Genomic DNA, 72,089 nt, shown 5'->3' with positions numbered 1-72,089 from the left:
ACCTAAAGAGTCAGGAACGATTGGAAGCGTAGAAGGAACAACTGGAGTTGGCAGCACTTGTAAGTATGGAGATGGATCGCTAGAGTTCTTCTCATCACTGTCCACACAACAACAGCCACGTTTGCCAGATTCAATTGCCATTTGATGATTTCGTTTTTTTTTATTACAGATTTTACAGATTCTATGCAGACGTGTCCGTTTTCTTTTATTTACATTGGATGCTGAACAATCAGTATCTATACTACAGGCAGTATCTACAGTTATGAATTGTGAAGTGCCCCCAGGATCTGGGGGCTCCTTCATCCTGCTCGTAATATATTAAATCTTATTAAAAAAAACTTACCAATAGTTGTGTTTCTATATATACACAATAAAAATGAAAAGAAATAAGTTAATATATATATACAATATTCAACTTAAGGCGATACCTCAAAGTCCAAAAATTTAATATGACGAAATTTTAAAGGCAAAAATATCCATGATTGTTAATTATTTTTACGTTTTTCTTTCAACTGCGAGAACTAATCACTAACTAGACGTGAATTTAAATTCTTTACTTGCCAATACTTGTTTAGTTACCCAGATTAAAGGTGAAACAAAATGTATGAAAATGGACCTTGAGGTATCGCCTTAACTGACTATTTTTATATACAATTTTTTTTCTTTAAGCCAAAATAAAACACCCGCCAAGTTCGAACGTTTCCTTCGCTTTCCGTGTGGGTACGTCGAAAGGGCATTCTATATTTTAAAAAAATATATATACCACTATGGCTCTAAGGTTTTGTCCACGGCTGATTAGATGTAATTGTAAAAGTGTTCATAATATTTTTATAAAAAAAGAGCATTTTATATCTTTTTTTTTCAAACCTGTCAATAGGTATCAAGACATCAGTCTTTGTCTCATAAGTCGAAAGATTACAATAAAGTGCCCAAGAGTGTTTAAAGGGAATATAAAATACTTAGTTTTAAAAGTATCTCAGTGTAAGAATATATTTTATTATTATAATTGAATGACGAGACGAGAATGCAATTCTCCGAATCGTAAGCGATACGATCGCCCATAAACAGTAGTAATAGTACACAGAACTTTCAAGTATAAAGTCTCCTCATTCCACTGCGCTCATCACTCAAAACTTAATATGATGTTAAGTTTCATAATACCCAGTACCACAATGTTCCAAAAAGGAAACAACAGAGGATGCACATTGTTTGGCAGAAATTACTTTCTTTAATTATTTCTTTATATAAAGACCACTTCAATATACATTTTATAATCTATACTATTATATAAAGCTGAAGAGTTTGTTTGTTTGTTTGTTTGTTTGAACGCGCTAATCTCAGGAACTACCGGTCCAAACTGAAAAATTCTTTTTGCGTTGGATAGCCCTTTGTTCGTGGAGTGCTATAGGCTATATATCATCACGCTATACCCAATAGGAGCGGAGCAGTAATGTCTTATCTCAGGAACTACCGGTTCGAACTGAAAAATTCTTTTTGTGTTGGATAGCCCTTTGTTCGTGGAGTGCCATAGGCTATATATCATCACGCTATACCCAATAGGAGCGGAGCAGTATTGTCTCATCTCAGGAACTACCGGTTCGAACTGAAAAATTTTTTTTGGGTTGGATAGCCCTTTGTTTGTGGAGTGTGCTATAGGCTATATATCATCACGCTATACCCAATAGGAGCGGAGCAGTAATGGCTAAACTCAGGAACTACCGGTCCCAACAGAAAAAATATTTTTGCGTTGGATAGCCTTTTGTTCGTGGAGTGCTATAGGCTATATGTCATCACGCTATACCCAATAGGAGCGGAGCAGTAATGGCTAATCTCAGAAACTACCGATTCAAACTGAAAAATTCTTTTTGTGTTGGATAGCCCTTTGTTCCTGGAGTGCTATAGGCTATATATCATCACGCTATGACCAATAGGAGCGGAACAGTAATGAAACATGTTGCAAATCGAGGAAAAATTATTAGTTTTGAGAGCTCCCGTTGCGTGCGCTGCGTAAACGGTTAAAGTTATGCAACAATGATGTATGACGGGATTGTTCCTCTTAAAAGTTCTAAAAATATATTATAAAACAAAAGTCCCCCGCTGCATCTGTCTGCCTGAACGTGTTAAACTCAAAAACTCCCCAACGTATTAAGATGAAATTTGGTATGGAGACAGTTTGAGACCCTGGGAAGAACATAGGCTCCCGGGAAACTACTACTTTTATAAGGGAAAACTTTAGCCTGAAAAACTTTATAACGCGGGCGGAGCCGCGGGCAAAAGCTAGTATGTAATATGTCCCTACTTTGTATATCAAGTATTGCATAACGTGTGATGTTATCCATGTCTTGTAATCTTATTTGTGATTGAAAATATTATTAAAGGAGAATGGGCAAGTTCATCCATACATTTTACTCATAACTAATACGCGAATCAAACTATATTGTTTTTTGCAGAATAAAGTAGAGTTGTAACACATATTCCGCTAACATTCGGAAATCTGCCTATTCGGGTAAATCCCTAATATTTAGGTACTATACCGAATTTCACATACCTAAGTTGTTGTGTTGTAGACGCGTAATCTTTTTTCGTGATGGAGAAGTCCCCTTTTCTCTCTGTCTGTATGTGATCGATTTTCTCAAAATCTAATGAATGGATTTTTATGAAATTTGGTATGGACATAATTTACCAACCTAGGAAGGTTATATGCTACTTTTATACCGGGAAAATATATAGCGGGACTTTTATCCCGGAAAACTGCTTCACGCGTGCGAAACCGCTAGCAAAAGCTGATATACATATTATATGTATTAATCAATCCATACTCAGATATTTAATTATTGCAAACCGTAACTTCTTCGATGATAACAAGAATAATTTAAAAAAGACGTGGCAGCGGAAGCAACACTGTGAAGGCAGAAATCTATATTCCTCAAACACGCACATGTAACACCATAAACAGAACAAGGCAGCATGTAGATAGATGATCTCAATATCCTTCATTTAACCAATAAATTCTCCATTAAACTTACTATCTAACAAAATACTGTCATATTTTAATGAATATTTACACAAAAACTAAATACAGACATAAAAATTACCATAGTCTACACTCTGCAGTAAAATAGCCTTTTAAATGAAACTATACTAATAGAAGTTTACTTTCTAAATCTAAGCATTAGAACCAAAACTATGTTGATAGCCCTAGTTTCTATATATTTTCTTAGAATAGGAAGTACCCTATGTCAATCCCAGGGTCTCAAACTATCTCGATACAAAAATTGCATCAAAATCAGGTGGGTAGTTTTTGAGTTTATCCCATTCAGATAGGCAGACAAATGCGGTGAGGACTTTGTTTTATAATATAGAGCACACAAAGGAACCTCTCAAAAATAATAAATTTTCCCTATTTAGGCAACATTTGTAATTGATGCTCCACTTCAATTAGTCATAGTGTGATGTTAAATAGCCTGTAGCCTTCCTCGATAAATAGGCTATCCAACATTGAAAGAATCTTTCAATTCAAACTAGTCGTTTCTGAGATTATCATGTTCAAACAAACAACCTCTTCTGTTTTACATAATAGTGTGATTTTTTAAAAATATCTAGTAATAACTGATGTAGATATTATTTATACTTATTAAATTGGTATGCCACTTGCTGCTGGAATTACAGGTACCAGTTGCAATGTAAGCGAAAAGACCGAAATGTTATGAATATACCAAAATAAACCAAACCCCAGACTAGGGGTATGTAAATACTTCTTTAGCTGTCCGCTAAAGTGCCAACGTTTAGGTGGAAATATGTGCTTGTAATATACTTAAAGGACAAACACACTTTATTTTCATTGTTTTTTATGCATGTGGAGCCATGGGCAATAACAAGTTTGAAATAATTATGCAATTAAATTAAAATTTCATTCCAACCAGTTCCATCATATTTTTAGACACTTATATTAATTTAATATATTAACGTCATTTAAATCCTTAGACACAATTATAATAAGCCTGATCAATAAATTTACATAAAGGTATTGTATGGGTAAAACATTATGACCGGCACTTATGTGCTGTGTGTCATTCACTTACTTCTATTAAAGACATAGCTCTTTTTTCAAAAATTTAAATCAATATTTAACTTAAAAAAATGCATATATTAAGTTGTGATAATTTTAAGAATATGAATTTTATATAATGGTAATAAGATTGAACTATATGCAAATAATTTTGTGTTATATGTTTTAGTGATTTCTGATTTTAGCCAATCATAATGAATGTATGTGAATGTGTGAGTTTAGTGGCACTGGTTTTCTGTGTAAATGGGTGACATGCTACCTCCACTGTTTTTCTTTTGTACAATATTTAAATCTAACGCTCATTTTTATGTGACAAGACAATGAACTATGCGGTATGTCAATTCAATTATTACCTTTCGCCTGTTTAGACATACACAAGCATACTTCATGATACTATGTAAAAAAACATATTTGAATTACGTAAATGATTACTTTAACTGTTTATACTGCCATGTATACTGTAGTTTTATTACTGTCCATCTTTTTATTAGTTTACACTATTGTAATTATAATAATCCATAAACCTTCTTTTGAATAAGTAGGTACATTATTACCTAATAGTATGAGAAATATACAATATCCATTTTATGTTTGGTAATGAAACTAATAACTACACAGTGCCTACTTACGTTATTAATGTATATCCTAAAATGAATTCTAACAGGTAGATACAAACAGTCTTACTTACCTCAAATAATTCACGTTCCAAGACTTCTTGATAAATACTTTAAATTATACTTTCAGTATGTTCACCGGTGCACTAAAACTGTAAACAAATATTATTTAATTCTCGACGAAATTAGTGAACACACGTCTTTTAAAAAAATACTTGTTGCACGTTTCTTTATCACAATAAAAATAACTAAATGCAGACATGTATATTTATAAACTGTCCTGCTATTTCACACTTGATTATAATAATAAAATTAGCACCTTCTAGAACATATTACGTCGCAAAAGTAAAGAAACAGAACGGGCAATCTCGCGAATGCAGTACATAACCACATACAAAACTATTGAGCCGAGAGAATGAAAGAACTGTCAGAATAGTACACGCCGCTTGCAACGTGACCGAAACGTGACCTAATTGTTTATATGTGTGTGTATATGTTGATTTAGTAGCCTGCATAACATAATGGATTACGTCCACTAGGCGCCGTAGGAGACGTAGTAGTCTGAGCGTAAGAGTGAGGCGTTTATGTCGTAGCAGAGTTAAACCATCTTGGAAAAAAAAATATTTACAAAAAGAGCAAAATTATGAATTGTAACTATCAAAAATCAATATAAAGAACCGTTTCCAAATTTAAAAATACGGAAGTAAAATAAGATCTTATCAAATAAATAAATATTCGTTCACATTTATTCAAATTTCACTATTTTAGAGCTATTACAGAGGTTATATCATTATTTCAGATCAAGCTGCAAAATTCTGAATCATTCACCTGCAGAAAAACTTTACATGCTGTGAGGTGACGATAAGTTTTATGTTCAACTAAAACATTTAAAGTTACCGAGCGACATTATCGTTGAATAAATTTTATGATTGCTATAGCAAGTGGCAACTTACATTAGCAATATTTAGTAATTTGACATTACATTATATGTTGGCAACACTGGGTGTGTTCTTTCAAAATTGACCGTCTAGATAGTGTACGTAAATTTTTCATCCTTTATAAAAATCGTGGTTTATCCAAATAATTTAGCCATATTTATTTATGGGCAATGTAAAATAATGTTTGTAATATACATTTAATTCAGAATATGCTTAGATTTTCTTCTTGAACGTGTTTCAGTGACGGCTTGTAATCATGGGTCGTGTGATACGTGCTCAGCGTAAAGGTGCCGGTTCGGTATTCGTTTCTCACACCAAAAAAAAGGAAAGGAGCACCCAAGCTACGCTCTTTGGATTATGCCGAACGCCACGGTTATATCAAGGGAGTTGTAAAGGTATTTGGAATGTTTTTATATTTGAGTTGTGCAATGTGACTACGTTTCTATCAGATTTTGTATTCTAAAAGGACTAAATATAGTTATAATCTACGACTCCGATCACAAGGAAAGCATTCTTGATAGCACCGATACAAAGATATATAAATTTTGTAGGTCGAAACTTCAAATGTGTACAAACAAATTAAACTCACTTTTGTTAGATACCATGTGGAATGTTTATTATGCAAGAGAATCCTAGGTTTGATACGATGATATGGTTGAAGGTTACATAAATATTTATTAAGGTTTGAAAATAAATTGAAAAAGGATTCCCAGTAATTAAAGTATATAAGCTTCATTTACTATGGTGCATGACAGTTGAATTAGGTTATTATAATAGTTATTCATTGGTATCAGGAGTATCTCGCCTTTCTAACACTTGATTATGCTATAAAATCTTCAAAACCCATGGAAACATTTTGAACTCCAAATTAATTAAAAACAAAATAAAAGTGTTGGTTCTAGTTGTATACAACAGTTATCTAAAAATGGACATGCTTTCTAAATTCAATATAAACTCACTTATTTCAACTTGAAGCAATATAAAACATCATTAAATCAAAATAGTAAAATGTTCCTTTATTGAATACTGTTTAATAACATGTATAAATTTTAATTGGGTATGTATAACAATGTGAGACCATTTATAATAATGCAGGACATCATCCATGACCCGGGCAGAGGTGCACCCCTAGCTGTTGTTCATTTCCGTGACCCGCAAGTTTAAGACCCGTAAGGAATTGTTCATTGCTCCTGAAGGTCTCTACACTGGACAGTTTGTGTACTGTGGAAAGAAAGCCACTCTTGAAGTTGGTAAGTTATTAATATTTATTATGAGCTAAAAGAATAATGTTATATATTCCCTGGGAAAAAAGTAGCAATAAATTGAGAGCTATTTTAGTATTTTATTGTAAAAAGCTTAATTGATAATATGCTAACGTATTTGTCAGAGGTTTCTTATTACTCTACCACACTTTTTTTTTTATATTTTAGCCCTTTAATAGTATTGTGATAATTTTTTCATTCATTACTTTGTTTGTCAAATATAATATATCTTGGGCATAATTAATGTTTTCCACAGGCAATGTCATGCCTGTTGGTGCAATGCCTGAGGGTACCATTGTATGTAACTTGGAGGAGAAGATGGGTGACCGAGGTCGGCTGGCCCGTGCTTCTGGCAACTTTGCTACTGTTATCGGACACAATCCCGATGCCAAGCTGCACTAGGGGTGAAGCTTCCATCTGGTGCTAAGAAAGTGCTTCCATCAAGCAACAGAGGAATGGTTGGTGAGTAATTATTTTGATAAGATCTAATTTAATGTAATGGTAATTTTTAAATTAAAAATAATATGGATTCTGTCAAATCGGAAAAGCAGGCTTTAAAATTACTTATCTATACTATTATATAAATACAATATATTTTAATGTTATTGTACATGATGACCTTGAACTTACCTACTCTGAATGTCTATGATTACACAGAGGCTCTTTCTGAGGATTAATATTGCATGCTTATTTTAATGGTCCCATATGGCAGGTATGAATAAAACATTTACAATTTCAGGCATTGTTGCTGGTGGTGGACGTATTGACAAACCCATCTTGAAGGCCGGACGTGCTTACCACAAGTACAAGGTGAAGCGTAACTGCTGGCCATATGTGCGAGGTGTTGCCATGAACCCCGTTGAGCATCCTCATGGTGGTGGTAACCATCAACACATAGGTAAGCTATTTCCCTACTATATGAGATGTAATTGATATAAAGTAAGATAAACATAAAGTCCTTTATATGGGTACTAGAGATTTTAAACTGATTTCACAAAGTATTATAAATTTAAATTTTACTGCATTTCTTTTCTTGGCATAAATATTTTGTTCTGTGAATTAACCCAAGTTATAGCTCGTATTTTAAGTATAGCCTGGAAGGTGAGAGGTTAATATCCCTTAGGAAAAAGCTTTACTGATTTTTATATACTTTTTTTTTATAATGTAAAATTTTTGTAACAGTTTTGCTAATTGATATGTTAAAATTACAGGTAAAGCATCGACTGTCAAGAGAGGTACCTCTGCTGGTCGCAAGGTCGGTCTTATTGCTGCGCGCAGAACCGGTAGGATTCGTGGTGGCAAGACTGACACTAAGAAGGAGGCGTAAATTTATAATCCAAAATAAAAAAATATCACTCACAATGTTGTATTTAGTTTATTGAAACCCACAGAAATGTATATTTATTCTATTATATAAAGCTAAAGAGTTCGTTTGTTTGAACGCACTAGTCTCTGGAATTACTGGTTCGAATGGAAAAATATCTTTACGTGTTGGATAGGAGCATAATTATACCAGCAGCAATGAAAAATTATTGCAAAAACGGATAATTTTTCTTTTGCGAACTTCCGTTGCGTGCATTGCGTTAACGGTTAAAGTGAAGCCACAAATATAAAATTAAGTGTTTACGCATCCGCGCGCCGTATGTCTCAAAAACAGCACTTTTCGAAGGAGATAATATCCATCGAAACATTATTTTAAAAATATATGAATTAGTAATTATTATAGAAAATTTTGCTGTCTAAATAGTTAGTAGAGAAAAATTTTAGATTTATTGAGTATTTGTAAATTCTTTAATGATTACTAAACAGAGGTTTTCAAATTTGCGCTTCGAACGTCTATTTCGAAGCTCAAAATATCTTAAACCACTAAGGAACATAACAATATGTAATTTTTATCTAACTAAAATGATCCTGAAGAAAAAAGTTAGTAGAGAAAACATATCTTTTTATGTTTAATCCATGAGAAATAAAAATTCAAAGAATTCGAAAATTTCAGAAATGTTGGTCATTTAAACGATTTTTTTTATCACTATATCTTACTTAATTGAAGATAATATTGGATTACTATAATAGAAGAACATCTCCTTAAAAACATACAATTTAAAAATTCAACAAAATTAGTTCTGTTATTTTTCTATAAATATTTTAAATACCACTATAAAACGCAACGCGCAAATTGTTTCAAATTAGTCCGCCTTGAGGCTTTCTAGAGAGTTCCAGTTGGCCTTTGCTGTGCGTAGAAAAAATAGTCACGTGTATACAGTGATTGCCACATCTTAGTACTTTAGTAAGTAAAATATTTTTTTCTTTAATGAGTGACAATAGTTTTAGTAGTTACTATAAATTATGATTATATTATTATGTTTCAGACACAATGGGAAGTAAAGCTATATCTAGGCAAGAAAAGGAAACGCAACAACGCTGAAACTTTGGCTAAAGCAAGAACTAAAAGATTGGTGTACTAATGTTATAACATGCGTCTGTAGTTATGGTTGTTGCTTTTTTTACTCATTAAACACTTGAGCAACAGTTACTCAAAGGAAAAAATGGAACCTTGCTAAAAACTCACAAAGCGGTATTTACCCGCGCCCGCCGTGATTGCGGGCCCGAAATTCCAAAAGCATGCAAATATATGTCAAAAATCAATTAGCCCATTGAAATGTTACATGAGCTTTGTATTTTTTAGAGGACCCAATTTTATTTTTAGAACATGTGTGGGGGTCAATAGAAGCTTAACCTCAAGTTTGTGGGGTCGCCACCCTTGTCCCCTGGCCACCATCATGGAAAAAGGGGTGAAAACACTTTTCTCACGATATCTCGGAAACTATGCGTCTTACATAAATTTTGTAAAGTCATAATTTGTGGCAAATTGTTTTGCCTACAAATATGTTTATATAACTTTTTGCCCTAAATTAAAAATTAAAGAAGTTATAAGCAAAAATGTGAGACAATGTTTATAAAAGTTTTCTTTTTTGCTCTTTAATTGTTTTTTATACATTTTACAAAAAAAAATTACCTCAAACTAACTTGTAAATGATTTTTTGAGGAAAATTTTTCCCTTTAATTTTTTTTCTCAACCACGGCGGGCGCGAGTAAAAACCGCTTCGTGAGTTCTTAGCCTTATAGGATCACTTTGCTGTCCCGGTGTCAAAACGTTTACAACTCGCCAAATTACTCAGTGCGAGAGTCCCACTCGCACTTGGCTGATTTTTTGCATAATGCATATGTACGCTTACTTTCAAATAACAAGGATTTTGTGTTCACTGGTGCGCACTGTTAAGAAAATTCAAGTGACGAGAGACGAAATCCTATATCTTTCTCCTCTTTGAAGCTTAGAAATAAGGGATTTGGTAATTTATGTAGCTAGTGAATAAAACTACTAGTAGTAGTTAGTATACCTATCTTCTTCACAATTTGGGACCCTGTGCAGGTTTCGGCGTCATTATACTTGTATAAATTAAACGCGTCTAGATCCATATGCAGTTTTACTTAAGTAGTGTTTGCGTATAAACTTCGATAACAATAATAGTATGTTCTATTTTTTTTTTATTTTCAGGTAATCGAGCCTAAAACTACATTCAAAATAAATGAGGTTATTAAAAGCCGCAAAATTCTGATTTTCAATATTTTTTGGATCAAATTAAAAGACTCAATAACCACAACAGAGCAACAGGTTGTAGTACCGAACATTTACAACTATTGAAAGAGAATAAAGTTTGCTTGCAGTCAACATTTTTAATGAAGTGTAATATGTGCACTATGGAATTTAAGCTATTTACCTCTAAGAGATATACTGATAGTATGGACGTATATTGTGGAGCTATGAATGGAGCTTTGATGACTGGATTTGGTAGATCAAATTTAAACGAACAGTTAGCTTCCATAGATTTACCAATATTAACGGAAAATGTTTACATGAAATGTTACAACGAGTTAGATAAATGATTGAAATCAACTGCAGAGGACAGGATGCAAGAGCCCGCTAGGGAAGAAACTGATAAAGCTGTTGCCTGTGGCGATGTAAAAGACGGGATTCCCAAACTTACAGTCATAACTGACTGCTGTCGGTCGAAAAAAAAGTACAGAACCAACTATTTTGCTTCGTCGAGTGTCGCAAATATTATGCAAAACTATGGATACAAAACTGGTAAATTGTTATACATGGATGTACAATCGATCGATTGATGATCGATGTCACCGAGAAGCACTACCTATTAAAAAAAAAACTATCCAAAAAAATATAACCAACTTCCGAAAAAAGAAGTCTTTGAAAAAAAAGCGCGGGAAACTTGGAAATAGGCGGACGTGTTTTTTTTAATCTTGATAAAAAATAATTAATTTTGTAAATATAAGTTATCAGTAGGGTTAAATTTTCTGTATATTTTGTAGATTAGTGTTTTTAGTTTAGTTCATCATTTTTGGTAAGTTTTTGCATATATTTAAACTGTAGAATAGTAAGGTCTTATGAATTTGCCGCCTGATCCGGGGGGCTTAGTCCCTCCGGCGGGCAACTTTGTCACAATTGAGACTGAAAAGTCACATAATTATGCCTCCGAGTCGGGTATGGAGACAGATGCATCTGCATCAGCCCGGCCTCTGAAAAGAAGTCGCCGACATGTATGCAAGCGTTGCAATAAAAGACGTAAAAAACACGGCTCTTCTGATGATAACCTACATGGCTGTGATTGCGAAGATCTTTCTCAGACTAGTCAACCCCAACCGATTAACAAACTTATTACCTCAGAAACCCCGATTCCCGCGCAAACTGTAGGCAGAAAAGTATATGATGGTTCGGATAGTGCGCCTTTTGTTATTCACGTACAAAAACATATTATTCAGGACAATGACTCTACCACTTTCGTTTGGGAGATTCCTACAACGTAACAATTGTAAAAATATTATTAATGGTAGTGTTAAGAGGATAGGCAGAAATAAAATTTCTTTGGCTTTTTCTACATTTATTGACGCAAACTCTTTTATTACTCATGAAAATCTTTCTAAATTTAATTATAAGGCATTCATTCCGTCTTTTAACGTAACTAGAATGGGTTTAGTGCGTGGTGTGCCAGTAGAGTGGTCTCCGGAAGAGATAATAGAAAATTCATCAGTACCAATTGGTTGTGGACCTATTTTAAAAGTCCGCAGATTAAACTTTAAAACTTTAGTAGACGGCTCTATGGTGTGGAAGCCCTCTCAAACCATTGTCTGCACATTTGATGGCCAAGTTCTTCCAAAACGAATTTTTATGTCCTACAATTCAATGCCTGTGGACCTTTATATTTACCCTACTATACAGTGCTTTTATTGCTGTCGGTTTGGGCACACTAAAATACAATGTAGGAGCAAACCAAGGTGTTACAAATGCGGCGATAGCCATACTGGGGACTCTTGTGACAGGGATGAACGTAATGCCAATTGCTGCTTATGCTCAGGTTTTCACTTTGCTACTAGTAAAGTATGTCCTGAGCTCTCAAGGCAGATACAAATAAAACCTATATGGCCCAGAACTCTGTATCTTATGCAGAAGCCAGTAAATTGCTCCCACCAGTGACTAAATCTTTTGCCGACACCCTTATATCTCAAACTCCCAGAGAAATTGAAACTTCTTCACCTATTACGTTCAATCAACATTCTTCAAGTTATAAAATAACTGTTTTTTGCAAACCTCAGCCCCCCAAGAGCCCTTCTAAAGGGTATAATAAGGAAGCCCACAACAATATTTTAAAAGAATTTAGAATTCCTGAGCCCACTAACGGCTGTGCCATCAATGAAGTACTTAAAGACAATACTGTAAAACAATTCAATATCATGGCATTTATTACGGCATTAATTAATCTTTTATCCTCATTTAACATATCACCGTCCAACGCTGCTTCACTTCATAGTCTCATTTCTTCTATATCACCCCAAAATGGAGAATCAAGTTCATTTAATCCAATGGAATTGCCGCAGCGCAATAAATAAAAAAAGTGATATTATTTATTTAATAAATAAATACGAACCTTTAGTTTTTGCCTTGTGTGAAACATGGTTCAAATCAAATAATATATTTAAAATTAATGGTTATACAACAGTAAGAGAGGATAGACCAGATGGATATGGTGGAGTAGCTATACTTGTGAAGGATTCAATTCCTTTCACTGTGGTTTCTCTACCATCACACAGTGAAGAAATCTCAATCATAGCTATAATTATAAATAAAACATGTATTATATCTGTATATATATCTCACCCTTCTCATTCTTCACGTAATGAAATTAACAGTATTCTTTCCACACTTACTAATCCTTATATACTGTTAGGTGATTTTAACTGCCATCACCAGTCATGGGGTAGTTCAACTTCTAACTCCTATGGGGAAGAACTACTCAATATATTTGATACACATAATTTATGTATATTAAATACTGGTTCCCCTACACGTCGCAGTGATCCAAGTCATAACAATAGCGCAATAGATTTATCTGTCTGCACTCCTAACTTTGCTTCTAGTCTCACTTGGTGCACCCTTCCCTCAACATTTGGTAGTGATCATTTCCCTATAAAAATATCTTTTCCATTCCCAATCCCACATTCACAACCTAGAATATCTTACTTAAAACACAAACTTCCACATAGTAAGAGCAGCACTTGGCTAAATTATAAAAATTATGTTGACAATCAGCTATCTTCTCTTCCAATTGTCAATAATGGAAATGAGCAGGATTGTGCAGAAGTATTAGCTAAAATTCTTGTTTCCGCTGCAGATGATGCTTTCCCAGTAAAAATAATCATTCATTTAGGAAGATCCCAATGCCTCCGTGGTGGGACTCGGAATGCACAGCTGCAGCTAAAAAACGTAAAGAAGCTGAAATAGAATATAGTTTAAATATGACCCAAGAAAACTTCATATACCTCTCCAGTATCATTACACAGACTCGAAAACTTTATAAACTGAAGAAAAGAGAGAGTTGGCATAATTTTTGCTCTGTCATTTCACCGAATACACCCCCTTCAGCTGTTTGGCGTAATATTAGGAGATTCCGGTCTGCATTTTCCGACCACAATACTTCCCGTATCCCGGATAATTTAGCAGGTGAATTTATAGATACATTAGCTCCTCCCTGGGTACCTCAAGAAGTTACTTTACAACCGGTAATTCGTGTGGAATCCAATATAACCTCTGATGACACGTCATTAAAAATCCCTTTCAATATTGAAGAATTGAAAGGTATCCTTTCTAATACTGTAGACTCATTTCCAGGTATCGATGGCATCCCATACTCATTTTTATCTAATGTTAGTCCCACTGTTCATTCTTATTATTTATCTCTTATCAATTCCGTAATGACAACAGGAAACATTCCTCAGATGTGGAAACGTCATGTGGTGTTGCCAATTCTCAAACCTAGTAAAATTCCGTCTGATATTTCATCATATCGTCCTATCGTTCTCAGTCCGGTTCTAATGAAAATAGCAGAGCATCTTATTAAAAATCGGCTAGAATGGTACATAGAAAATAAAGACTTACTGCCAAAAACTCAATACGGTTTTCGAAAAGGAAAAAGTACATTCGACTGTTTAAGTATTTTTACTACAGATGTTCGTTTATCCTTCTCAAAAATTGCTCGACAGTTGCTGTATTTCTAGATATAAATGGGGCTTATGATAACGTCATGTTATCTATCCTGCATAAGAAATTACAATCACTCAGCGTTCCAATAAATCTCTCAAATTTCATAATAAACATTTTACATGATCGTACGGTTAGCATTTCAACTACTCAGCAACAGTTAATTCGACATGTATGGAAAGGGCTTCCGCAAGGCTCGGTACTTAGTCCTTTGTTATACAATATATACACGTACGACTTGGACCGCTCTTTTAATAATGATGTTCAAGTTTTACAATATGCGGACGACTTACTACTATATTATAGTTCCCATTCAGTAGAACATGCTTGTTTATTTTTAAACTCTGCTCTTCAATCTCTATCGTTATGGCTTTTCCAAAACGGCTTAGATATTTCCACTTCTAAGAGTGCAGCAGTTTTATTTACCAAAAAAAGGAGTCCCCAAACAATAAACGTTATTTACCGTGATACTCCAATCCCAATCAACAATAATTTTAAATATTTAGGCGTAGTCTTGGACTCTAAACTTTCTGGTACTTCACATTGCGACTACGTTGTTAATAAGGTTGAGCGCCACATTAACATGCTAAGATGTTTATCTGGTGTGTGGTGGGGCGCCCACCCCCATTCATTAAAACTTGTTTATAATGCTATAATTAGAAGCATTTTTGATTATGGTTCATTCTTGCTGGAACCAGGCGTAGCTTATTCTTTTAAAAAATTAGATAACCTTCAATCAAAATCACTACGCATAATTACAGGGGCAATGAAATCTAGTCCTATTAATGCATTGCAAGTGGAGTGTTGTGAACCTCCACTATGTCACAGGAGGCAATACCTTGCTGATAAATACTTATTTAAAATTATTCAATTTTCCTCCCATCCCCTTTTTCCATTACTGGAAGCTCTGTCTAAATACTATTCCACTATACCTAGTCATCGTTCCCGTAATCCTCCATGCCTAAATATAAGTTATAAAAAAATCTTTTCCATCCCGGCCCCCACTCATCGTTTTAATAAATTCCCGCTCTTCAACAACTGCTACAACTCGTTAATTTTCTCTCCTAGTATAATTTATGACTGTGTTAATAAAACTGCGCCCAACATAAAAATCGCATTCAACGCATTTCTTGAAGAACGTTTTGAGGGCTTCCATTACCTGTACACAGATGCTTCTAAGTTTTCATTTGCGGAATGTGTTGGCATTGGTGTTTTTCACTCTCAATACAAGAGCGTTCAAAAAATTAAACTTCCTCCGGAATCATCTGTTTTTACTGGCGAATGTTTTGGAATACTGAAGGCTATAGAATATGTTCTTTTACTTAAATTAAATAAAGCTGTTATCTTTTCCGATTCGCTAAGTGCTCTACAAGCCATCTTTAAATTTCCTTTTAAATATAACGGTATTTTGCCAGTTATTCTCCAAATAAGAGAGTTGGCGCACAAATGTATTTTGAGGGGATACTTATTATATTTTGTATGGATTCCTAGTCATTCTGGAATCCACGGCAACGAAACCGTCGACAAACTAGCTAAGGATGCGGTGCAAAGTGGTGACTTATTTCCATTTAAAAACTATAGTCAAGACTTACAATCATTGCCGAAATTTTTTCTACGAGACTCTTGGAAAGAAACATGGTCATCTAGTTGCATAATGAAGGGCCGCTACTACTCCGTCATCCAGCCTCAGATCCCAACGAAACCGTGGTTTTTCAGAGTTAAGTTTGACAAGGTCGAGACTTCTATTCTTATTCGTATTAGGCTTGGTCACACTTGTGTCCCTGCTCACCTCGCCAGATTCAATATAGTAAACAGCCCTATGTGCGTTTGTGGATCAGATGTCGGCGACTTAAATCATATTCTGTTTTCTTGCTCTCAATTTGACCGTACATCTATGATTTGCTCCCTTCTAGACCTTTGTATTCCTTTTCCATCTTCTATCCTCTCTTTACTTAGTACAAATAATTTTTCTGTGTATAAATGTATTGCATCATTTTTCATTAAGAACGATATAAAATTGTAATTATTTCATCCTCATCCATCATTAGTGTTATGTTTTTGTAAATTGTATTTTTTATTTAATTTTTATTTTATGTAAGGCATAGTTTTTCCTTTTTCCTTTCAAACCCTCCTGATATCCCCTTTTCTAAATTTCTTTACCAGTCTTAATTTTATATCTCAAACTGTTTCCCTACCTTTGTCCTATGCAAAAACCGTCAGCAAAGAAACCAAACATTGCAATCTCAAGCTGCGCAAGCCAATATTATGAATATTTGCATCAACTTGTCTTTGGCTAAATGCACTAGACGTGCGAAGCCATGAAGAAAAAAAAAAAAAAAAAAAGAAGTCTTATTTCTCACTTTTAGTTATACACCTAAAAATGACATCTCATTACATACCCCTTCTGACTCAAAATATAAATTCCAATATGTAATTTCTAATGACTTAATTAAAACTTTCAACACGCTAAATATTAAAAACTGCAGATCTATGGAGTAATTATGTGGTCCATTATAAACATCGTAGCACAGTAATTTTCCTCTTCCTTTCCTAAGCACATGGTAATTTTCCTGATTTATTATCTGATTACGGAATTCTGGTGCCTATCTTTCGGCTTCATGATGAGCTCCACTTTACTAAAGGGTACTTTCTAAATGCAAATGCTTAAATTTTTTAAGCAATTGCATTTAGAAAGTGAAAATAACAATTTGTAAAATTGCCGTTAAAATTTGTTATAAATGTTTATTTTTTTTTATAATTATAATTTTTCATTTATCATAAATTCATAAATCACTTAAAGCGAAAAGATCAAAATTGGTTGGTCTGACTATAAAGATACCCGACGCGCTAACTCTACGCACACTGCTACACACGGTTCTGTGTGAGTAAATTTTGCGAAGAATTACCTATAGTTGACTTCACGCGCTGCACGTAAACGCTCTTAAGTACCCAGCCACATCTGTATGCCTGTGATAAAATCAAAAACTGGGTACCGAACGGATTTGGATGAAATTTGGTTTGGAGATAGTTTCAGATCTAATATGATAAATGTGAAAGTTTGAGAATGTTTGCTATACCAGAAGTGAACTTGAGAACAGCGGAACGGATTTGGATGGAATTTAGCATAAATTAGATCATGTCTTGTATTAACCGGCTACTTTTTATCCCGGGAAATTGCTTCCATGGGAAATAATGGGAATTTTTCAAATAGATGACGTTGGCGTCTATTTTCGTTCGTCATCCTATAGATGGCACTATAAATCGCTATAGTGTTTTAAGAGGTAAACGCTACGGATGTCGAAATGAGACCTATAAATGGAACTATAGCAATACAATAAATAGACGAAACGCTACCATCACATCCATAGCACAAATGTACCAATCAAATTAGATTGACATGGGTACAGATAATCGGTTTATTGTCAGCGGTATGTGTTTGTGTTTATTATAAGGCAATATAATATACAGATTTAAAGGAGACGGGCGAAATTGGGCTTGACCGTACACTTATGAAACATATATCAATATTCTTCTTCTATTTTTATATCTGCCATTAAAAAATATTAGATTGTATTACAATGGGAAAATAAAATATTTTTTTATGAATAAGTAACTGACTTCCTGTATCGGGAATATCTATTATTAATGTACATGTGTCGTCTTATTAATATATATTATTGTTATTCGCTGTCTGTACTTCTGCGCAAGTGAATGTTTTTGGTTTGATATTTTTATTTTAACGACTACGGCTTTTCGAGAATATTTAAACGATTGTTGTTTTAATGAACTACCCACGCTTATTCAACAACGGACTTTAATTTCTTGCTTGCTCGACTGATTTTGCTTGTTCTACCGGATTTCGAAAAGTAACGATGAACCATCAACACCATTGTGTTAATTGTAGCATAGCTACATGGCGTTGTAACACTAAAGGAATTCGTCCAATTGAAAACGAAATGGTTCTTTCAATAATATAAAAACAGTATAAACTCATGTCTGATTCCATGAAGGAGTAGATAAAAGAAGATATGCAACCTACACACTACAACTACGCTTAGTTTCATCTTGCGATAAGTACCTTTATATCGGTCCTCGTCCATCCCATGCGATAATTTCAATTCTAGTTATTATCTGAGCCAGCTGCTCATTAGTCAACACGGCAATCCAATGGACAATGATTAGGTGCTGTGAACATCTTGTGCTATCGGGTAAATACGAAGTTACTCACAGAAAAGTGTTTTTTTTTACGCTATATTCTACAGCGATTATTTCTTTACTCCCATTGTAGACAGAATTTTTTTTCTAATATAGAAATGGTTCTATTATTCCTACAAAATAATGCATAAATCATCTCTGTAACACCAAGCCCAAGGTTCTATGAAGTTTCGCCCGTCTCCTTTGCAACATATTGCAGTTTTTGCCAAGAATGGATTATGCAGAATGTTTTTTTTTTGTGTATCGGACCCGCAGTCGGCACCGGGGGAAACCTGCAAATGGGATACTGTAATCTCCCGACTTAGCAACTGCAGGGGTCTGGAGGAAACTTGGGACGGAATAGCTGGGGGAAGAAAAGGAACCCTCTTAGGATGGGTGGAGGGGAGAAGGTAAGGAAATGTTTACGAGCCCTCATACGCATGTACTTACAACATGGGGTATACCCCCGTGCATGGGTGTACTACATTCGGTTTGAAGACCTAGCGTACAAAAACACAGAATGGGTGGACGTTCGGCACTCAGACGGCCGTAGAAATTAAACTAAATCGTTTCAAAGAAAGTTTATACGTGAACACGTGTGAGTGAGTGGGATAAAAACAGCTAGACATAATATTATGATTGTTATATTATGCACGTAATTAATTAATACAGGTTTTTGGAATAACACGTTTTATTAGGTATTATAAACAAAACAGTGCTTCTGCCTTATACCCATCGAGTAGACAATAATGAAATTACCACAGAAAATGCGTACAATGTGTAGTCTTAAGTATATACAAACGCATTTTTGACATGGGGCAGCAAGGACACTTATCTACATTACGCTGTAGCTACAAGAAAGCTTTCTTAGGGGACTGTTCATCATTTTTGAAGACATTAAGGTCTACATTGACAGACTTCGAAAATTATATACCGACGGATTTTTGCGACACTAAGTTTCATACATATTTATAATCAGCCCTTTTTCTACCTGTTGCTTATAGTTATAAGGATCAAAAGACTGGGACCATTAGAGGTTTGAATACTTTTAAGGTCAAAAAGTGCCAAAAATCTGCCTATATAGATATTGTTGGAAATATGACTCCAATTCGTTTTTAAACATAAATAAACAGTATTCAGAAAATATTGATCCATTTTGGAACAAATAATGTAATATACGTTTTTTGTTAAAAAGATTCGTTTTTATTGATATGAATACCATCAATACTGAATTCTGAAATGTCTAATTCGCTATTTTCTTTTTCAGATGCTTTCTTTGGTACGGCGAAAGATTTTTTATTTACTGCTGGTATACTGTCTGACTCATCTAATATGGAACTACCCAAACTTGTATTACTACCGCCTATATTATAATCATTAGTAATTAATTTATTTAAGCCTAGCACGTCTACTCTGCCAACAAGTCCTGCAGATGTCTCAGTTCGGCGAACCAATTGAGATTCTATAGTTTGTTTCAATTCAGCAATCTTCGGACTCGTGCGTTTCAGTTTCGTGTCATTTTTCAATGGTTCATTTTCAATGCTGTAAATTTGTAAGAAATTATTCTTCCACGAATAAATTGATATTAATGTAGAACTCAAAAAAACATACCTTGATAAGTCCCATTCCTCGGTATCTAAATTTGTCAGACCTAGTTCAAAATTTTCGTTCTGACTTTTTTCAGTAATACTCTGCGAAGGTGTAGCGCTCAATGACTTCATTTGAATTGCATCCATATCGAATATAACTTTTTTCTTATTTAAAGATGATGTTGAGGACGCATTTTTTAATACACCTTTAGTCCTTTTCGTGAAAGCATCTTCATTAGACTTCGGATTTGGTTGTATATCTGATGGCGATTTTACCTCATCACTACTTTCGCAGTTATCTGTCTCTGACCCTTTAGTTCTAAGCATTGTATCAACCTTGGTGCTACACAGATCCAATGCAGACTGTGTCCGTGTCAAGACATCATTATTCGGTTTTGTATGATTAATAGAAATCCGATCGTAGTCTGAATTCGTTGAAGATGGTCGACGAGCTGGAGACTTTATTAAGTTGTCTATACCTCTTATTGATTTCTGAGATTTAGTGGTGTTAAAATATTTTTGTTCACTTTCAAGCGATTCACTAGAATTGGATTTACTTATTGTGGCACTTTTCGTAATTCGCTTTGCAGTTTTTATGTTCTTAACAGTTATTAAATCAGTATTAACTTCGTTACTGAAATTTTGTGGCAAGTCGTCGATGGGATTTTTATCGCCTTTTGATGAAGGATTTTCTTTTCTGGGACTGTTAGGTGCAGATCCCGGGGGCGTTTTTAATAATGATATTGCGCGTTTTGCTACTTCCGCGCCGAATGTCTTACGTTTATTTTTTACATTTAAATCATTCACTTTCATCAAAGAAATTGCTTTCGTTTTGACACCAGATATCATGGACCTTAAATTTTGAAATCGTTTCGGCATATTCTCTTGGGTATTATATTTATTAGTAGACAAGATATTGTCTTGTCCATTCATTGTTTTAGAATCCAAATATGCTATAATAGAATGTCTAATTTTTTCATGTGATGGATTTAACTGAAAAAGAAATATGTTTATTAAAAATATTAATAATAATGAAAATAAGTTTGAGAAACTAATCTATAATTTTATATTCAATAAAAACCATGTACCTAAATTGACTTACAATGTACGGCTCCTTTTTAAAGTTCATACAACAGCTTTAAGGAAGAGCAGACTAAGAATAATATGATGTCTAATGATATATATCTATTTATACATATTATAAAAAAAGTCCCCAAAAGCTGTCTATCCGTATGTGATCGATTTTCTCAAAATGTACTGAACAGATTTTTGTACGGTTTTTACTAAAAGATATTTAGTGCAATTCTTGAGAAAAGTTTAAGTTAATAGTTCAATATGGTTTTATGTAAATTGACTGAAATATGACAATTACTATAAGTCCCCCTCCGCATTTGTCTTCCTATCTGAACACGATAAACTTAAAATCTACTCAACGGATTTCGATGAAATATGCTATGGTGATTGAGACCCTGGTAAGCATATAAGGCTTCTTATTCCTGGACCAGTGGCGGCCTTAAACGACGCGAGGCCCCAGGCGAAAGCAAAAAGAACCAGACGCGAGGCCCCGGGCAGAATAAAGAAAACGTTTCCCTGCTGTAACAGTTTCGTCGGTAAGATCATAAAAAAAAGGTCCTGCGAGGCACCGCACGAGGCCTCTGTAAGCGCGAGGCCCCAGGCGGTTGCCCGGTTCGCCTCTTCCAAAGGCCGCCTCTGCCCTGGACAATATATATCTGGATTTTATTACGGAAAATTCTTGCACGCGGGAGAAGCTACGAGCTAAAGTTAGTAGCTTATATATTCAAAACTAAGATTACCTTTGCTTTATGTTCCTGTCGCTTTTGCAGATATACACGTTGGCTTTGATATACAGTTTGTGGCAGCCTACTTTTAAGAGGGTCAACACCGAGTGACACCATACGGCTATGAACGTCTTCTGCTATTTTGGCTCTTATTATCTTCACAGGGCTTTAACCAAACAAAAAATATTAATAGTACATAAATTAATCCTTTTCCTTACATTGAAGCCTTCAAATACAATATCATGATGTCTTTAAAGTGCTTAATTACAACCTACCTGCCAATGGCAAGTGAACTTTCCTTTAAGGCTCCATTCATGTAGGTTTTTGATTTCTTCTTATTTATTTTTCTGTCTTTAGGTTTAGGAATTTCAAAATTTTTGGTTTTTGTAGGATTTTGTAAATTGTTATGATTCTCTTCTTTATTTGAATTACTTCTTACGTAGTTTACCATCTTGGGCTTTTTCTTACTCATCTCTGTTACTTCATTACTTTCCTTAGATATAACTTTGGCTTTCTCAATACTCGATGAATCGGATAAGCTAGAACTTAAAGAACTCATACGAAGGAGCTCTTGTGCTTTACGATGCAAATTTTCTAATGTTTCACGATCTGTTAATTTATTGGATTTAGAGGGCGATTGTTTATTTAAGAATTGGTTTGGAGTATTTTTCTCCACAGAGTCATTCTTCGGTGGTTGACTTGGGCTCTGAAATATCAAACATTTTCCTTTTTTACACATGTCACAAAATGTGCTGACTATTCCGTAAGTTTTAGATTGCGTCTAATATATTCTAAGAGCCCCCACAGATTACAGATTTTATGAGCAGAAACTTCAGTATTCGGATATGTCGAATTATTATAATCTACACTTTTTGTACATTATTCTATACTAGCTTTTGCTCGTGGCTTCATCCGCGCGAAACAGTTTTTCCGTGATAAATCCCGCTATATATATTGCCGGGGTGAAAATGAGCCTATGTGCTATTTCAATATAAAATCTAACTCCGTGTCAAATTCTATCCCTATCCATTGAGCCGTACTGGCGTGATTGGGTAACAAATATGCATCCAAACATTCGCGTTTATACTTGTATAGAATTCAAGATTTTCATGCTAAATAAAAACCTTATGGGTGGACAGAAACTGTATTCTGGGAAGGATCTTATTTATGTTATTTACACTTGGAGAAGCGGTCCTTTCTGAACTTTTGTTGTTGCGATTATTTTCTAACAATAGTGTCTCTAACTGCTCAGCTCGTTTCCTTTCTTTCTCTGCTAATTCACGCAACTCTTTTGCATCTTTTGTAACATCGTTCAATTTCTGGAGTAGCGAATCGTATTGCTTAGATTGGGCTTCGGTACGTTTTGTCCAGAAGGATATTTGATCTTCTGCCTCCTTTATTCTTTCAGAATACTTAATCTCTGTTTCGTTTTCCTAAAAAAAGATATAGAACTGAAATTGTTTGTAAGTAAAATATTATTTATAACTTGACTGCCTCGGTAGCGTAGTTATAATTGTACACGGTTTGAGTAAGGCTACCGTGTTGAGGTCCTGTGTTCAAATCACGGATAGGGCCAAAAAAATATTGTGACTGGGTTTTTCCACCTTAATAATTACTCAGTCGCAGATCGAAGTCAAGAAGTTGGAGGTATGATATATACACATATATATATGTATGATATCCCCGTGCCTCAGAAAGCACGTAAAGCCGTTGGTCCTGCGCCTGCCGGTCATGTCGGATTGCCGTCACACCGGACTATGAGAGTGAAGGAACAGAGAGTGCACCTGTGTATTGCGCACACACTTGTTCACTATAATATCTCTTGCGTACCTGTTTGATCTCTCTTGAGATTGGCCGCGGTGGTTAAAATTGTGTTAGGAAGGAATCATTTATAACACTAAATTTAGCCAGTATTTTGCTAATTACTTACCTTATGTTTTATTAATATGAAGCATAACTTATCGAAATTTATAATTTTAATACTAACCGATTTTTTCAATTCTTGTTTCAAAGCAAGTATTTCTGCGCCTTGTTCGAGGATCGTGGTTCGAAGTTGATTTAGCGTGCTGAGGTCTTTTTCCTCTGGATGTGCTTCTTTTTGTCTGAACGAATTTATTGTATCCATGATCTGGTTTCTTAAAGTATTAATCTCCTTGTAGCATTTTTCATGTTCTTCTTTTTTCCACTCTTCAATTTTGTTAAGTAGATAATCTTCATTATTTGTAGAGACTTCAGCGTCTTTCATGTGTTTGAATCCAACTTTATTGGGGTTGCTGTTATTATCTATATTGTTTTTGTGAACTGGAGATTTGTCTTGCTTATTAGTATTAGCTATTAATACTTGCATTTCTTCTAATTTATGTTTTAATTCAATTATTTCTGTGTTTAATTTATTATTCTCATTGTTGTTTTCATTAACACGAGTTTTATTGTTCGTTTCTTTGTCTGGCAAATAATTTTGATCTGGATGACGACGAACAATATGACTTTGTAAATACAATTGATTCAGAAAGACTTTGTCGCAGAACGCGCATTTATTATATTGATCTAAATCGCCTCTAGAACTAGTGGCAAATAAATCTCCTCTGTTATTAAGAGTTTTTAAAATCACAGCAGCTATGTTATCATTGCCGTAGGGTAATGGCGTTTTATAAGTATGACGTGTCCTTTTTCTAAGCTTTCTAAGTTCTTCCTCCTTGTCACGTAGGTTTTTTTTCGTTACATCCAGTTCCTGAAGTAAATACTAGGATTAAAATTATAACAATCGTATTTTCGTGTCTAGATAAATTAGTAATTACCGATATACTAAATAAACTTTAAAAACAAACTAACACAGAATTTCAAAATAGTTCATTTAAAGTTAAGATCATAACGAAGTATTCATATAATAATAAGTGATAATTTCAGAATATAATAAAGATTATCACTTGAGAAAATTATCTGGAAATAGTTTTATCTGCTGTATTATTAATAATATTAATTGCGGCTTTTAGCGTTTTTATCAACTTAAGTAATTAAAAATATAATCAAAGTAACAACCTGAGCAACATTACTTATTTCCTGTCGTAATACATAGACACTTCGATCGAGGTAATGTCGGCAAAACTGTTGATATTCAACGGCGAGTTGCGCTAAGCGAAACATTTTTATCACTCCATCATCCAAAATGCGGACATCAAATTCGGATTCCAAAACGCAGTCCAAAATCTATATGAAATAAATAATGGGTCTGTACTTTTGTGATGATAAAATTGTACTCAATCTTGACCAATGTAAAGAATTCAGGTTCTAATAGGAAACTTACATCGTTAATGTGTTGTTCAATAACAGAAAACGTTCTCTCCCGTATCAGACGTTCTATATCAATGAGTTCTGAAACAAGGGTCCACATATAAACTAGTCAAATTAGAATTTATATAGAAACTACTTTTATTAAAAGAATATGTCGTACAAAAAAGCGACAGTATTTATTATCAACAAGACTTTTTAATCAATGAATTTTGTGGCATTATCTGTATACTTACTTATTTTTTTCCAATCTATGTGTACTCGTGGACGGTGACTGCTAAATGTAAACCCTGATTCATCGGCTAACTTAGGAAAATTATGATGAAGCTCATAAGACGTTTTGCAAGCCATTTCACTAATACCTCCTGCACAATAATAATTAATATGGTATACGAATGTATTCAATATTAAAAAACCTTTAGGATCAGTTTTCTGACCAAACGTTAAATTATTTTAGTCACCAATATAACTTTTTGTATGTATATTTTAAACACTATTGATACTATTAGTCTAATCAATGCTTCCAAAAAACTATATATAACTGTTGCAAACGCTTGCTTGTACTTGACATAGATAATACCTCTTGGATAATACCAAAGAGAATTATAATATATATGGAAAAATAATACACTACAAAGATAAATATACCAAGATACTTGACGTGATTGTGTTTCGATCGGTTGCTTAGCAACGTTTTTGTTCCGTTTCGCTCAGTTTTTTCCCATTCGAATAGATTGAGGCGATATTTTTATCATAAAAGTGGCCACTCTGTAGAAAGAGGCAAAACGAATGAATGTACCTATATAATTTATTATTTTCTGTAGATACGTTTGTATGTAGATGCCTACTCTGTTGTGACAGAGGTACATATCGTGAAGCTTGTAGTACCTAGTGACAGGGTAGGTAGTGAAATATGTATATCGTGCCATTAATTAAAATAAAATAGATAATATCTTAGGGTTCAGATAATGAATGTTGGTTCTATTTACTTAATACCGTTTATTCTGAGGTAGGTATATTCACTGTTACTATTGTCGGCTTTCTGTGGGGGGTAGTGGCGCGGTCATCCACAGCCTCAGGTGCTAGTGCGCAAAGATCTTAGAGGAGTATCTATGGGCACCCTGAAGTAGTTAATGCGACTTGGAAGACAAAGCTACTATACTGGTTCAAGTGTGAGTTTATTGAATATGCGTGTAGATATATAGAGATGCATGAACGAAATGTATCTAAGTCGAAATCGTGATAATATGGCAGAAAGAATTCTGTCATTTTAGCTGATTTCAAATAGGTAAGTGCTTTAATTGAGATTTATTATTTCATGTGTATTGGTTACAGTAGGGAAAAAATGAGTTAAATAGATTAGGTTAAGTAACTATCAATAAAAACATAATTTATGGCCATCAGCCAGCTTGCTTAATAATATGCTTTATTTGTCCAAGATACAGAGCTTATTTCGTCGTTAAGAAATCTATCGTTATCTATATCTAAGGGAGCAGTCTCATAGGTAAAGGAACGGTCTAACGACATTATATATTCACTGTATTTTTTTTTTATTTTTTCATGTCGCTAACCGTAATTTCAAGCATATGTAAGGCATAAGAAAAGTGTGCAACGTTCAACTCGAGACACAAAACGTGAACTCAAAATACGCAGGAGTCATATACTAAATGTTACATGTAATGACCTAACCTGAATATTTTGCAACCAGCACACGCTCTGTGTTCGAGTTTACAGCTTTGTACAAATGTAAAATGTTTGCATATAAAAAATAATAAAGAACATCGCTTCGGCAGAATCGTATTTCCAGTTGGCTGCAGTGTCGTTCGTTGTTTGTAAAGTCCATTCACGCTGCAGGTTTCTCCTCGGAGACCGCGGTGGTGCCAGAAGCAACCGAGCCGGCGTCCTCTGGAGCCGACTGGCACTGTAGCGATGGAAACTTGGCGTACAGGGCGGCTTGGTATTTAGGATGGCTGAAATTAATTTATGAATCATGGTAAAGTACGAAGACATATGACTGTTTCAACACCTTATTAACGGCCGTAACTTATCAACAGTCGATCCAGAGATAGTGGTTGTAATCAACATCGATATGTAATGCAATTCCTATCTATACTTATAATAAATTTGTAGAGTGGTCAATTCTGTACATGAAATATATTTCCAAAATAACTATCAGAGGGTGATTAGGGATCGATACTGATGCCAAAAATGCAATTAGTAAAATTTTTGTCTGTCTGTCTGTCTGTATAATCGTTATAGAAACAAAAACTACTCAACGGATTTTAACGAAACTTGGTACAATTATTTTTCATACTCCTGAGCTGGTTATAGTATACTTTTCATCACGCTACAATTAATAGGAGCAGAGCAGTGAAGGGAAATGTTGGGAAAACGGGAAATGTTACTCAATTTTTTAAGCTTCCGTCGCGTGTGCAACCTTAATGGTTAAAAGTTCCTTCGATTTCACCAGGATCCCACCATCAGACCCTGACCGGACAATCGGACCACCTGCACCATACATTAAAAAAACATCCCGACAAATTGAGCACCTCCTCCATTTTTGAAGTCCGAAATCCACGCGGGCGAAGCTGCGGGCTGAAGCTAGTGTGTAATATGTTAAACTCACCTGATGCCATATACAATAGGATTGTAGACGGCGTTAGCCTTGGCGAAGAGGGAGCCCCAAATAGTGGCCAGAGGGCTAATGGGTGCGCTTTCAAACACTCCGGTATAGTTGATGACAAGGTATGGTGTCCACGCCATGAACCATAAGGAAATGGTCATTAATGCAACCTGGGACATATGGTTTCAATTATTGATAAAGTAAAAATATATAATTAACGGAAAGTTTAATAGATATGGTATCAATTTCTAGAGTCGTATCATTTTATATTAAGTATTATAAGAACCAACCTTGGCTAGTTTGCATTCAGCGCTGGTGTTTGCCGCTTCTGAAGATCTGAGGGAGGCCACATTCATTTTCTTAGCCTGTTCCCTCATTGCCTTTTCATGAGCAGCTACGGCCTAAAATATATCAAGTTATAAAGTTTGTGAATACTACATGTGGGTAATTATGTACATTCCCCCGAGGCAATTTTTGTGAGCTTGGTCTCCACATCAAATGCACGCCCATGCACGAGGGCACATTTTCCGCGACCCTAGGCGCACAGCTCGTGCGTATGCCTCTTGGTTGCTAAGTTGACATTGAGGTCTGTCAAAGGGTTCGTGAACATTTCCCTTCCCTTCCTTCCAACCATCCTACAAACTCCTTTTCCTTCCCGTTCTCTTCCTTCCCTCTATCCCCTCCCTTCTTCCTACCGGGCCCTAAGACCTTCTAGCTGGAGGCTACCGAACCTCCAGTGATAGCGGTAGGGCCCACCAACTCATCATCGGGCTGCCGTGGTTGCTAAGCCGGGGGATCGCCTGTACACCATTAGCGGGATAAACATGGCAGTTCCCCCCCAAAAAAAAATATACATTGCTATTCTTTGGTAAGATATTATGCACAAATTCTAATCCTAGTCAACTCACATTATTATTGTTTTACTGTGAAAACTATCAGTTTTTTTTTCTTAGTCTCTATTCATGTCCGCTAACACTATACCAATTATGGTATTCAAAATAATTTTAATCGTGTTTTGTTTTATTACCTGAACAATAAAGAAGTAAGAATAGATGATAAGAAGAAGCGGCAAGAAGTAAACGAAAACGGAGTAGATAAGGATGTAGCTTCGGCTGACCCAACTCTTGGACAAGTAATCTGTTCCGCAGGCAGTCATGTTTCCTTCGGGCACATATCTAAAATTTAATGTGTAGTACATAAACCTTTATTTATTTATATAAATATTCTGAATAATTAAGTAAATAGTAACCTGTTCCAGCCAAAGAAGGGAGCGAGAGTCCAAGCTAGTGAAAATACCCAGATTCCAAGTATGCGAAGAAGGGCGCCGTTGTTGGTCATGGGCTTAGCTGCTATACCTTTAACGATTACATTGTATCGGTCGAAAGCTATCATAGTCATTGTCCAAATTGAAGCGCATCCAAATAGAGAACCAGCACAGGCGTACAATTCGCATGCAAAAGGACCTAAAGAAGAATTTTTTTTTAAGGTTCTAAATCATATGAAAAATAATATTTATGTAGAAATATATTTGAAAATACTTACCCCATACCCAAGTTTCATAGTAACAATTAACTACCATAGCTGGAGACATGGCGCACATCATGAGGAAGTCCGAAAAAGCAAGATTGACCACAAGCAAATTTGACGGCGTTTTAAGACTCTGTAATAAAATATTTATGAATACAAATAAATTACGAGCTTATTGAACCGTAATATCTTGCTTTGAATAGAATGCGTTTTCATTTAGTCGTTACAAACCTTAGTTGACATAAAGATGTAGATGACCATGCCGTTGCCCGATATCGAAACAAATCCCAGAACACCAATTGTAAATCCTAACAGCGCATGCCAAAGTGGGTTCATAGGCGGAAATTGATACCTAAAATATAAGAAAGAAAGTGTAATTATGCAAATCAGAAAAGTATTTATAGAATCATATTAAAAAAAAAAACAATGAATTCACCAGTGAGGGTCGATCATGTGCATCATGTCTGGAGGCACTTTGTCGACGACAGTTTGATTTGCAGCGCCGTAAGCTGCGACTTGGCCGCCCCATGCTTGCAGGGCCGCCAAACCGGGCCCGGGATCCATTGAGATGGTCATTTTCGCACTGATTGACACTTAACCTGAAGGAATACACACCGTGTCTTTAAAAGTTCTCAATAAAACATTAAAATATTAATTATTTTTAAAAGCGTTACTTAAAGAGTCCAGGATAAGGGAAGTCGCTTGGAGACGGTTAATACAAAAATACTGAAGAAAATCGTATGACGAACTACTCCAGTCTTTAATGTAGTATAACCGATCTCGGGAAGTGGTTGGATTGCCGAGGCAGTGGAGGCTACTCGTCGTTTGTTGGACAACGCTTGCCTTATATACACACCTTGGGGATTAAAACCAGCGTCATAAGAAAAATCAATATTCATAATTAGATATACGTGGCGTCTTAGAAGGTGAATACATTACCTACTTGAGACTTTCCAGGTCCGGCTTCATATGTTTAACCTAATTTTTATTTTTTGTTCACACACCCTTGCAAACTCTGCCTCGTAGGTAAGTATATTTTAAAATTAAATCAATATTTATTTTTTCATTTTTCAGATTCACGGTAGGTAAGTACATTTCGTAATATTATAGTCCCCAAAGTTAAAGTATTTATTTGAAACTTGTTTTAACTTTATGAGTTCAATCTTACAGTAATTTAGAGAACACCTAATGACGAAGATGGAGTAAGCAAATGAGAACTCACAGCTATGTTTTACAATTGTCCTATAAGTAAATACCTACCGGGCTGAAATCTGGAATTAGAACCCAGGACTTCCCGATCCATAGTTTAAATATGTTGCTACCACACCAGGGTGCCGTTATCGCTATAAGATAATTTTCTTGGAAGACAGTAGCTTCAATGCAATAATCCTAGTCATAAATTATAAGTAATTGTTTCTAACAAAAAGAAGTGCCTGCCAATCTAAAGTACCTATATAAGGTATATATGAAAGTATCATACTAAATTACTTACTGTCTATATACCTTTAGACCATCTAGAAAAGACGCGCCATGTACTTACTGCCGCCAACAAAAAATCTATCACTTTCAAGTAAGTACCGACTTCACAGAAATATCTACTTATACTATTTCGTGTATTTAGGAATGCATACATAAATAAATCTGTTATTTTATGCATTACGCATATTGTCTAAGTATCTATTTACCAGAAAAGGCTGGCGTGGCCAGTAGAACAATAATAGAAAGTTTAAGTAACTAAGTATTCTAAGGCATTTCGGAATCGAATGCCATTTTAATTATGGACCTATACCTTTTACCTACATCAGGGAGAATACATTTACATAGACACTGAAAGTTGTAAAGGCGTCGAAAAAAATAGAGGTGAACTGTTCACCCCTACATCCCCTTCCCGCGCTCAGTGCACTGCGAGCTATCACTGCGCTCACACTTGTTGCTATACGGATTTATATTGCCTAAAAATGTATATTTGTGTCGTTAAAGCGTGCAGAAACTATAAAGGTCGATCTAAAACAACGAATAGCGTCACATAACACCGGTAACTTACATTATTTATAGTCACTTCCCGTAAAATAAGGCCGTTGACATAAACTGAGTTCACCAGTTTTTGGGTTGCCAGTTTATGTAATCAGCATATCCTAAAAAAGGGGGTAAAATTGTTCAAAGTAAATATTTCTATTAGCCAGTAAATTTTAAAATATGTTACGACGTTTAAAACTACAAATTCAATTATATTTTTGATAGGACACAAACATTATTAATTGAGTATACGGACCATATTGTAGATTTGTACCAAAGTAGAAGAGAAAAAAAAAAACAAATCAGTTAAGTAAATTTCTTTTTAAAATAATTGTATATAAAATGATGATGATGAGATGAATTGATGCAAGAGTTTGGATACCTTTACAAATTCAATTTTATATAATTAGGCAAAATTATTACCGGGTTTATTATTTTTTGTACTATATGAACATAATTTTCTTTACATTTTAATGGGAACCGTGCAACAGCAGGCGTCATTATGCGCGTACAAAAAAGATTTATAGAGGGGCAGTGTATGACGCAGCGGTCACGCATACTAGCTTTATTAAAATAGCTGGCCTATTTATTTTAGTATCATTGAAGCGCACCATTATATCTTGGCATATAATATATCAAATATCTACCTAATTATATGTTTAGTCTTCTTATTAATTTCAATTCGTACAGAATTTACGTACAGTCTTTTTCAATAAAATAATCTAATAAAATTTTATCATCGTAATATTAATTAGGTATTTTGAAATACCTACTTGATAAATAGCCTCATTCGTCTCTGTATCTTATGACAGTCTTACCCAGCTAATATTGTTATGAGGCTACTAAGTAGCGTAAGGAAGCACCTAATAGGATTACACCTTTGGTGGTTAGACATAAGAGAAGGTTTATTTAGGTAGGTTGCTTTATTATCCTGGTATAAATGATAATTTTTTTGAAATTGTATAATTAGGTAACTAAGTACATACTCATGGTGAATAATAAATTTGATTAAAAAGCTTAAACAAGTTATATATTTAATATAAATTCTTATGTCATAGAGACTCTTCAGTTTTAAAGTTATTTATATTTTACCGCCGGTCTTTTTTTACGCTTCAATAAACGCCAATCTATTTCAAGTAGTGCGAGGCACATTTTCATATAATTTGCCCATAATAATGGTAAGTTTATTCGTAATTTATATATATATTTTATTTTATTACCTACCCTTCACAGGTATATGGCGCGATGTGAGATTACTTTAGATCGGAATAAATATCCTCTTTCATGCGTACTAAAACTACCTACTAATGAAAGTTAGTGTTCTACAAACGACCAAAAAGTAAAATAATAGAATGTGCTAATGTTTCCTTTTCAAACGTCTTTATTTTGAAAAACATTATTTTGTCACAAAAAGCTGTATAATCCGCATCTTTGCCATATTTTTGTATATGCCTATAAAAAACTAAACGTTCACCTTTTGCGTTTTGACATTTCGTTAGAGAGTACTATATTCTTTGTTTCACAGACTAAAGAATAAGATTCAACTTTCATTTTTAAAGTGAAATGTAATAACTACCTACCAGTGAAAAGTTTTCCGTAATAATTTCTTGTTCTTTAGTGAAAGCTTTCTGTAGATTTTAACTAAATATCCAATTATATTGTTCAGCTGCTTTTGTGTTATTGTTGAAGAAGAGCTTTAGATTAGATCGTAGTTTTAGTCTTTATCTTAGTTTTTCATACAAGTGTTATCTATTGTGTATAGCATGGAATCAAATGTACATTTAGACTTAAGTGATGAGGAGGAGGAAATAACAGCAGAGACCGTCCTCAAAACATTACAAACTGCATGGCAAAATGAACGTCTAGCTCCTGAAATTCTCCCGCATCATAATGATATGGTCGAATGTATGTTGGGACAAATACAACACATGGAGCGAAATATAAATAAATTGGCCAAAACGGATTTACGTGCTTCGATTCATAAAATGGAACTTAATCGGATAAAATTTGTTATTTGTAATTATCTAAAAACTAGGCTAAATAAAATAGAAAAATATTGCATACCTATATTAAATGAAGAAAGGCTAAGGCTGGAAACTAGTACAAATTACCTAACACCATCAGAATACAAATACGCCCAGGACTATTTATTAAATATTGAGAATCATATTAAGTCTGTTATATTAAATAAAGTGCCTAGTAACATGCAAGCTCTTGAAATGAACAAGATTGCTGAGTATCCAAATTTGCAGACACATGTATTCTTGAAAGCAAATGAGATGGTTAATGGTGTTGTATTAGAAGATCTTACAGGTGAAGATGAAGAAATAGATTTAGAAGGTGAATACATTTAAACACACTATTATATTAAGGCTTGCCCAAAGTAAAACGACATGCTTACCAATAATTCGGTCTCTTATCCCTAGGTCCATTGTAATCGCAGGTAAAAGAGTTACACCCATGTTTACAAACTTTAAACCATGAGAATGAATAAAAATATTGTACTTAAACACAAGAATATACCAAATGTTTAACTTATAGCTTTCTTGCAGTCATTTTCGGTTAGTTGTAATCTAATGGCAAATTTTAAGAATTTTCCACCTCGCTGTCTTTTAAGGCTGATTTTAGACAAAATAGCCCCCATAAAAGACTATGTTTTTTTAATGCATATGTAAGTTGAGATTCTGGAGAAGTTTTTGACCTACCTTAGAACCACAAAGTCACCTGTTTAGTTTTTTAATTTAAAGAAGAAAATTTAAGTTATAATAAATAGAACTTAAGTTTTTCACTTTACACCAACATTTCCATAATTTTACCCCAAGGGTGCTCTATCTCTGGATCTCTGCTTGACACTACTTTCTGGGACACCCTGTATAATACATGTTTTCACCCACTGGAGTGCCATTACTACTCAATAAATCATATAAAGGTTTTAGAAGTTAAATTTAATACCTTAAAAACGTAACAGTATGACAAGCAAATTTGTTGTAAAATCATACACAATAAGTAGTGTAACTTTTCATTACAAAGGAGTTTACAGAATCCTAATATTAAAAGTTCTGTAAATCAACTTGATAGAAGTGCAGATGTAAAGGTGACATTCATCCCTTCCAATAATACCATTTTAATGTATATCAAATTAATATATAATAATTATCATTCAATTCATATGACAATTGTTAATTGTTTTAAATTTCATTCACATTTTATATTTGTCGAGTATGTTTCAGAGGGATCACAACATATTTTGCGGTACAAACCAATAGCGGACCTGGTGAAAAATGGAAAAGTGCAACTCGTTTGAAATGAAATTACACACAATATATATAATTTTTCTTTAATTCATTCAAATACAAAAGATTATGTATAAATTGATATTCCTTTTAAGTTCTGACATTGTCACTCACTACTAGTATTGCCTATAAATAAATATAATTCTTTGCTAAGATGTTGTATATTAAAGATAGGCCATACATAATGTACAAAAGTGTCCCATTGAAAAAGTAACTCGACAAATTCAATCTATATCTACTTGAATTTACATAGCAATGTATATAGATTGTATATCTCGACTTTTTGTCATGCAAAATATTATAAGTCAATACACGATTAATTATTCATGATAATATTATGACCTGCTTTATGAATCAACTAGCTTTTGCTTGCGCCTTTGCCTGCGTGAAGATTTTCCGAAATAAAAGTTCCACAATATATTTTTCCGACATAGAAAGTAGCGTATGTTCTCCCCAGGATCCCAAACTACATGTCTTCGTACCAAATGTAATTGAAAACGATTTTTTATTTTTTTTTAATTGTAACAATTCAGTCATTCCTGTTGCGTAACTTTACGCAGTGCACGCAACGGAAGAACTCAGAAGGAATAGATTATCCCAGTTTTTGCAATATTTTCCGTTGATTCTATTTGAGTCTATTTGGTCATAGCGTGATGTTATCTTGCCTATAATTGCTTTCTATAAATGAGCTATCCAATTTATTGGCAGAGCTAGAGGTTGTTTAAATAAAAGGTTTATTTTATCGAACAAAGTTTAATATAAATATTCTGTATAACGAATACAATATCTATGATAATAAAAACACATGCATAAAGAACAAAAAATACTTCAATAAGGATAATCCACATACTTATACTAACAATATTTATTCGTATTGTAAATCTAGGTACATTAAACATTAAATATGCCTATTTTTGTTGTGACAAACATTTGGTCCATAAAATTAATATTATAAAAACATGTAAAAATAAGTACTCAGTTTAACATAAGTACATTTTTAGAGCCTTATTTTTGTGACAGGATCATCACTTAAGCACTTGGGAAACTATTATTTATATTAAACTTACATTATATTCACATCATTTTCGATCCTATGTTTCGAAAAATCGTCTGCAAGTCGAAACTCTAATAAAATAGTACAATAAATGCGACGGAAGTGAATTTACTCTTAAACTCGAAAAGAATTGCAATTACATCTAACATAATGTTTTGCCTTAATATTAATTATTAAACTAAAAATTTTAAATAACAGTGATTAATTCAAATTATGAATACTCACATAAAAGATCGTTTTAAACAATGCAGGAAAATGATTTTACTGGTATTTTTATAATAGGAACGCAAGTGGACACAGCAAGTACTGGTTGATATTGCCGTTATACATGGGTGTATTTGTCGCGCGCACACTGTTTTACGCCGGGCTTATATTGAAAAACATGCAGCTTGCAAATGAACCTAAAACCTTATAGTACAAATATGTGTCAACGACTCCGTGCAAGCACCAAAATATAAAATAAGCCCGACAAACACAGAGAAAGTGTATCCGCGTTTATACGCCGTTTCGGTCACTTTTGTACGCGTAAAACTAAATATTATTCGGGGGGGCTAGTGTCCACCCGAGGGTCATTCCGCGTCGACATATTTGATGTGCTGCGCGTAGGCGTTACTGGCAATATCGCGTAAGCTTTGCTCAGGCGCAGGGCCCAATTGTTGCACCATCTTGGTGAAGTGCCCTTCGGGGTTTTGTAATAATTCGTGTGGGTGTCCACATTCGACAATTGTTCCAGCTTCCATGACCTGTTATAAAAATTTACATGTTTAGTAAAACGAAGCGGCGATAGCCTAGTTGGGTGTGGAACGGACTGCGAAGACGAATGTCCGCAGGTTCAAACCTAAGGGCACACACCTCTGACTTTTCTAAAATCATGTGTGTATTCTTTGTGAATTTATCGTTTGTTTTAACGGTGAAGGAAAACATCGTGAGGAAACCTGCACATCTAAGAAGTTCTGTATAGGAATTTCGAAGGTGAGTGAAGTCTACCAATCCGCACTAGGCCAGCGTGGTGGACTAAGGCCTAATCCCTCTCAGTAGTAGAGGAGGCCCGTGCTCAGCATTGGGCAAGTATATAATACAGGGCTAATATTATTATTATTAGTAAATGTTGGTTGTCGGTCTTTGTTTCTAGAGTCTGGGTTTTACTTTATTACTTAATGCAAACCGTAGATTGCTTTGTTTGCAGCTATCCTAAATACTAAATAACCAAACTCAATCAAGTTGGGACTAAATGTAAAAAATAATAGCATGTATATGTATTGTATAACCTGACACGGCGGCGCTAATTAAGCTAATTTAGGATAAAAACAACAGCAAACAAAGCAAATACTTACAACAACGCGATCAGAGTCCGCGACGGTATGCAACCGATGAGCGACCGTGATCACCGTGCAGTCCGTGAAGTGTTTGCGGATAGACTTCTGGATCAAGGCGTCCGTGCTGTAAAACGATTGTAATTTTACATACACTCAATAGGTATTGTTAGTAATTTCTAATTAAGTACCCCTTTCCCAAACAGTTTTTATTTCAGACCGAAGTAAAGAAAGCTTGTAACAAATGCTAAGTAATTTCAGCTTTACTAGTAATTATAATCTATACTATTATATAAAGCTGAAGAGTTTGTTTGTTTGTTTGTTTGTTTGAACGCGCTAATCTCAGGAACTACCGGTCCAAACTGAAAAATTCTTTTTGCGTTGGATAGCCCTTTGTTCGTGGAGTGCTATAGGCTATATATCATCACGCTATACCCAATAGGAGCGGGGCAGTAATGGCTAATCTCAGGAACTACCGGTCGAAACTGAAAAATTCTTTTTGCGTTGGATAGCCCTTTGTTCGTGGAATGCTATAGGCTATATATCATCACGCTATACCCAATAGGAGCGGGGCAGTAATGGCTAATCTCAGGAACTACCGGTCCAAACTGAAAAATTCTTTTTGCGTTGGATAGCCCTTTGTTCGTGGAGAGCTATATATAGGCTATATATCATCACGCTATATTAAATAGGAGCGGAGCAGTAATAGCTAATCTCAGGAACTACCGATTCGAACTGAAAAAATATTTTTGTGTTGAATAGTCCTTTGTTTGTGGAGTGCTCAAAGTTATATATCATCACGATATGATCAATAGGAGCGGAGCAGTAATGGCTAATCTCAGGAACTACCGGTTTCAACTGAAAAATTCGTTTTGTGTTGGATAGCCCTTTATTTGTGGACCGCTATAAGTTATATATCATCACGCTATGACCAATAGGAGCGGAGCAGTAATGGCTAATCTCAGGAACTACCGGTTTGAACTGAAAAATCTTTTTGTGTTGGATAGCCCTTTGTTCCTGGAGTGCTATAGGCTATATATCATCATGCTATAACCAATAGGAGCGGAGCAGTAATGAAACATGTTGCAAAAACGGGGAAAATTATGAGTTTTGAGAGCTTCCGTTGCCTGCGCTGCGTAAACGGTTAAAGTTATGCAACAATGATGTATGACGGGATTGTTTCACTTAAAAAGTTCTAAATAATATATCAAAGTCCCCAGCTGAATCTGTCTGCCTTAACGTGTTAAACTCAAAAACTACCTAACGTATTAAGATGAAATTTGGTATGGAGACAGTTTGAGACCCTGGGAAGAACATAGGCTCCCGGGAAACTACTATTTTTATAACGGAAAACTTTAGCCTGAAAAACTTTATAACGCGGGCGGAGCCGCGAGCAAAAGCTAGTTAGTATATAAACTATGGTATTAAATTGTCAGTTAATAAAAGAACGTAAAACACTTGAAGTAAACATATGGATTCCCGTGAGTCATACTTGGGGTCGACGTTGGCGGTGGCCTCGTCGAGCACGAGCAGCTTGTTGCGAGCGAGGGCGGCGCGGCCGAGGCACAGCAGCTGGCGCTGGCCCGCGCTGAAGTTCGACCCGCCCGACGCCACGGACGCCGACAGCGACGTCACGCTGTTCTTTAGTTCAACCTGCAACAATACATTGTTCATCTCATTTAGATTAGGTAGTACTTCTTTATAGCTGAACTTACTATATTGAACTCCTATTATGCATTACGTACTTGGACCTGTATATTTTTCATGATATTAATATGAATAAGTACATAATATGAATTTGTTTGAATTGCTTGTAAATCTACTAAATTGTAAGTAATAAATTATTTTAATCAAATTACAATAAGGGCATCAACTTTTTTATGATACGGTTAGTGCCGCACACAGTTTATTTATTTATTATTTAGTGCCACACTGATAAACTATTATTTTATCATTCTTATCTTGATTATACCTACATAATATAAATATTTTTAAGCAAAACAATATGCAACGAAAGTTCAATGACCGAAGAACGAAAGGAGGTCGCAAGGTGACACAACAGCTGACAGCACAGCTTGCGATAACACGTGCGTTAATCGGTCGCGGTATTGTTATGAACACTGATCCTATTAAATAGACGTAAATATTTTTTTACTATTTCTTATATCCAATATTAAGGTCGGCGAGTGCAGTAGAACCATGTAATTAATTTTATCGTTCATAGATTTTGGAATCTACGTGGACTAATGTCTATGAATAATTGGACGTACTAGTCAGATAAGCTAGTTGGACATTTTAGTCTTAAAAGCATTACAATACTACGGAAATTTTGGTCTAAGATATTATAATGACGGAGAATCCGTCAACTTCGATTCAATTTTATATGTTCTTACCTCTTCTAACGCTTTCCAAATTTCGGCATCGGAGTACTTATCAAACGGATCCATATTGTAACGCAAGCTGGCAGAGAACAGCACAGGTTCTTGCGGAATTATAGAAATCTTTGCTCTGAGTTCCTGTGCAAACAAACGTAAGTTTAAGTCGCCTTCTCGAGCAAATGCCTTTGCGCTTTCGTTCCCTTGGTGGCGCACGAGTTTCGGGAGGGAATATGCAGTTTTACGTATAATTGGTTTTAAAAAAACATTTTTGGGTAATTTTTAAACGTTTTAAATTACCACTATATTCCTTATTAAATTGTTCATTTGTAATAAAGTTTACCGCAAATAAAAGTGATGTGAAGTTTCGGAGGTGATGTATGAAATCAAAATTTGTATTTATTCGATTACTGGAACATTATCCACATTATAATAAATTAGAAATAACGCAAGTAAAGATAACATGTTGCGGAAATATAATGTAGAATATTTTTTTCTGTATCATTTATAATAATATCTAATTATAACATAAAATACGGTTAGCGCGCAGTTTTTTTGGGAAGAGGGCCATAATAAGACTAGTACAAATAAATTGAAATAAAATAATAATATTGAATTAATAAATTTATCATAATATTATGGTTTGTAGTACCTTAAGTGCGATGTCACCAGTCTCTACGTCATCGATGTAGATGTTGCCTTCAATCGGAGCTAATCTGAATAGAGCCGAGATGAGAGATGATTTGCCCGCGCCGGTTCGTCCTACCACACCGACCTGAAAATAAACTAATTATTTGGAAATTGTATAAAAAAAATATTGGTGGACGACGCTCAATTCTTTTTAATCGTTAATTTTGATATTCAAAAAATATGTTTTTTCTGGTGATTCATGGAAATCTACCAAAACATACCTTCCAACCGCTTTCAACAACAATATTGAGTCCTTTAAGTACAGGTTCTGCGTCTGCGTCGTATCGTAAGTACAAGTCCTTGAAGACAAGTCTAGCGCGCTGAGGCCAGCTCTTGGGCGGCGCGGGACCTGCAGTATTCTCGAGCGGCAGTGACGTGAATTGTACGAGTCGTTCGACGCTGGTCATCTGTGAGACCACTTCTGTGGCCTGCTTGATGCCGTACTGCACCATGTTCACGAGAATCAACCCTTGACTTATAGCTAAACCGACATTTCCCGATTTTGTTGATCCTATAAATTGAAAAAATGTAATGTTAAAGCTCATTAAGCTTACCTAAATAATAAAAGGTTTTATACAGATAAGCTCTTGTTACTCCCACAAATTTACTGAAAGCTAAAGAAAAGTAGATTGATTTATTTTTTAAAATTACCAGCTTTCACCCGTTATGTTAATCTACCTACAGAATATATTAAGTCCATATTTGTGAATAGAGCTATTCGTCATATACTACATATGGTATTTAGTGTCTATATAAGTAAATCGCTACTATATACCTTCACATAAGCAAGAAGACATAATCACACTAGAAGTAGCCGGGTTGATCCGGGCCATTCGCTACAGGCAGGCTGCAACGTGGCTTCTACATATCCAAAATGTCAAATTCGAATACTGTAAGAACATGTTTAACTTACCATCGTCTTTAAGAAGGAAAGTGTAAGCAACGACGACCACGTAAAAAGCGGAAACAAGACTCAGCCAAATCGAGAATGCGGTGTTCGTGATCAGCATTAGGTACCTGCACAAACATATTCATACGAATTTTTTATCGTTGGTTTGGAGATGGGCTATTTAGAAGGCTAAAAGCTTTATACAACTTTCTTTATTAATCTTCAGTTAAAGTTAGAAAGAAATGAACAATTACAAGTGTCCTGTACAAAAATTGGCACAAGTGCTATGTAAATACCTATTATTAATGTTACGTCTTATCTATTATTTTTATTTTATTGATCTTGTTACTTATTAGTGTGAATTGGCTAATGACATTAATTGACAGGATAGATAAATTTACAATTTAATACGATCACGTAATATATTCTGCGAATTTTTATGTGACGTGTAACAAATAAGTATCATAGTCCAAAAAATATGACGGTAAATAAGTATATTTGAATTACCAGGCGGCTGTGTGGACATCTTGTTTGTCGTCGAACTGGTCGCGCAGCATGGCCTCGGCGTTGCACGAGCGCACCGTGGGCAGCCCCGCCATGCTCGCAGACACGTGCGAGAACACCGGGCTGCGGGACACGCCTTCCACTCTGCAACCAATTTATATTATACTTTTTTAATTTCAATTTCCACGCACAGGTAGTGAGCAGCAGTTGTAATGGAGCAGTCTGCACGGCAACGTGACTTCACTTCAAGTGATGCTAAGTACAGTGGCATCTAGATAGTGGAGGTATCTATTTACGAGAAAGTGGGCCACTATGGCGGATTTTACATGTTATGTGTGATGGTTCCTATACAAACCGATGCAAATATTCTATCACCATAGATAATAAAATCACCACATCACATTAATATAAGATCTCGGTTTGGTATACCTACGTCGCAGGAACTGGCAATATATATTTTAAAATTAGGTTCGAGTCGAGACCTTATTTAGGTATACTAAAATCCACCTTTTCGATAGTCCCTCGAACCAACAAGGTGGTTTCTATTTTGAATTTGTTACACTCTCGCACAACTCCGTAAATGGCACTTGTTACTTATGAAAGCACTCTAATTAAATCAATCTGTACCTTCACGTACCAATCTATAAGATAAAATGTCAAAGCGGAATGTTATTTGGCTGTTAATTTATTCTATAGTGCTAACGGCAATCCATTGCTGAAGTTCCGTTGAAGCGCTCGAGGAGAAACCAACAAATATTAAGCTGGGGCGTATAAAGTTTATTTACCTTTTGATAGCCTGTGCTGTGCTGAGATATACCAGGGTCCAGATGTACATGACGATGCCGCAGCCGGCCGTGGTCAGCAACATGTACGGGCTGACGATCGCCACCATCACCAATATACCCATCATTACCATACACACCTACAACAATATTAATACAAGCTCAATGGAATTGAATAATATGTATACATAAATAGGAACTGATCTTCAAAAGGGCAGGTCAGGAGTACCCTTAACATAAAACTTATTTATTTATTTAAGGGCCTCCATAGAAGGAAACACGACATATAAAAACAATGTTGTAGCATTTTTACAATTAACAATGTGACGTGCTTCTTCAATAATTATAGAAGACCACAGCGTGCTAATCTGAATATTGGTACAGCGGTTTATGAATATGGAAGAGGCGAAAAAGGTTTGTCACTATCGTAATGCTATGCTGTGGCACTCAAAACTAATCTACCCCTATGGAACAAGTTATACAGTTAAAGAAATCAGGAAAAACCGCTAAGTTTACGTCGACAACTGTTGATATAGCTAGGTGTTGACATTCTTAACACAATAAACATAATTAGGCAAAATGAAAAACATGAATTTTCAAACATTTTCTCTACAAATTTAATTTATATTAGAACAGCGGACAATTGTAGCGGTTAAGGACAAATTATCAAGGTGACAAATTACTAACGTAGGTAGATAAGACATTAAGTAATCTTTAGACTTAGAATAGAATTAGTATCGTTCCTATGCAACGCAATTGTATGATAAGAATCTATGTTCTAAATCTCGTTTAATACTTTGCATATGAGGGAAACATATTTTAACCCACATTTTAATTTATAACTTCGCATCGACAAAGTATACACGCAAAACACAATTTTAAATAAAATAATTGAACTGTCACACATTATTGACGGTAACTAACAACTGTGTAGGAATAAAATTATCCTGACAGGCAAGGTAGGTCGAAAATGTCTTAAACGTTTGTCCTTATATTATAAATGTTTATCATAATAACAACTCAAGTTCAATAGCCTTGTGGATTACTTTTGTTACATTAAATTCGTTAAGCATGGCGTGGCGTCTTTACTGATTTACCTGTATACTGTCCAAGTACATTCTGGGTAATATTTCATCAACAATGCCCATGTCTTTGGAGAATCTGTTGAGAATTCGGCCGGAGGGGTTGGTGTCGAAGAAACGCATCGTGGCTGCCAGGATGTTGCTAAACATTGTGTTGTGCAGGTTGATAGAACTTCTCATGCACACCCACAGGAACATTACAGATCTAAAATATTAAACCATGGTTCAAATTTTATTTAAATTATGTGGGTATGTCAAAATCAGAGATTTTAAAAAGAATATTGTACAATATCTCTTAAGGTAACTGTAATTGTTGTAAGTGCAAAAGTTTTGGTAAATATGATAATTTATTATTCCGAGAAATGTATCTATCCAAACTGAAACTGGTTTTTGTTATAATGAAAAACAAAATTAAATAATAGTGATTCACTTAAAATATAAAAATCCACGATTACACATTACAATACCAACCTGCCCGTAGTAAAGACAACACAGCTGAGGATAAGAATAGCCCAGATATAAATATAGTAGTCGTGGTTAACATTTTCAAGCTCTGTAGCGGTGACATTGGTCATCGCGATCGCCGTTTTCATCATAGTCCCGATGACGGTGAGGTTCGGAGCGATGGCCGTGGTGGGAGCGAATGTCGTCATGTTCCCTACCTCACTTGCCTCGTTGAAGTTGGTTAAGTTTGCCGATAAAATTCCCGTTTCGTTAAGCTCTGGCATATCGCCTTTATCATATCGGGCTTCTACGTCATTCATCCTGAAATAATTACTTTTTATATTTTTGTACTAGCTTTTGTTCGCAGCTCCTTCTATGTTAAAGTCCTCGTGATATCTATACCTACTATTATATAAAGCTGAAGAGTTTGTTTGTTTGTTTGAACGCGCTAATCTCAGGAACTACCGGTTCAAACTGAAAAATTCTTTTTGTGTTGGATAGCCCTTTGTTCGTGGAATGCTATAGGCTATATATCATCACGCTATGACCAATAGGAGCGGAGCAGTAATAAAACATTTTGCAAAAACGGGGAAAATTCATTAGTTTTGAGAGCTTCCGTTGCGTGCGCTGCGTAAACGGTTAAAGTTATGCAACAACGGTATATCACGGGATTGTTCCTCTTAAAAAGTTCTACAAAAATATATTATAAAACAAAGTCCCCCGCTGCATCTGTCTGCCTGAACGTGTTAAACTCAAAAACTACCCAACATATTAAGATGAAATTTGATATGGAGACAGTTTGAGTCCCTGGGAAGAACAAAGGGCTCCCGGTAAAATATACTTATAGCGTGACTTTTATAATGGAAACCTTTAGCCCGAAAATCTTTATAACGCGGGTGGAGCCCCGGGCAAAAGCTAGTATTGTATATAAGAGTTTGAAATAAAATATTTTAGCTAATCTCTTAACTTTTACTCTAAAGTGACAGGATTTCTAGAATCCGCGTGGTATTTCGAGAGATGAGCGCGAAAAAATAAACAGAATCTTCAGGTGTATCGACGTAAAATTAAATAATATAATAAAACACGATAATCGAATTATGAGTAAATTACTTAAATAAAATATAAATAAACAAATATGACTATAATTTTATGAGTTGAATGATAAAAATATGATTACCATTGCGTTAGCCAAAGGTCGCTGAGTGACGTGACCACTTGCGCCAACACAATGCCGATGACAGTCGTCGAGAGGAGGAACCATCCGCCTCCGGCCTTGAAGTATTTCATGTACACGTGGCCCGACACTCGACCTGAATATAAATACTTTGTCAGATCATAAAGTTAAACAGTGAATATTTGATATTTCTAAAATTGATATTCCAAGAAAAAAATCCCCTGCGTATGTACTTAGGCATAAAAATTTATATATTTATGTTATTTAAAATTTCATCCAAATCTATTCCGCAGTTTCTAAGATTATCTCTTACAAATACCCAAACATCTAAACACCCACTCTATAAACCTTTTGCATTTAATTATCAGTAAGATGAATGCTCATTGCTCACTATAAATTAATAGCAAAATTGTTGTAATAATAATTATTTGATTTCTGTAGTACTTAATAATTAATATTGCGGTGTTTCAATAAAATTACATACTCATTGATTTGCAAGTAGGTATAGTTTCGCCTAAAATAACCGTCGTACATTTCCAGCCACCTTGCAATTATTTACTTATCATAACAGGCTGAACACTATTTGCAGTGCGCAGCGGTGTCTATTCGTATCTTATCTTGGTTAAACTAATTTGTTTGTTCTTCACTATGGTCCCTTTTGTTCTGTAACATCATGATGATAACACCACTTACCAGACTCAGAGACTTCAGCGTTTTCTTCTTCATCCAATATTTCTGCCTGAGTAGCATCTTGTATGGTGCTGACACTTGAGTGTGACTGAAAGACAGAAAATATATATATGACTCATATCACAAAAATAGAAGAAATCACGGGAATGACAAAGCATTTTTTCTAGCTACCAGAATATCATCCTTACGTCATTTAAATAGAGTAGAAACTAGCTTGCAGGTCGTCTGCGGTCGCGCAAATGGCAGATGGTGCGATAACGCGAGCCTATGCGAACATACAAGTTTGTTTTTCTCATGAACAATAATTCTTGTTGCTTACGACATTTTATTCAATTTATAAATAAGAGAGCGAGTATGCTTCCATGACTCTTTTGACCTCTAATACCTAATAATCAGGGGCGTAGCTACGGCCGTATCAGCCGTATCAGTGATACAGGGCCCCCGAGCTTTGGGGATCCTCTTGAGCATACCTACATTAAACTAAACAGGCGCCCAAAAGTTCGCACTGCCCTGAAGGCCCCCCCAACAAATTTACGATTTCCAGCAGTAGCAGATTACAGCCCCCCTATGGCAAGCTACGCTATTGCTAATAATTATACATCATTACAATATATTTGGTGGAAACAAAATTTACCTGGATGGACAAGGTTCTTTTGCGGAGTACTGCGCCCGGAGCTTCGTCGGTTTGCTCCTCTTCTTCCAACAGCTCCGCGAATAGGGGAGAGCGGGAAACAAGCTCGAAGTTCCCTTGTGTTTCGATTTCGCCCTATAAAACGACTCAATCATTAGTTAATATATAATCCGAGGCATAAGACAGAGATAAGTATAAGAAACTATAGAAATATCGTTACAACATGTAATTTGGTAGAAATATGCAAAATGTTAGGCCAATGCACATGTTTTTTTTTTGTACACCAGTACTAGTGAACTTGATTGCTTCTGCAACCCTAGCCATACTACTAGCCGCAAGATCGCATTGTTTCTATCACACTTTATTACAAATAACTTACATTTCTTAATATGATGACTTTGTCGGCAGTTTTTAAGTGGTGCAGCTGATGAGTGACTAAAATGCGGGTAGAGTTCTTTAATAACCCATTGATACACTCTGACGCCAGTTGTTTGCCGACATGTGTGTCTACAGCCGACAGCGGGTCGTCTAGGAGGTAGATGTCCGCCTGATAACATAATATATAGAATAAGTAAAATGTCAAGATCAAATAACACAATTAGTCTATTATCTGCACAAGTAAATATCGCTATAAGCTTTTATCTCTACATAGCATTAAACAAAGATTGTATCAATTTACTTTTTCATTTTAGAGTAATCAAATAGAAGCTTGTTTTTAAAAATGTTTTTTTTTACTATTTAAAAGCTTGCTCAGCAAATTCTTTAATTTGATACCCATATTATGGGAATGTGTAAAAATAACTAGTCCCCTGTCTTGTGCCGTCCGCCATATTGAATTTATAATGACATCACTTAGCTAACCATGCATTGTCATCTAAACTAAACGTAAGTGCAAAATTTCATCTTAATCGATTGAGGATAACTGCTTTAAATTTCATTTGTAACGTTTGACTCGAACCGAAATGCATACAAACATTGCAAGTTAAATAAAAACTTGTAATAATAATATAATACTGTATCTTAAACGTATCTCTACTCCCACAAATACCTACTTATCATTCATGGATATGTCCATCAAACAAAACAATGTTGCAATATCATTCTTGTGTAGGTACCTAGTATGAAAGATAATAAGTTATATTTCATAGAAGATATACATATTGCTACTGGTACTATGACAAAACAGAAATCGATTCAAGTATCATGAGTCATGTAAATAATCAAGACTTTTGGTTTTCCGCAACATCACGATTACTTTGGTAAAATTTTGTTCGAGATTTGTCTCAAGTTGTACAGTTTCTGTACGAGCGGAAAGTGGGGGAAGGAGAGGAGACGCGTTAGTTTGCGGTTATGTAACAGTCTCTCGTCAAGTGACCTGTTTATAGTAAATTAAAAACACCTATTTCAAAATTTATTCTGTTGGGTATTTAAATTTCTTTAGCAAGGTAGTATCTATCGAATAGGGGACCGGCCTATGCTTGATTTCGTACATTATTCTATATGTAATGGTTAATAATACGAAAAAGAAGCACTCCTGCGAAAACTGCATAACAATTGGTTAAAAAATGAGCGAGTAATTCATATTTAAAATATTGTAATGTGCAGAAGTGGGCGCGATGTGGGGATATCGCTTCATCTCTTTTTTTCGCACGCGTCGTAATTCCCGATGACGTCACATGTGGATATTTCGTCTCTTTTCTGTTTCTTGTTAATTACCCCTTCCACCGAAATTCAAAGACTTAGGTATAACTTGTTGATTTTTTACCGGATTTTAATAATTCCTTCTGTTATATAATTTATATTATGTAAATATTTGATAATAGTAAAGAACAAAAATGAGTCCGGTACCCTATTGTGATATTATTATAATCAATAATATACTAATTATAATGTAATAAGAGTCGATTGGCTTAGTGTCGCCGCATGCACGTCACCTTGGCAACAATGTATGTATTGTCCGGCAAGTGAAGCCGTTAGTTTGATCATACGTTTTACGAATTACGAAGGTAAGAAGGCATTGTACGCTTGTTACTTACTGGTCTAAACGTAGGTAAACGGTACCTCCGTACATAATTTTTTTTTTTATTTTTCCTGTTACGATGAAGTGGTGGCAACTTTTTAACGGAAGCTTTGACACTTAAATCCATTGTTTTTTGGCAATGTGCATAGTTTAAACTGTTTAAGTATATCTGTATTCGTTCAAGATAAGAGTTTATATGCAATAAAATGTAATGCTGGACCACATACTTGTCTATAACACGCACGCGCTAAACCAACGCGCGCTCTCTGCCCACCACTGAGACTTATTCCCCGTTCACCGACCAACGTAGAGTCGCCGGCTGGGAGCTGTTCGAAATCGCGGAGTAGAGCGCACGCCGTAACCACCTGAAAAAATAAAATCAGTGATTGCGTGTTTAGTCAAACAAAATTAATGTTTGTTATACATCGACTTGTTCTCATTCTGATAAGTACCAAAAAGAACTATTGAAGCATATTAATTCCTTATAGACAAAAAAAGGATTAAGAATAGACAAGGACAGAAACTTTAATACACGGGTGTATATAAGTATTTCTGTGTGGACGAACCGATATGAAATCACAATAGGAATTGTTGTCTTTTACACCTTTAACTTTGTGTTATATTCTCTTTGATAACACGTGTATTCACAAACAATAGTGTGAGGCCGCGCAGACCTCAGGCGCAGACACAGTTCGATCGAACGTATAATGCTCAGATGTCATCGGATTCCTTTGTTTCTTTGGCTTTGTTTTTTTGACAGCCAAATCAAGCAAGGTTGTATTTCAATATAAGCCAACCGCAATGCCTCTATGCCTACCTACACAATGCGATGGTTGCCATGCCGAAAGTGCTAGGAAAAGTCTTTAATCTGAGTGAGAAACAAAATAGTTATAGTTAAACTTGTATTAAAACCATAACAAACAATTTTACATTTTGCCTGTTTTATTGTGTAAAACAGTTTAAACTTTAAAGTGTGAACAAGTGAAATCACGCGATGGCCTTGGAAATGAGGTTTATACCATAACTTTACTTTAATTGTTCTAGAGTCTAATTGTGTGTTGATTAAGTCTCAATTAATTGTTGTATTATTCGCACATTACGGCAGCTTAATTTTATTCAATATTATTACCATAGCCTGTAAGGAGTACGCGCAGATTTGTTATAACTTACAGACACGCTATAAACAATTTAATATAAGTAAATATAATTTTCAATAATAGTGAATTACAGTTATGACGGTGTTACAAAGTTTCATAGAAATTAATGCCACAACTGGGTGCGTCTGAATTATTAAAACAGACAGCGTGCGCTAGGCGCGTGATCGATCGGATAATTTGTTTGGGAGAACACAACCGACGACGCTCCTATTCCGCTGATTTGTTCCTAATAACAATCGTTAAGGATAGAACTTGCGAAGTTTTTGGAACAAGCTTAGTCTGTGGAACAGCCAAGTTGTGTAAAAAACTGCGAATCTTATTCCAGTTTTTAACTTTATCTGGCACGCTGTTGATTTGGTTCCTTGGACAATAATTATTTGGGCTATCGTGAGCTGGACATTCAATTTAAAGAAGATGGAATAAAACCGGAAATAAGTCTCGGTATAAAATTGAACCGCCTTTTACGACAAAAGAATAGACGAAGTTAACTGAGAAAACAAAATTCGTAAAAAAACTAAAAAAGAAATTGTGCATCCGAAATCTTTAAAATAAAAACGAATATCTGTGTGCAGTGAAAGAGGCAGATACAAAATTCCCACCTACACTGCTGTTTTATTTTGTATGAACTTTTGATCAAGAATAACTGGAATCCGAATCTGAGAACCCATTAATTCTCCTTTTGCCCAATCTTAAATAATTATTATTTTTCAATAATAATATTAATCTAATCTTAATCTCAATAATAATTATTATTTATATGTTTATGACTACTGTCTAGATGTCAATAAAATTAAATACACATATATTTTTTTAATACTAACTAGCAATACACTTTAAGAAGACGCGTCAGTTAATTGTAAATTTATATTCAGACGTTTTCTTTACGTATAAGTCATTATTTATCTTGAATAAATATGTAGGTAATCCAGGTAGTAGGGATATTGACACCTAAAAAACAAGTTTGTAATACTTGCAAGGTTAAAAAACATATTGGATATCATTGAAAATATGTTACAATTTGTTACACAATGAATAAATAGCATAAACAATCACACGTTCTTACCTTCTTATAACGGATCTTGTCGTAAGGTAAACCAAATAATATGTTCTGTCTTATTGTAGCCACAAATAGCCACGGCTCTTGACTCGCGTAAGATATTCGTGAACCGCCTAAAGATATACTTCCTTGAGACGGTTGTAGCTCTCCCAGTATAAGTTGTAGCAACGAAGACTGAAACAAATCATGACTATTAAGTCCAGTAATTGATCTTAAGAATTCCAGACACAAAATATCTATAGATATTATAATCACGATTAGATTATTATTTTATTTATATCTAGATATCTACGCGTACGCTTAAAATGAGTTTGTGAACGCGTGGTTTCATACACGCTTGTAAAGCGTGAAGGAACTACTAACATGCGGGCGCAGATAAAATACGGTTTGACGTAAATTATAAACCGCGTGTATGATCGAACGAGTCCGAGCAACGAGGCATGTCGCCATGACTTCCATATGGTTTATGAAATAGGCTTGAAAGCTTAACAAATAGGTACGGCAAGTGCATTTAAATGCGATTGGATCACTTATAAAAATAAAATTGTTCTCTACACTTAGTAAGAACCATGCAGTGTGTAGATGTTGTGTAACATATCGGAATTAGGAAATAAAGTAAATGAAAAATGTTTTACCTTGCCGGATCCCACAAGTCCGGCAACACCAATAAATTCACCAGGATGAGCCGTCAATGTTATATTTCTCAAAGTGTGTACGATTGGATCATTTTGCCAGCTAGCTGTGACTCCCGCTAAAACGAGTCCAGTAGGGGTCGGGCGGTCTTTTTCTACTTGTTTCTCTTTAAGCATATCACCGTTAAGTACTAAATTCGAATTAAGTTTTGCATTTTTATACACTTCTTTCTCTTTTATACTCTCTAGTTCATCTAGCAGGAGGAAATCCTGTGAAAAGAGATAACATTTAATTATATTAAATTTTTCTTCCAACAATCCATGCGACGCGATAGCACAACGTACAAATACCCGACGGACCTACCTACAAAATTAGTTAAATATTACAAATAGACGAAATTTTTCTTCTGATGGTAGGATTTATTTTGTATCCGCCCGGATAGTGGTCATCGTACACAAGTTGTTAAAACCCGCCATAGTGGCTCACGTCCGTGTGTCGAGTCAAAAGGGATCAGCCTGAGTAGGTATAGCCGATTACAACGAGCCGGCATAATTGTGTCGACTGCCGAGGGGTAATCATCTCTCGTCGTCGAAATTCTATTGGACCCCACTCCATTTACCACCATTAGGTGCAGTGGGGTCACGTTTCCGTATCCGTATAAAAAAAAAACCAACCTCTATACGTCTCATTGAAACGTTAGTTTCAGCGAGGTATGAAAGTGCCATCGGAAAGAAGATGTTGCAAGCGAGCTGTAGGAGATTGAAATATTGCACCAATGAGAAGGCAATGCTGGCACGAATTTCACCTCCCATCACAACGTACGCAACGATACAAGAGAACAATATAAATCTCTCGGTAAAAACCATCAGTGCAGTAGAAAATCCTTTGATCATCGATGTTCGCATAATGAAGTTCACTTCAAGCCTGTAAAAATTTAGCAATTTAAGTTTTCTTTTTCTTTTATCTAATTGAATGATGAATATATTCTCATATTAATGTCATGTTGGTTTTCCCTAATTAGTTTTGCCTATCGCGTCGTCATTTCGTTTGGAAATTAAAGTTTAAATAAGCTTGCACTTACTTAAAGATTGTGATGCGTGATTGACAAAATCACATTAAAAACCTACTTGAGGTTGTAAGCTTACATAACTGTTAAGTTACTCGAGCTTCTATTTACAAGCTATCTCTTAATTTTACACTTAGTATCCTGATTAAGATTAGATATAAACAGGGCTTCTATTGTCGGGGCCCGTGGGGACATACAGAGCCCGCAAAGGAAATTTCGAAAATATCGAAATAATTGCCATTAAAACGTACAAGGAAGGGGATACAAAAAAAATGACTTACAACTTTCGAGAATTAGCGTGCCGCCAAAAAAGAAGTGACAAAAATAAGCATAACATAAATAAAAAAAGAATATAAGTATTTAGTTTATTTTATCGAATTATAAAAAATATCCAAACTTACTTCCTTAACTTGTCAACGAGTTTCTCAAAGGGTTTTTCCCACGCGTACATCTTAATAACCTGAACGCCGCTTATTAGCTCGCTCATAACTTTAACTCTTTCATCGGTACGCTTTGCTATTTTACCTCGCAAGACTCCCTGAAGGTTGCTCAGATATGCTAAAAATAAGATGTTATAAGTGTTCTTATATGATACACAATAATTACATTTTAACTGATCTATTGTTTAACAACACATGATTTATTAAAGTTGTTTACCTTGCACCAATACTGTTTGCAGAAATATGACACCGAGCGCGGCAAATATCGCCCATTGTACATGCTGCCACACGAGATAAGACACTACCGGCACTACGATGGGCATCACCCACAAATAATTCAGAAATAATGCCACCAAATCGAAGCGGCTAACATCATTGGACATCAAATTAATTACTTGCCCTGTTTCCGTTTTGTTCAAGCCAGTTCTATTTAATTTCAATACCTAAAAGTAAAGATAGGCATTATTCAAGGATTCATAATGGTTTCTTACAATCTTTTGTACTTATACGTACCTTTCTATACAACAATGAGCAACAGGCTATTCTGACTCGCATCCCTATGCGTCCCTGGCTAAGATTCAAGTGGTTGACCATCAAGGATGTCCCAATGCTCAAAAAATTTAATAAAAAGTTATAAATATGCGCTTTTTTGTAGGTCTCTGGTGTTTTTTCGCCAGAAAAGTATTCTATAAATAAGGATAAGGTGAACGGGATCAATGGCCTGAAACAAAAACATTTACATTATCTAATAATAATTGTATTCAATCATTCGAATAGAAAACGCATATAATTATATTTACCATAATACAATATACAGAACCCCGACAATTAAACCACACATCATATATTCGAGCCAGAATGTCCGAACGATAGCTTTAGACAACGACGGCCTACTGCCATTTTCTTGTGCATTAATGCATTCCCGTTCCCAAGCTTCTTCCAAGCGATCGCCTAACTGTTTAGAGTGATCTTTGCTACGTGGTTGAAATAGATCTTCCAAGGATATGCCATGTTTGTAACCTTTACCGAACAGCTTAAAGCTCCATCTGTAAAAAATAACAATTTGCTACACATATTTTTAATCTACATATACTAATATTTAAGGAACTTATCATTGGCATACTTTTATGATAATCAAATACTCAAATTGGTTCAGCACCTCACTATAATAATATTTTTTTTTATGTAATAGTATTAATGACGTGATGACGTGTATCAAACTGACCGTATCAACATACGTGAGTTGATAATGATAATAATATGAGATGATATCAAATAGATACCTATTTTAATCACTGTTTATATATCTAATGTATTACTTACTCTATGTCTACTATCAAAAGCTGATCAGTGGTTTCCCTAGTTATTTAAGTGACACAAAAATTCGGAACTGTATGTTCACGCAGAGTAGTAAAGTCTTTGACACGTTGTTGAGGTTTCATCTAATATTTCTAGCGGTGGTGAAAAATAATCCAAATTGTGGAGAGCCCGTAATTTTCAATCCCGCGACAAGCTTTTGATCGCTGCATAATATAAAACAATTAGATTCAAGTTAAAGTTTATTTTTTCTTTTAACAGCATTTAAATAAAATCTTGTTTTTATTTTCATAATGTGGTTATCGTTTCGTTATTTTCATAATGAAAATGATACTAAAATTATTGATTTCATGCATCTTCTATTAAAGATAATTAATCATTTTTATTTTCGACTAACATTATTAGATAAAAATTCAAGAATAAATATTTTGGTATTTTAAAATTATCAAAAAGACTCAAAATTAATTGTTTAATTAAAGATTTTTTTCCAAAATCTTAGCATATTCCTGCCCATTACTCGTGCGCCAATATCTAGGGAACGAATTGCTTAACACCGTTTACCTCGGAAAGAGGTCTTAAATACGTAGGCGCCAGTCGACTTGTGTGTGCTCGTATCACCTAATTTGCAAATTACCATAATATTATTTTTCTGGTCATAAATATATGATATGATAATAATCCTACTTCCTATTCGATAATATATGATAATAATCCTACTTCCTATTTGTTTGTAAATATGTATAGTCGTTTGTATGCTCAAAAGCTGTAGACGCAGGAAGAGCGAGGGCTGTAGCCAAGATGTCTTTTTACAAACGTTAACGCTAATAGAAAACACAAAAAATGTATGAACATGACATCAAATCAATGACATCCTATCAATAATTTTGTCGTTAGGATATTATGTCATTCTCATACATATCGTAAGCATTGACAATTGTCCAAAGGCAGCTTGACTATATACCGAGTTAAATGAAATTCGTTACACGGATAGACCGTGTTTTGGATTAACATTTTTAACAAAATTATTAAAATAAACAGCGCTGGCATCGTACGGGTGGTGTTATAAATCGTTGGTATTTTAAGCTATTTTTGTAGCGGGAAAGGCTTTTCATGCGAGCGAAGCCGCAAGTATCACAAAGTATTATACAAATGGAAGACGTAATTCAGAAGGCGCACCTACGTATACTTAATGTTTCTTCATGTGCCGTGATCTAAAGTAGCTGTGATTTTAAAGACTTACTGGTGAGGTGTTTAAATTTCATCAGATATAAAACTATAACAATATTTGAATAAGAATCTCGTGTTGTTAATTTTGCGCTATCGCACAGCACGAGGTCACTGTAGTTAATTGGGAGTAAGTGAACATTTATTAGAATGCGTGCCTAGAGCAAATAATACAGTGAGTCCATAAACGGTAAACCAAAGTGGCAAATAAGAGAATATTATTAGCTTACTTTAAAAGATTTTCCAAACTACAATATGTTTTTAGAAAGTGATCTCAGGTTAAAGTCCTAAAAAGACTTTTATTATGGAAGGAGAGAAGGAAGTAGCTAAAGACAGGGGGAGATTAGGCGAAAGGAAAGGAAAGAAAATCCAAATTATGTTTTTTTTTTGGCACAAATTTCGTTTTTTCTAATTGCGACACTACCACGCACTACTGTCGAATGTTATCTAACGGAAAGTCACTTGTCTCATTGTTTTATATTCATTTTGTACTTTAATTAATGCTTTCTCTATATATCTTCACTCCCATACGTAAGTAATTTTTACTTAAATTGGTGATTAAACTATTTGATTTTAAATATTTTGATTAATTTAGGTATGTTTCAATGAATTTGAATTTCTTTTAAAGCAGAATCTAAAGCTCATATTTTTTACGAACCTAAACTGTTTAACAAGGCCTTCTACCCTAGATTAAGACATTGTTAAATAGGCACTTTAAGACAGGTCCTAACGTATTCCAATATAGATTTCGATTAAAGCATACGGATGCTACCCACAAGCACTTCAGCTACAATTTTAACGCCACATTAATAAATCAGTCTCATCTTTGCAGGAAATTAAGTAGACATTTAAGTTGGAAACTATTTAATAATCAAAGCTTAATTTTTCGTTTAAGGGCTTGTTATCAGCCAACCGTCAGTTTCAACAGGCACCGACTCCAAAATTGGTATCCAATATATACTTGTTATGTGAAATTATTTTTTGGTTTTGAGTGGTTTTTGAAGGCGGTTTAATTTTTTGTTAAAATTATTTTTATTTTTTTTAAATAGTGACGACCTTAAATGCTGACATTAATTTGACAGCGTCTCAGCTGTTATCGCACTTCAGAGCGATACTGTTACTTCACCTATTTATAATACAAGAAGAAGAAAGAAAGAGAAATTTCGGATTTTGACGGACACTCCGGAAACCAGCTTTAGAAAAGTTTTTCTTTCGTTATTGTTATCCTAAATTTAGATTACCAGATTTGTAATGTTAATTGTGATAATTAATAGGCATGATGACAGATTTTTAAAAACTATTTTATAATATTCGGAAATATTTATTAATTACAACGAATATCATATTTTTGTAAAAAAATAAGATTTTAGTATAAAAAAAAACATTTTATTTTATAAGTTCAAAATTCGCGCTAAAACGGATCAAAGTGTCATACTCAGAACAATGACAAGCACTTGTTCTGAGGTGTCATAGCGTTGCCTGTGACGTCACGTTCGAGTAATCGAGGTGTAAACACTATACGTTTTTAACATAATTTAGTTATTTAGTGAGAAGAAAAATTTATTCCAAAACGTACAGGTGATGTGCGGTCCCTCAATGTATTAACACATCAATAAAAACACCTAACAAGTTATTTATTTTCGTTCCATACAATAAAACAATACGATATAAGTGGGTTAAACTTGCAAAGCGTGATTTAATAGGAATATTGCCCAGTATTCAGTTTTATTTTTGTGAAGGTCAGTTTGACGTAAGCATTCACTAAAATCTTTGTTTGAAGCTAGAAACTCTCCAAGCATCAATAAGTTGATTCTAGGCAAATTGGTGCTGTTTGCTTTAGTAAATCTTTTTTCCGTTATTCACGTTATTTTACTTTTAATTTTATAATACACACAAAACAAACTTGTCGCTGTAAACAAACTTTAATCGTACTAATCGTACTTAATTATAATAAGAGTTACTATGCTGCGCACTAAACAAATCGTGGTAAATATCGATAGGTAATGAGTACTCATATATTTACTCGAACGTGACGTCATTTGCTCCGATTGGCGTTCAGAATGTCATGGCGGATTGCATTATTTTGTAATTTTATTTTATTAAAATAATTTTTAATCTCGCTCATAATAACAAAATAAATACGAGTTTTGTAATCCCCTATTAAGGTTTCATTAAACAGATACAAAACTTAAGGGAATTTACTGTCATCATGCCTATTGTTTAATTTGCTAAATTAGTCTTTGATGGTTATTCCTGAACTGCACCAGTAATCTATTACATAAAGCTGAAGAGTTTGTTTGTGTATATGATTATTTGTATGAACGCGCTAATTTCAAATACTTCTAGTTGGAATTGAAGAAATCTTTTAGTGTTGGATAGCCCTGTATCGAGGAAGGCTATAGGCTGTATATCACGCTATGGTCAATAGGAGCGGAGGAGTAATGAAAAATGTTGTAAAAGCGAAAAAAAATCTCTTTTTTGAAAGTTTCCGGTGCATGCGCTGCGTAAATGATTACAGTTACGTAACTATCATGTACTACGGAATAGTTCCAATTAAAAAGTTCTAAAATATATAATAAAATAAAGCCCCCAACCTCATCTAACTATGTGCTTGCCTGAACGCGATAAACTGAAAACTACTCCACAGATTTCGATAAAATTTGGTATGGCGACAGTTTAAGACCCTGGGAAGTATAGGTTATTTTCTATGCTGGGAAAATAAATAGCGGGATATTAATCCCGAATAACTCTTTCACGCAGGTGAAACTGCAAGCAAAAGCTGGTGATCTAGTTAGATGTATTTGACTGGGTAGGTACAATTATTATACTATCAAGTAAATATTTGTTCCACACTAGATGACTACTTTAAATGTTTTGAATTAAATAAACTAACATTTTAATCAGTTGAATATTAGGGCTAGATTTGTTTAAACAAAATATAATGCTGTATCATGAGGATTCGTATCACTATTTTAATAAAAATATCATCATAGTATCTAAGAAAAAAATATATATAGTTCTCTAATGTGGTTAGATATATTTTATAAATACTTATTATCTATCTACTTTGTTTATTATGGAGAACACAAAAAATCTAATTTACTTTTGGAAGCGATTTAAAAATTAATTATTTTGTGAGGTAAGTAACTGTTTAGGAATCTTGAGAAATGTATTACTATTGTAGTGGATTTTCGGAGATAAAATATGAATGTACCAAATAGGTTCCATATTCGTTGACATATCGTGTCGTTTCGAAGATACAGAGGGGAACTCCTCAAAACCAAATAAGATTATGAGGATTATTTTTGTGTTGGGTTCAGTATAGCTTTGACACCATATTAAAAATTATGCATCTGAAAAAAAAATGGTGTTTCAAACTTATAATATTATAATAAGTAATATACACATAAATATTAATAATATAATTTGTAGGCACTTATTTGTTTTAACTTAATAAGTACTTATTTATACGTCAAAAATAATGTTACGTTTCGTTCTTTACTTTTAACTTTACAATCGAAATGATTCTGTTAACCTAGACTCTTTTAGATAAGCAGCCGTATTCCGTGCTGATATTATGAGTTATATGTGCATTGTAAAATGAATTATGTATTATAAACAGTCAATGACGTACTAGCAACGTAAACAAACCCGAAATAAGAGTTATCGCTAGCGTTTTTACATATATTCATGATGATGTAAAATGTAACATGTACAAACATATTACTTACTGAATAAGATCTTTGTGATAATATTTATAAATGAATTAGTAGATGATTAAGATTTGTTTGAATACTTTGTGTAAATTATGTATTGAATTCTACAAACATCACAAAATATATTAATATGATACCTTAAGAGAATCTATTATTAATACTAAATAGTAAAGTTATATTCAACAAATGTAACTCCACATCAGTCACTGCAAAAGTACAATTACCTACCTATAAATCCAATATTTCTGTTAATTTTTTTTTTTAACTTAGAAAAATAAATTTTGCCAACCATGTCCTAGATGATCTTAGACAAATCTATTGTTAAAAAATCCATAAAAAAAAATCATTTACTTATAAGGATTTCTGCCTCAGAAACTATGAACGTAATTTATATTCCGTCATCTATGTATAAATTATGGAATGAAAACGTTTTACCCCCTTTAAAACACTTTGCCCCTACGGCGGTGTGGGATGCAGCATTAGATGAGTGCAGAAAAATAAATAATCGATCACAGGGCGACAAATAGTTTTATCTTAAAGTGTTACTGCTTCAAGCGTCATAGCATGACAGTGCTCGAACGTGGGGCACTCTATTGAACCATGCCATCGATATAATGTAAACAATACCGATAGATCGAAATGAATCAGGCAGATAATTTAATTCAACCATCAATCCACTTTGGTAAAATTTATCGATCGATCGAACGATCGTATAATATTCACTTTTGTTGACAATCCCCAATTTTCCGTTCCCAAGATAAAACATAGGGAGGCAATGAGATGGCACTGCAGGAAAAGCGAGCTTACTATAAGTTGATGATTTTTCAGCATGGAATCAGGGAATTTCTAAGAGTACTTACCTCCTATATTCAATCTTAAATACTTAAGGCTTAGCCAGACAAAGAACGTGGCTGGGTATAATCCTCACGTCGCGTGTTGATTGCGTTCTCTTAGCGTGCGAATTAAAATGACTATTCACTATACATATGTATATGGAAGACGCATCACAGAAACTGCCCCACATAGCTTGGCGTGGTAGTTCAACACGTGACGTGCATGTCACACCCAGCCACGCAAGCCTTTACTTCATAATAACAGAGGACAGGTAATACATATTTCTGCTTTAATAGATAGATATGTTGTAGAAGTATTTTAGTTTAATTAAGAAATATTGTTCAATCTAGGGAAAAAAATAGCTGCATATGACTCTAGATAATATCGACCTTGTCGTCAATGTCCAAATAGGTCCCGATTGGGCCAAATGGCGGGAGGATACAGGCGAAGGTATTGACGGAACTTAAGGCCTTATTTCGAAGAGCGTCATACACCCTGTCCTTCTGTATATCTGTGAATAAGAAAAAGCCCTATATACTTATAGTACTTTTTCTTTCACTGAAACCATTTTTCAAAGAGGCTCACTCATAGAAAGCCTACTATTGTATTCGTTCTTCGCCTTTTTTGGTCTGGAAAGTTCAAGCCTCACATATTAAATCTTGGTTTTGGAAACAAGAAAGTAATTTACACTATTCTCGGTACTAGCATAATAGTTAAAACTCCAGGATTGTTATGAAAAAAACAGGGCTAAAACTTTTTGAAGATTGGCGTCTTATTAAAGTTTTTATTAATGCTATGCGGATTTCATAAAAATATTAATATTAGTGATACATAATATTTAAATTCGTAATTTGGGTAGAACTTTTTTGAGATATTTGTTATTTTATTTTACTTAAAAATGTCATAATGAACGATTTCAAAATATTAAAGTTGCTACATTCGAAAGCACCGACAAATAAAAATAAATATTGTGAAAAAATTGTTTAGTGTTCTATAAGAATAACTGCGTATGTATTTTTTTTATCGGCTCAAGCACTGGGGTGCTGTGTAACGCCAATCATTTTTTTAAATTTTCCCTTTATATCCGCCAATAACAATAACTAACATACAGCTACTTATAAAAAAAAAACAAAATTGTAGCTAATTACCCATTCCGCCCCTTTTTAGAAATCAATGAAGTTATTTTTTTAATTGCTCTACTACATTTTTTTCTTATTTTTCTTATACGAGAAGGGGTCTAAAATGATTCTTTTAATGATTACAATTTCCACATTTTTGCCACTTTATTATCCAATAAGTTTTAGGTTGGTTGGAATTTGTTCGAAATAAAGCACCAGCGCCCATACAAAAAACGGACATGGTCTTTGGGCATTCTTATCAGAAATTATAATTATTATGCAGTGCATAAATTAATTGTTTTTATAACATATGAATTAAAAAGGTAACGAAGATATGTATGTTTATAATGTGTTAGTTAACTATTTCATTATCATTAAAAACCGTAATTAGAATTAGACGTATATTTTTTTCAAGTTGCTATCCCTAATGTCAGAATTAAATATATAGCCGTAGAATGTATTAAAACCAATAATCTGTCTGACTGGCTAGAAGAACTACTTTTTGTTGTGATTTATGAGGCTAGAGGGTGCGAATTACAACATCTCGGTCGCTCCCCGCAATTTGGAGAAACTAGCTAGTCAAGCTGTGTTGCAGGTAGGGTTGGCGGATTTTTTTCAGCCTATAACGGACAAGTGCTTAAATGGGCAAAAAATACGCGATTTCAGATTTTTACCCGGCACAAATAAGAAACAAAATTGTTTTGTGACATTTTATAATGTTTTTTATATTTTTCCGAGGATCGAGTGTCAGTTTTAACAGATTCTTTATTCATTTTCACATATTTGTAATAATCAATACAATAATTATATTTGTAATTAGTAACAGGCATCAACTTTTCATTAAATTTATTGAAAACCGCATTGTATTGATATTGTACTTATGCAAAAATGCGAACGTTGCGTGCATGAGTACTTGTCAATCGAAGATCGATCGCTTTACGGGACAGGCTGTCCCGCCGGGATATTTTAAACTGTGCCTATAATACGGAACATCCCGGTAAATACGGGACGTCTGGCAACGCTAGTTATAGGTAGGGCTGCCATCACCTAAATTGCTGACGCCGGATAAACGCAGATAAAATCCCGGACATTTGGGCGAATTATGGGTTTTTCCTCGGACACCTCTGAAAAAATATTTTTTGTAAATAAAAATAAAAACATCGTTATATTTTTTATTCATTTGTATATGCGGGTTATTATGAATAATTTTTTTACTTTTTTTTATTTCAATTTATCGCTTATCTATAAAAAAATGGATTTCCCGTGACTACAAAAAGTTTTTTTTGAACACCCTGCCGGACGGCCTCCGGACGCCCTTCAAACTAGGACAAATCCGGGGAATTTCGGACGGACGGGAGCCCTAGTTGTAGGTATAAGTTGTCAAAAAAATATCGTTTTCAATAAAATGTTCATACTTACCTACCTATATTCAAGAAACATGTACACATTACTATTTGTTATCTATCTATTAAGTAAATCTTAAATGGCCGTATTACTAGTATAGGTACTATACTACCACTAGGTAGTAGCGAGGTAATCTGGGGATAGTGATTACTTATATCTATTTTGTGAGTATGAATCATTCAGGAATTGGGACAAAAACACGATTGGTAACGAAACCCACCTTCTGCAGCTGTTTTACGGTAAGCAAGTTATAGGTAAGTAACTAAGTATATTATTAAATAGATATTATTAGCTAAGAATTATATAATACTTACGCCAAGAATATCTTTGAGAAGATATTAGCATTTTCTTGAGGATTCTTTTCCTTTAACACGACTTTTGAATCCATGATTTATAATAAATACTGAATTATTTGCACAATTAGAACTAAAATTGTTCACACATTATAAACTATATTGATTCTTATTCTTAATTATACTTATTAAAAGATTGTATTCAAATTTTATTAAATAAGAAAATAAAAACGAGTGATTTCAGGTTATGAATTATAGTTCCTCGAAGATATCCATTCACAATTCACTATTTTATACATAGGTATTCGCAGAATAATAATCCTGTTTTAAATCAGTTTTGTTTGTATAAGTAGCAACTCATGCTTTTTTTAGCTTTACACAGTCATCAAACGTTAACCACAAATTGAATATTGACACACTTCCACCCTGACTACTCGAATAACAATGAATAAATACGAAGGAAACACCACGACTTTATACTATGATGATAATTATTAAAATATAAATATTGGTTTTAAGTATTTTATCACAGATATATTAGAGGTTAAACAAGCGACGACGTCGATAAATTGCGAGCGAGTCGCTCGAGCGTCGCCGGCGTACTGAACTCGGCTAAAGTACATTATACCTAATAGCTAGCTGCATACGGAACGCAAATTATATAATACATACTTCGCTTTGATATTGTGTCCCTGATGTGAGATGTGACTGAGTGTAATGAATATCACGGATAACAGACCGCGAACGGCTACAGTTATTCACTACATCGGATGTAAGTAGGTATACCTACCAATTCCATAAGGTAAAGGGCTGAGTCTCATTATGTACTTACGTGTATTGTAGTCTCATTAATCACTCCGTAGGTATAAATAGGTAATCAAACGTTAACTGATACTTGACTATATGCCAATTTACAATACATTTTGACTGAAAATACCTAAATAAATACTTAATAGATGCTTTTACAATAGTCATAACTGACAACAACAAAAAATTAAAACAATAAGTAAGTATTGCTCTAATTTATATTATTAGGTATATAAAGCTGAAGAGTTTGTTTATATGAATGCGCTAATCTTAGGAACTCGGTACTGGTTGAAACTGAAACATTATTTTAGTTTTAGATAGCCCTTTGTTTGTGGAAAGCTATAGGCTACTTATATATCATCACGTTACGACCAAAAGGAGCGGAGCAGCAAATAAGTACTAAAAATGTTGCAAAACCGGGGAAAATTTATTACTTTTGAGAGATTGTGTTGCGTGCTCTGCGTAAAGGATTAAAGTTATGCTACAATATTTATGACAGAATTGTTCCTCATAAAAAGTTCGAAAAATATATCATAAAACAAATTCCCCTGCCGCATTTGGCTGTCTGTCTGCTTTTCGCCTTTTTAATGGCCACCGTGCAACTGGTGGCAATATGCACGCAAATAAGGCTAAGAAGAAATACGTAGGGACAACGTATGACGCAGCTATCACGCACACTAGCTTGCTTATAATACTTGGCCTACTAGTTTTAGCGTAATTGAAGCGTGCTACTCCATCTAGACATTTAATTTGTTAAACTATATTAAATTTGTAGAACTATAGAATAACATACATAACTCCTAGTAATTAATAACTTTTTTATAATTTAAGTAAGTAAGTATATAAGTTAAATTAAAAATTAAATTACTTCCTAGATCGAGGCGAATTCTCGTGTTGTGAAATTGTCACGATTGTTTGTAAAAATCATTTTTTCAGTACACTATGGATCGGTTTCACTACGAACACAATGGATCATGACCCAGTGTGTATCTACACTAAGTAATGAGAATGATGTATGATTTTTTATCAGTGTCATAATGATCGTTTCAGATGCCACCTCCAGAAAAGTTTCAAATAAATTTGGGATTCCGTTCACGATGTTAGATGGTATTATCTTAAATCAAAAGAAGAAGGTACAATTAACATCTAACTCGTATCTACTACTTACCTAATTATTATGAAGTATTTAGTAAAGAACAAGAAATTTTCAGCGAATAAACTATTTCTTTTATATGATTTTTTGCCTAGTTACCATGAGAAAAGTTTTAAGTTTGGCCATGAGTCATGCCTCAAAAAGTCAAAGAAGGTGTTTATTATTTTATGTTCATTGAGTTTTTATTTCAATTTAATTGAAAGTCTTCAGAACCGTTGATTCGATTTTTCTAAGACTTAGAAATCCTCTAAATATTTTAGAAGTTATAATTATTTTTCTATTATTATAACAGATTATAATGATAGTTAAGTTCTCGATATTACGGAGCAGTGATAATTTCACACTGACTAAATTCTGTGTTCATTTGTATAAGTATTAATAAAAACTACAATGTTTTAATTAAGTATGTGCTTTCATTTAATGCCTATAAAAATAATTATCCATTGTGTACTCCAGTGATTCATTGTTTACCAAAGGGTGAACCATTGAATACTATTCCTGGGACACAATGGATAATTTCCAATTATATTTTTAAAGTGCTGTCACGGCATAACTACGCGTTTATTTCCAAAAGATATTAAGGGTAATTAAAGTATTTACTTGACACATAGTAAGTATGTTGTGCTTAACTAAAATTTAAAGTTGTAACTTACAAATTTCTTGCTACATTTAAAAAAAAAGTGATTCGTTGTTGCCACTCTTACCCTACAATAGGGTTACTACCTGTATCGTAGATCTTTATCCCTTTTTTTGGGTTCATATATTTTTTAGTTATGTTCATGTATCTAAGAAAAATATATTTTTATTTACGAGTTTAATTTTCAGGGACGGAACTATAAATATTTATAAAATTCTTTTTGATAATATTAATTTCTTTCAAACCACAACTCGGTTTAAAAAGTAAAACATCCATGCCACCATCACCGTTGTAAGAAATAGATCCAACAGAAACCTAAGCAAAAACACTAGGTACTGAAAAATCATGGGACAAAACAGCAATTTTGGTTTCATCTAAAAGGATAACCTGTGAAACGAGGCTTTGAAATAAGAAAGAAATTCAAAATTGACTAATAAATGACGGAGTTCTGAGTTAGCTACAATAAAAAAAAAATACACTAGAAATCGAGTATGTAACCGATTAATGATAAGAATTTCTTCTTTCGTTAGCTATAACCGGATTTGAATTAAACTGAACAGATATTATATTACGATATCTTATCAATATTTGTTATACACATAGATAGATATGTACCTATCTATAATAATAATAATATTATTGCTACTTAATTTGGTACAGGTACTTAAGTGCTGATAATATTTAAAACCTGTGATTTATTTACTGTCCCACCGTTTTTACTTTTACTGCTGATATGAGATATGAATGAACTCATTTAAAATTAGTTACCCTACTGTTTCTTTGATTTGTAAGGTACGTGTAATCTTAACCCAATATGTACCTACAGGTGTCCCATAGATGGTAAGACAAATTTACGGAGATAATAGCTTAAAAGTTTCTACCAAACATATAAAAGACCTCTATAAAAGTGTCACCATTTTTTAAATATTGAGGATATTTTTTTGTTAATGGCCTTTTCCACGTCTTTTGTTGCTAGTTATCATTTCATTGAAAAAGTATATACTTACTTATTTAATATTATTTCAACAAATAATAACGATAATGGTGCTGCTGTACGAAAACCTTAATATGGACCCACGTACGTGCGTACGTACCTAGCCTGTTTATGCAATGATAGCTTTTGCCTCCAGTTTTACCTCCGTTTTCGATATATCATAAAAGCAAACACTTGATTGATTTTGTGGACTTTATCATACTAGCTTTAGAAGCGTTATTAGAACGAAATCCGAACTTACCCTGCGAACGACCTATCTTTCCTACGGGTTTTAAATTTATATAGAGATATTCTTTTAGAGATTATTAACGATATACCTACCTATATGCGAGGTGCGAGGCCAGGTGTGAGGGTTCGTACTAAGGATTTCATACGGCAATACTATTATCGTTTTTTTTATGTTAAAATGTCTACTGTGAATTATAACATATAGGTATATTTCAGAGCAGCTGAGCGGACGCCGCGGCGCGACGCGAAAATAGATTCACTCCTAGTTTAATTTAAGGATTCATGTGAAACCTTGATACACAGAAACTCAAAGGACAAAATCAGGCATAAAAATACATTTAATACGTCACAAGGTAAAAATAATTTATTTTAAACAACTATGCTTGGTAAGATTGCGCAATTATATATTGCACAAATATTACACCATTTGGTGCTGAAAATAATCTATCTCTTCGCGTTCTTATCAGCCTCATACTGTCCTTATTCGTTCTTAAGTCTATCAATAGTAGGCAAATGAGTATGTACACCGTATATTTTAATAATATTGTCAAACGGCAATCATAGTCTCTCGCATATTATTCCTTTTGATAAGCTCAGGAGCGTGAGGGAAAAAAATGCATTTTTTTATGCTTGTATCTATTGTCGTCAATGAGAAGTTATTATGTCTACATAATTTAATTGTTCTAAGAACGTAATTTACCTTTAGTTCCATTACATAACTCATTACTCCCTACTACATACGGGTAATCTTTTCATTTTCATTTTCACTGTTTCATGGCATTTTAACCTGTAATGCTCAACACAATGTGTTTCACTGTACCACAATTACCGTTATCCAAAATAATAATTTTATATAAGTAAGTACTTACATTAATACTTATAATTTCCTTTTCATCATCCACTGAAGAACATCTACGTAGAATGAGATTTTTTTATATAAGTAGGTACTTACTTACAATCATATCATACACATAATATGTAAAAAATATTCGATTCAAGCAGATGTATTCAGTCGGTCAAGATGGAATGGAAATTAGCTTTAAGCATTGTAGGTGTGTAACAAAGATCGTTATATTTGATCAAACTCGCGTAATTAAGTTTTCAGTGGATAACGTTATAATTATCATGAATGTGTAGGTATTAAATAAAGATCATGAATAGGTATAGGATTATAAATACTGTTATATTTCATAATATTGTGAAATATACCTAAATATTTTACAATATTATGAAAAATCCTTTCTACAATAATAATATGTCACAAGGCAATGTTTGTGCGCTAAGTCTCCACACCGAATGCACGCTCATGCACGAGGGGTAGTTGTCGCAGCCCAAAACACACTGTTAAGTGGGTACACCTCATAGTTGCCAATATATATCAAGGCCTATAAGGGCTCGCAAACCTTTCCTGGCCTTCGTCTCTCCTCCCATCCTAATCCTTTCCCCAAATTTCCTTCCCAGCTCTCCCCTCCAAACTTTCCTCCAGGGTCTTGCAGTCGCTACTCGCTAAGGCGGGGGATTATATCGTATCCTATTTTCAAGTTTCCCGCGGTAATTATCGATGAATTAATTGGGGGACATGGGTGTTCAGAAAACTCTGTGTTTTGATTTGAGATGAAGTTTCAGTGAAGTGCCACCTCCTCTCCGTGAAACGTTTTTATCACACTGTTTACATTTTGAAAAATTTACATTAACTTGATCAAAAAATGCCCAAATTAAACTCGACTCGACTGCTCATAAATAAAAAAAATACTATTTATGAATGAGGTTATGTTATGACTAAAAATAACAAATAAACTATGCAAGATTCAGGTGGCGCGCGAGCCGTAAAACAAAAATCAGTCTTAACATATTATCCGTAACTTATCCAAAACTTTTGTAACGGATACGGTTACGGTTATTTTTATTTCAGATATCCGATAGTTTCGGTTACGGTTATGGAGCTCCATAACATCCCTGCTCTCCATCATCACTCTATTTTGAGCCACCGTTTTAATCAACGCGACGTGAGGCTCCGAGCGCCAGATCTTTGCGATGCCTTTTTTGTGCCCCTTTTACGATTGCCGCTGTGCGGCTCCATGCGAAAGCGGAATAAATGCTAAAGAAAATAATTTTGTTCTTTACTGTTATATTTAAGTTATAATAATTCTTACACAGAATTATTGATTTAAATCCGATAAACAAACAAGTAAGGAGCCTTTTTTTAGAAGAATTTTGGTAGATGGGTTAATATTATGAAATGAGCAAAAAAACGCAATACGCGCAGGTGATGTCATCGGGAAGTAAGATTTGTGCGAAAGAAAGCTATGAAGCTATTACCTCACTATGGGCCCATATCTGCACTGACTAGTACTCACCTCATTTTTTTAAAAAAAAATTCACTAGACTTTTTCTTCTTACTACTTGCTATTACATATAGAATAATTCTTAGGAATAATCTACAAATTCAATCATAGGAAAATATTCTATTTCGAAGGTAAGTTGTGTTGGTTAGTAAACACGGTTGTGACCTAAAAAGAGGGTTCTTAGTTGGACATCGCGCGAGGTCTATTGCCTAAGCGCAAGGCCTCCTTAAAGTTCGAGGCCCTGGACGGTTGCTCGGTTGGTCCCCCTACGGCTACCACTATCTACCGACAAAACAAGATCGCAAGTGCAGACCTGGGAAAAGTCACATGTTTAAAAATAAAATATTATAATGCCGTCTTGGTCTGACTTTGAAATCGAGCGTATATAGATAATAATGACGGGCGAATCGTTATCAATATGTAGGTAAGTAAATAATATATTCTATTTATATATCAAAATTGTTTAGACGAGTAAATAAAAAACTTGTTACCGCATGATAACGAAATTGTCTGATGCCAACTTACACGGCATTTTATAATTTTGACAAATAATTCGTTAATGTCTGCACTCTGCACTAGATTAATTATAAATTTAAAACGAGTAAATTAAATAGGTATGAAATATAATATTTATAATGTGAAAAATTACGAGAGCTACATATAAGTTTACTTATCATTTAATTATATACGACTGCCCACCTATTCTATCGCGCCGTGCAAGTCTCGGGACGGGTAGTGATATTGAGATTTCCTGCTGTGTCAGCCCGGAATCTGAACTTTGTATCCACCATGTTGATAGGATCGCCCCCGATAACGCTATGGGATTGAATAAACATGGCAACAAGAGGGAGTACTAGTTGCTAAGTAGACCACTTTTTCCGCACTTCACTAACTAGTAACTCGGCGCAAACCTCTGCTTACTCCGTCGAAATATAAAGCGTGAGTGTATATATACGTACATGTATGTTATTTCTACCTACATGCTAAGGACAGTACTGAGTACTGACACAGAAAATAAGCTACGTGGCTACAAGCAATGGTCGGGTTAGACTTTCGAGTTAACACTGTACAAGTATATGACAAAAAATAGCAAAGTAAAAGATTGTTTGTTTAAGGTGGTAGCTCAAGGTCCATTTTCATACATTTGGTTTCGGCTTTAATCTGGGTAACTAAACAAGTATTGGCAAGTAAAGAATTTAAATTCACGTCTAGTTAGTGATTAGTTCTCGCAGTTGAAAGAAAAATGTAAAAATAATTAATAATCATGGATATTTCTGCCTTTAAAATTTCGTCATATTAAATTTTAAAGGCCGAAATATCCATGATTAATAATTATTTTTACGTTTTTCTTTCAACTGCGAGAACTAATCACTAACTAGACGTGAATTTAAATTTCTTACTGTATGAAATGGACCTTGAGTCTGTGGAATTATCAGACCGACTTTTATTTCTTTGTACTCCAAAGCCTATTTATTGAACTATTTCCTATATAATTATGTATTTATTTAATATCCCTTGCTTCACAGGTCAGAAATAGGTTTATAAAAAAAAGCGCAATTCTGTACTATATATTAAAATTTATATTGAATATAATTGTAATACATTGTATTTTAGGAATATGTTACCTACAATGATCTTTGTACTTTGCGGACATGCTGACTCTTTGATTCCTTTAAAGCTTGTTCCAACTTATTTGTAAGATGAATTAAGTTTGGTATGTCACTTTGTACCAAATTATGAGTGATTACATGTTGACAATGGTTTGCCGCTTTAGACTCCTGTATACTTGTATCTATTACAGATTTTGTTGATCTATTGTCTTTCTTATCTTCTTTGATCTCGCTATATTGTTTTGATGTCATAGTTACAAAATTTAATGTTATTGTAGGCTTGATTTCATCACTTTTATTCTTTGATGCAATCTGAGAAATTTGAAAATTATTTAGGCTAAAAATTATATATTGGTAAAATTTTACATTAAGCAAATATCATAAAGAAACACAAGAATATCTGCAACCTTTAAGTGAAAACCTTTGATAAAGAAGAATCAGCCATATTTCTGTACAAAATTCCTTATACCTGGACTTCGAACCGCCACATAAAATCCTGATATGTAGGATCTTTTTGCTTGAGTAAATACAATGCTTCAGATAACTCTATTTTCTTTGTGATATAAAATTTTAATAACATTTCTTGCTGTTCATTAGAGAATCCAGCTATTGCCAAGGATGATTTGAAGTCCGATTCTGATAGCTGTAATAAAATAATAATTCAAATTTTATATGCCTTTGATACAGAATGTGTAATATAGAGTTGTTTTGAATTGTCTCACTAACATTTTCTATCTAACCAAAACAAGAATATGTATGGATAATAGCAAGTAACCAAATAAATACTTTATTATCCTTTTTATTCTTTTAGAATGAATATTTAAACAGGCAGAGCCATGAATAAAATCTTATAGTATGTAAATTGATATAACTAAATTTGAAAACTTACATTATGTTCGCAACCTTCAACAATAAGATGTACCAATGCATGTATAACATTTTGTACATCAGTTATACTCATACTCAATTTTTCTGTAATAACAAATTAAAACATTCAACTACACTTCAATTATTAATATTAGAATAAGTTAACATTTCAGGACTTATATACTTACCTGCAGCAATTGTATACTTTTTAAAATTAGGCCCATTATTCAAAAAATCCAATGCTAGTTTACAGAAATCTACTAATACTGAAAGACAAATACAGATATTTAAAATTTAATAAGACCATGTTTGACATGTGAATGGTTTTTCCCACTACAAAAGTCTTTAAAACACTGAAGTGATTTACAGTCCAACATAAACAATGCCAGAACTATCAATTTAAAAATCAGGTTAAAAAAAGACATTATTTCCCTGGAGCAAATTACCAGGGTAAGGGTATAGGTAGGTATAGGTAGGCCTATGTATTAATACTTTTCGCCTGTAAATATAGTATATGGTCAAATCTGTTCAACTGTTTCTATGTTTACTTTTAATAATCTTCCAAACATTTTTAAAAACTTTTGCATTTATAACATTAACTAAAAAGTTAATAACCTTGTATGGAACGTTGATGTAATACACCAAGATGTTGTTTTTGTAGCTCGGTTAGGAAAATAATCATTTTCTATGTATAACAAATGTATCTTTAAGATGAAA

At 34.2% G+C, this 72,089-nt stretch overlaps 5 protein-coding genes, 2 long non-coding RNA genes and 1 pseudogene across 12 annotated transcripts in view; 3 read left to right on the top strand and 5 right to left on the bottom strand.

Moving 5' to 3' along the window:
- The first annotated feature begins 5,862 nt into the window (after nt 1-5,862).
- LOC119191035 lies at nt 5,863-8,245 on the top strand (annotated as a pseudogene).
- Nucleotides 8,246-11,315: 3,070 nt separating this feature from the next.
- Nucleotides 11,316-14,479, bottom strand: LOC119191046. The gene is made up of 2 exons (XR_005113354.1): nt 13,778-14,479; nt 11,316-13,712 (listed from the first exon to the last, which is right to left on the bottom strand). It is a non-coding gene; the product is annotated as an uncharacterized LOC119191046 (long non-coding RNA).
- A 4,883-nt stretch (nt 14,480-19,362) lies between these two features.
- Nucleotides 19,363-26,461, bottom strand: LOC115449003 (general transcriptional corepressor trfA). Of its 3 annotated transcripts, none has more exons than XM_037444785.1 (9): nt 25,602-26,461; nt 25,382-25,449; nt 25,117-25,284; nt 24,065-24,808; nt 23,202-23,510; nt 22,353-22,783; nt 22,093-22,243; nt 20,301-21,271; nt 19,363-20,231 (listed from the first exon to the last, which is right to left on the bottom strand). In XM_037444785.1, the coding sequence occupies exons 1-9, from the start codon at nt 25,714-25,716 to the stop codon at nt 19,877-19,879; spliced, it is 3,312 nt and encodes a 1,103-aa protein (XP_037300682.1). In that variant the 5' UTR covers nt 25,717-26,461; the 3' UTR covers nt 19,363-19,876. The 3 variants fall into 3 exon arrangements, with proteins under 3 accessions (XP_037300682.1, XP_030032514.2, XP_030032515.2); XM_030176654.2 differs by having other exon boundaries at nt 23,256-23,510; nt 25,602-26,456; XM_030176655.2 differs by lacking the exon at nt 25,602-26,461 and having other exon boundaries at nt 25,117-25,306.
- A 313-nt stretch (nt 26,462-26,774) lies between these two features.
- LOC115449004 (opsin-1-like) lies at nt 26,775-31,580 on the bottom strand. Of its 2 annotated transcripts, none has more exons than XM_030176657.2 (9): nt 30,190-30,371; nt 29,952-30,114; nt 29,747-29,867; nt 29,531-29,648; nt 29,238-29,451; nt 29,016-29,163; nt 28,279-28,389; nt 27,992-28,158; nt 26,775-27,335 (listed from the first exon to the last, which is right to left on the bottom strand). In XM_030176657.2, the coding sequence occupies exons 2-9, from the start codon at nt 30,089-30,091 to the stop codon at nt 27,209-27,211; spliced, it is 1,146 nt and encodes a 381-aa protein (XP_030032517.1). In that variant the 5' UTR covers nt 30,092-30,114; nt 30,190-30,371; the 3' UTR covers nt 26,775-27,208. The 2 variants fall into 2 exon arrangements, with proteins under 2 accessions (XP_030032517.1, XP_030032518.1); XM_030176658.2 differs by lacking the exon at nt 30,190-30,371 and adding an exon at nt 31,560-31,580 and having other exon boundaries at nt 26,817-27,335.
- Nucleotides 31,581-33,001: 1,421 nt separating this feature from the next.
- Nucleotides 33,002-34,977, top strand: LOC115449000 (DNA replication complex GINS protein SLD5). The gene is made up of 2 exons (XM_030176652.2): nt 33,002-33,871; nt 34,762-34,977. Exons 1-2 carry the CDS (start codon nt 33,295-33,297, stop codon nt 34,833-34,835), a joined length of 651 nt encoding a protein of 216 aa, XP_030032512.2. The 5' UTR covers nt 33,002-33,294; the 3' UTR covers nt 34,836-34,977.
- A 580-nt stretch (nt 34,978-35,557) lies between these two features.
- On the bottom strand, nt 35,558-63,344 carry LOC115448997 (multidrug resistance-associated protein 4). The gene is made up of 24 exons (XM_037444784.1): nt 62,753-63,344; nt 53,626-53,871; nt 53,339-53,546; nt 53,043-53,268; nt 52,787-52,943; nt 51,994-52,243; nt 51,322-51,588; nt 50,693-50,860; nt 48,700-48,837; nt 46,832-46,999; nt 46,456-46,587; nt 45,825-45,909; nt 45,135-45,267; nt 43,985-44,278; nt 43,529-43,718; nt 42,435-42,571; nt 41,653-41,793; nt 41,170-41,273; nt 40,478-40,767; nt 40,219-40,341; nt 39,585-39,707; nt 38,684-38,844; nt 37,213-37,318; nt 35,558-36,621 (listed from the first exon to the last, which is right to left on the bottom strand). The coding sequence occupies exons 1-24, from the start codon at nt 62,824-62,826 to the stop codon at nt 36,448-36,450; spliced, it is 4,095 nt and encodes a 1,364-aa protein (XP_037300681.1). The 5' UTR covers nt 62,827-63,344; the 3' UTR covers nt 35,558-36,447.
- Nucleotides 63,345-63,905: 561 nt separating this feature from the next.
- On the top strand, nt 63,906-65,094 carry LOC119191036. Of its 2 annotated transcripts, none has more exons than XR_005113349.1 (2): nt 63,906-64,372; nt 64,589-65,094. It is a non-coding gene; the product is annotated as an uncharacterized LOC119191036 (long non-coding RNA). The 2 variants fall into 2 exon arrangements; XR_005113350.1 differs by having other exon boundaries at nt 63,917-64,368.
- Nucleotides 65,095-70,452: 5,358 nt separating this feature from the next.
- The window catches only part of LOC119191045 (COMM domain-containing protein 2-like), a 2,023-nt gene continuing 386 nt past the window's right edge, over nt 70,453-72,089 (bottom strand). Inside the window, exons 1-5 of one of the 2 annotated variants that reach the window (XM_037444815.1) lie at nt 71,988-72,089; nt 71,561-71,638; nt 71,395-71,477; nt 70,975-71,148; nt 70,453-70,817 (exon numbers count right to left, since the gene is read on the bottom strand). The exon at nt 71,988-72,089 is cut by the window's right edge and continues 386 nt beyond it. In XM_037444815.1, coding sequence (XP_037300712.1) covers nt 70,521-70,817; nt 70,975-71,148; nt 71,395-71,477; nt 71,561-71,638; nt 71,988-72,054 — 699 coding nt within the window. In that variant the 5' untranslated portion in view covers nt 72,055-72,089 and the 3' untranslated portion in view covers nt 70,453-70,520. The remainder of the gene's footprint in view (nt 70,818-70,974; nt 71,149-71,394; nt 71,478-71,560; nt 71,639-71,987) is intronic. The other variant, XM_037444816.1, reaches the window with a different exon arrangement.

Source organism: Manduca sexta, chromosome 28 (genome assembly GCF_014839805.1).
Source record: "Manduca sexta isolate Smith_Timp_Sample1 chromosome 28, JHU_Msex_v1.0, whole genome shotgun sequence".
In the NCBI taxonomy this organism is placed as follows: domain Eukaryota; kingdom Metazoa; phylum Arthropoda; class Insecta; order Lepidoptera; family Sphingidae; genus Manduca; species Manduca sexta.
This window is presented reverse-complemented; position numbering and strand designations above follow the sequence as displayed.

Coding starts and splice junctions, on each gene's coding strand:
- LOC115449003 (XM_037444785.1), bottom strand. CDS start 25,716: ATGGCTTGCAAAACGTCTTATGAGCTTCATCATAATTTTCCTAAGTTA. Junction 25,450..25,601: donor CATAGATTGGAAAAAAATAA/GTAAGTATACAG, acceptor CCCTTGTTTCAG/AACTCATTGATATAGAACGT. Junction 21,272..22,092: donor GACAGGAACATAAAGCAAAG/GTAATCTTAGTT, acceptor TTTCTTTTTCAG/TTAAATCCATCACATGAAAA.
- LOC115449004 (XM_030176658.2), bottom strand. CDS start 30,091: ATGACCATCTCAATGGATCCCGGGCCCGGTTTGGCGGCCCTGCAAGCA. Junction 29,868..29,951: donor CACATGATCGACCCTCACTG/GTGAATTCATTG, acceptor CTTATATTTTAG/GTATCAATTTCCGCCTATGA. Junction 29,649..29,746: donor ACATCTTTATGTCAACTAAG/GTTTGTAACGAC, acceptor ATTTTATTACAG/AGTCTTAAAACGCCGTCAAA.
- LOC115449000 (XM_030176652.2), top strand. CDS start 33,295: ATGGAATCAAATGTACATTTAGACTTAAGTGATGAGGAGGAGGAAATA. Junction 33,872..34,761: donor TGAAGAAATAGATTTAGAAG/GTGAATACATTT, acceptor AGTATGTTTCAG/AGGGATCACAACATATTTTG.
- LOC115448997 (XM_037444784.1), bottom strand. CDS start 62,826: ATGGATTCAAAAGTCGTGTTAAAGGAAAAGAATCCTCAAGAAAATGCT. Junction 53,547..53,625: donor GTTCTGTATATTGTATTATG/GTAAATATAATT, acceptor TTTTTGTTTCAG/GCCATTGATCCCGTTCACCT. Junction 43,719..43,984: donor GTTGTCTTTACTACGGGCAG/GTTGGTATTGTA, acceptor TTAATATTTTAG/ATCTGTAATGTTCCTGTGGG.